This window comes from Oncorhynchus keta, chromosome 24 (genome assembly GCF_023373465.1).
Source record: "Oncorhynchus keta strain PuntledgeMale-10-30-2019 chromosome 24, Oket_V2, whole genome shotgun sequence".
Lineage (NCBI taxonomy): Eukaryota > Metazoa > Chordata > Actinopteri > Salmoniformes > Salmonidae > Oncorhynchus > Oncorhynchus keta.
Window position 1 is genome coordinate 24,157,365 of NC_068444.1, and position 63,810 is coordinate 24,221,174.

General features: G+C 41.3%; 2 protein-coding genes and 1 pseudogene across 4 annotated transcripts; 2 read left to right on the plus strand and 1 right to left on the minus strand.

Moving 5' to 3' along the window:
* The first annotated feature begins 5,548 nt into the window (after nucleotides 1-5,548).
* LOC118402836 (uncharacterized) lies at nucleotides 5,549-30,582 on the plus strand (annotated as a pseudogene).
* Nucleotides 30,583-36,441: 5,859 nt separating this feature from the next.
* Nucleotides 36,442-40,510, plus strand: il22ra2 (interleukin 22 receptor, alpha 2). The gene is made up of 6 exons (XM_035801149.2): nucleotides 36,442-36,909; nucleotides 37,030-37,162; nucleotides 37,623-37,801; nucleotides 37,924-38,093; nucleotides 38,562-38,738; nucleotides 39,163-40,510. Exons 1-5 carry the CDS (start codon nucleotides 36,846-36,848, stop codon nucleotides 38,709-38,711), a joined length of 696 nt encoding a protein of 231 aa, XP_035657042.1. The 5' UTR covers nucleotides 36,442-36,845; the 3' UTR covers nucleotides 38,712-38,738; nucleotides 39,163-40,510.
* map3k21 (mitogen-activated protein kinase kinase kinase 21) lies at nucleotides 40,492-58,554 on the minus strand. Of its 3 annotated transcripts, none has more exons than XM_035801150.2 (11): nucleotides 56,819-58,554; nucleotides 50,996-51,176; nucleotides 50,260-50,408; nucleotides 49,718-49,893; nucleotides 47,645-47,885; nucleotides 47,038-47,154; nucleotides 46,732-46,836; nucleotides 46,020-46,170; nucleotides 45,840-45,937; nucleotides 44,971-45,735; nucleotides 40,492-44,845 (listed from the first exon to the last, which is right to left on the minus strand). In XM_035801150.2, exons 1-11 carry the CDS (start codon nucleotides 57,591-57,593, stop codon nucleotides 44,451-44,453), a joined length of 3,153 nt encoding a protein of 1,050 aa, XP_035657043.1. In that variant the 5' UTR covers nucleotides 57,594-58,554; the 3' UTR covers nucleotides 40,492-44,450. The 3 variants fall into 3 exon arrangements, with proteins under 3 accessions (XP_035657043.1, XP_035657046.1, XP_035657044.1); XM_035801153.2 differs by having other exon boundaries at nucleotides 58,107-58,551; XM_035801151.2 differs by lacking the exon at nucleotides 46,732-46,836 and having other exon boundaries at nucleotides 56,819-58,553.
* Between the last annotated feature and the right edge of the window lie 5,256 nt (nucleotides 58,555-63,810).

The window sequence follows — 63,810 nt, forward strand, 5'->3', positions numbered from 1 at the left end:
GAATACTTGCTGGAAGGAAAAAGGTTGGAAGAGGTCGCTCAAAAGCCTACAGAGATCTTAATATGACAAATGTCAAACTTGATAATGCTTTACGGAAAGCTGAGAAATACAAAAAAAGATGATCGACTGATGAACAAAATGAAGAGACAATATTCCCCAAAGACAAAACGGCAAATGAAGGGAACTCCAAAGAATTTGAGAAGGGTTTTATTGTTTCAAAATGCCATCATTGCAGAGTTAAAACAAAAGTATTTAAAAAATGTGCAGTGCCAAGGACAAACAAGTGGCTTCAAAAATGCTCAGAGGAAACATCCTGAGAAAGTATGGGCTGGTCAAAGCTACAAACAGAATTAGGATTTTCAGCAAAAGCAATGAGGGCAAATGAAAACAGGCCATCAAGTCTTCAATACTCCAGGAAAAATCAGTGTAACAGAATTAGCACAGCCACAGAAGAGAAAATCATTAGATTCTATGAACGTGATGACAACATCAAAACAACAACAGGGAAAAAGGACCCACTAACGAGGAACAAGAAGAAAAAGCAGAAGCGCTTCTTGAATGGCACAATTCAGAACCTTTATCAGAAGTTTAAGAAGGAATATTTAGAAATTCAATTTTTTTACTGTGAATTCTGCAAAAGATGTCCTTTTTTGGGATGTCAAGCCAACAGTTCAGGATAGGGACACATGTCTCTGCAAAGCCCACGCCAACCTCCAGTTCATGGCGGACAAACTACAGTATCACAAAGTGATCAGCTGCAGCAACACTGAGAAAGTTTTTGAGTCTTTGTGCTGTGTGAACCCGAAGAAAGAGTGCATGTATAGAGAGTGCTCCCATTGCCAAGCAAAATAGCTTAAATTAAGAATTTATGCTATTGCTAGCAATCAAGAGGAAACTCTGAATTAACAACTCAAAAAGACCTCAGGTTATGCTCTTCAAATGGATGTTAACTGTGAGGGCCAAGATGCCCATGCACCCAATAATGATAGTATTCAAAAAGTTTAAGCTGCCTGTCAATCATTGTTTTTGAAACCAGTGGAAAACCAGTGACAATGTGCTCTTGCAACAGCTACAGAATCCCAGCCTATGGAATAAAAGTGGGGCTTTTATTGCTCAGCTATTGCATGCTGATAAAAATATTTAATCCATAGGCCTAATGGACAAATGTTCAAACTCATCCATTTTTGATAGACTTAAAGGGGCAATCTGTTGCTACATCCATTTCTGGACATATGAATTATATATATATCCATTGATTTTTGAAGAATATAACTTCTAAATGCCTCAGGAGCTTAGTTCAACTGTCACACTCCATGAGAACCCAAAATACAAGCTTGTTTTTCTCCAATGTTTGTAACATTGTAAATGTAAATAAACACTGTGTAGCCTCATAACATGGTTAAAACAATCATTTTGATATCATGGATGGTCAGGCTAATCTGAGAGTGGTTACATTCCTCCAGGCCCATCCCTTCATTTTATTTTTGGATTATCAAGATACCAAATTGTCACCAACAAAAAGTTTATCAATAGGCCTATAGCAAATGCAGCACATGGCATTCATTTTTCACATGTAAATCGCACTTTTCAGTAGTTCTCAAAGCATGCCATTTCATGAGCGCAGCATTTATTTTTCAACTCGAATCAATAAGCCCAATCAGTCCTCCATGACAACAAAATCATAAACAACAGAGTAGGGTTGGCTAATACATGTAAGTCCTTAGTTTTGGGGTTATGCTCAGGTAAAATAATTTGGCTAATCTATACATATATCCATATTTCCAAGTCCTATTCTTGAAGATCAAGGGGTATAACATTTATTGGAATGAGTGGAATTCTGTTAGACTTTGGTTTTTAATGGAAATATATCATTTTAATCATATTATTATATGTAGTTGAAAGCGATGGTTTAGAAGAAGTCTACATAACCAACCAATAAAGTAGAATTTAACATCTATATATGGCCAGCTATGTAATCTTTAACATTGATTTATCCTGCAATAGATGTGGTTCAATTGGTACCATACATTTTTATCTTCTTCGAATGCCTCTTAAGGGATAAGTAATAGCATTAGAGATAGCATTATCTGTGGATCTGTTGGTGCGGTATGCAAATTGGAGTGGGTCTAGGGTTTCTGGGATAATTGTGTTGATGCGAGCCATGACCAGCCTTTCAAAGCATTTCATGGCTACAGATGCGAGTGCTACGGGTCGGTAGTCATTTAGGCAGGTTATTTTAGTGTTCTTGGGCACAGGGACGATGGTGGTCTGCTTGAAACATGTTGGTATTACAGAAACAGACAGGGAGAGGTTGAAAATGTCAGTGAAGATACTTGCCAGTTGGTCAGCGCGGGCTCGGAATGCACGTCCTGATGCTCTCATGCATATTTCAGTGTTACTTGCCTCGGAGCGAGCATATAGGTTATTTAGCTTATCTGGTAGGCTTGTGTCACTCGGCAGCTCTCGACTATGCTTCCCTTTGTAGTCTGTAATAGTTTGCAAGCCCTACCACATCTGATGAGCGTCGGAGCCGGTGTAGTATGATTCGATCTTAGTCCTGTGTTGACGCTTTGCCTGTTTGATGTTCATCGCCGGGCGTAGCCGGATTTCTTATAAGCTTCCGGGTTAGAGTGCCACTCCTTGAAAGCAGAAGCTCTACCCTTTAGCTCAGTGCGAATGTTGCCTGTAATCCATGGCTTCTGGTTGTGGTATGTACGTACCAAATGTTTTATTGTGTATTGCCTTGTGAAAATGTTTTATTAACTCTATTGATTAACTGTATTCCCTCACTGATGTTCTCCCCAGGCCAGCCTATTTATTTATTTTTTACCCCTTTTTGTGGTATCCAATTGTTAGTAGTTACAGTCTTGTCTCATCGCTGCAACTCCTGTACGGACTCGGGAGAGGCAAAGGTTGAGAGCCATGCGTCCTCTGAAACACAACCCAAACTAGCCACACTGCTTCTTGACACAACGCACATCCAACCTGGAAGCCAGCCATACCAATGTGTCGGAGGAAACACCGTACACCTGGCGACCTAAAAATGTATGAAAAATGTATCACTAGCCATTTTAAACAATGCCACTTCATATAATGTTTACATACTCTACATTACTCATCTCATATGTATATACTGCACACTATACCATCTACTGCATCTTGCCATCTTGATGTAATACATGTATCACTAGCCACTTTAAACAATGCCACTTCATATGTTTACATACCCTACATTACTCATCTCGTATGTATATACTGTACTCGATACCATCTACTGCATCTTGCTTATGCCGTTCTGTACCATCACTCATTCATATATTTTTATGTACATATTCTTCATTCCTTTACACTTGTGTGTATAAGGTAGTTGTTGTGAAATTGTTAGGTTAGATTACTCGTTGGTTATTACTGCATCGTCGGAACTAGATGCACATGCATTTTGCTACACTCGCATTAACATCTGCTAACCATGTGTATGTGACAAATAAAATTTTATTTGGTCACTGTGCCCAGCCCGCCACAGGAGTCGCTAGTGCGTGATGAGACAAGGATATCCAAGCCGGCCAAACCCTCCCTAACCCGGACAAATGTGCGTCGTCCCATGGACCTCCAGGTCGCGGCCAGCTGCTCGAACCCAGAATATCTGGTGGCACAACTAGCACTGCAGTGCAGTGCCTTAGACCACTGCACCACCCGGGAGGCCACCAGGCCAGCCTATTACGCAGACTCTGACGGCCAGGTCCGACAGGGCAGAGGGAGAAGAGGAGGACACAGAAACATGGATACTACCGGTAGCTTCAACCTGAGGGTTAAGAGAGAATACTAACGCCACAGTAGAACGTGATTGCTTATTAATCTAGCAAATGGGATCATGTGTCGTCATTGTTTACCACATGGTAAATGTAAAGTTGTTTTCCTGTCTTTCACAGGCATCTCCCCTGAGGAGAAGAGAGGAGGCCGTGGGCCCTCAAACTTTAGCTCTGTTTAAGACCCTATGGGCATGGGGTGAGGTTAGCACCATATGGAGATTAGTGACAAAAGTAAACATAACAGTTTTATGATTTTTCATAAATGCTAGTGCTGTGATAGATGGTTTAGAATGGTTGCTGTCCCCTCTGTAGGGATGGGCGTGATGCCTGATGCAGTAGGCATCCCACCTAAGGACGCCCAACAGCCTGTGGAGATGGAGGTGGAGAATCAGTGAGTCTCTCTCACACACACAAAATATATGTGGGGGAACCAGTGAGTACAGCACACACCACAACTGAACAACTTTTGGGGGTAAAAACATTGATTGATACTGGGAAGATGTACAGTGCAACAGGTGTATAATTCAATATTTAGTGGTGGTAATATGTGTATCATATCCCTCCCATTCATCACAGTTCAGAGCAGTTTTATTTTTAAGTGAACATGGCTGGCAAATGTTTGTTTTTTTAAAGAAGAAGAAGAAAGTAATAATAAAACAAAGTGTTATTGAACGAAATACAGACAAGACAATAACAACAATTACAAGACAACGATAAATGTACAATTTTGTGAGGTGAAGAAACCTCTTTCTTGAAGCATGAAATAAATCACCACTTATGTACATACAGTTGATGTGGGAAGTTTACATACACTTGGGTTGGAGTCATTAAAACTAGTTTTTCAACCACTCCACAAATTTCTTTCTTATAGTTTTGGGAAGTCATTTAGGACATCTACACAAGTAATTTATCCAACAATTGTTAACAGATTATTTCACTTATAATTCACTGTATCACAATTCCAGTGGGTCAGAAGTTTACATACACTAAGTTGATTTTGCCTTTAAACAGCTTGGACAATTCCAGAAAATGATGTCATGGCTTTAGAAGCTTCTGATAGGCTTATTTTATTTTTATTTCACCTTTATTTACCAAGTAGGCTAGTTGAGAACAAGTTCTCATTTACAACTGCGACCTGGCCAAGATAAAGCATAGCAGTGTGAACAGACAGCAACACAGAGTTACACATGGAGTAAACAATAAACAAGTCAATAACACAGTAGAATTATTTATTTGTTTTATATATATAAAAAAAGAGTCTATATACATTGTGTGCAAAAGGCATGAGGAGGTAGGCGAATAATTACAATTTAGCAGATTAACACTGGAGTGATAAATGATCAGATGGTCATGTGCAGGTAGAGATACTGGTGTGCAAAAGAGCAGAAAAGTAAATCAATAAAAACAGTATGGGGATGAGGTAGGTAAATTGGGTGGGCTGACATAATTTGAATCAATTAGAGGTGTACCTGTGGATGTATTTCAAGGCCTACCTTCAAACTCAGTGCCTCTTTGCTTGACAACATGGGCAAATCTAAAGAAATCAGCCAAAACAATTGTAGACCTCAAGTCTGGAGCAATTTCCAAATGCCTCAAGGTACCACGTTCATCTGTACAAACAATAGTATGAAAGTATAAACATCTAGGGAGGGGTGTCCATTAACATAACATTCTGTTTGTTTTTGTGTAGCACATGCGCAGGACGTCGCCATGTTTTTATTACTGACAATTGTCTGAATCTGGTCCCAAAGACAATGGTGAGTTTTATTTAAAAGGGCTGGTATAATCCATGTGCTCCGAGCAGATATTTAGTGCATGATAATCATGAATGAAATGAGGGTCTCTTTAGGTTCATCTTGTGTGTAAGACTGATTTACTATCTGATGGTATGGTTCATTAAAACAAGTACAAAAATACTTAAAGTACAAATGAATTGTTTTCCATATATCAAATAACTTGTTTCCAGTCTAAGTACAGGAGAATGAAAGAAAGCTGGAGATTATTAAGTAGCTAAGTGGTATAATTAAACGCTGAAACAGTTAGGCACCCTGGTTACATACTGTATCCACTAGCTTCACTTCGACACTTCATTGCATGCGTGGATCATTTTCTTTCTGTAGGTTGTCCTTCACTGTTTTCCCCAAAATCCTCCATGTTAACTTGAAAAGATGAGAAGCGATTCAGCATCAGTAATTTTGATAGCATACCTTTTTATAAATATTATATCCATTCATCAAAATGTAATATCTAATAGCAATATTCATAGATATATCAATATTGTAAAAAAAAAATGTACTTAATATATTATGTATCAGCCTATAAGGCATGCCTAATTAGCATGGGGTGGCAGGTAGCCTAGTGGTTAGAGTGTTGGACTAGTAACCTACAGGTTGCAAGATCGAATCCCTGAGTTGACAAGGTAAAAATATGTTGTTCTACCCCTGAACAAGGCAGTGTTCCACTGTTCCTAGGCCGTCATTGAAAATAAGAATTTGTTCTTAACTGACTTGCCCCCATCCCCCCAATTTTTTTTACATGGCAGCCTCAAGCTGTGAGGCTTAAAGCGAATTTGATAATTCTGTCAGAAATTAATCTCACTGACTGTAAATATATAGTCCACAAAAGCTAACAACCAGCATAGATACCTAGGTCTTTAAGAACACTACCTAGCTAACTAGCCCAATATTGGACTAAAGGAGCATTATGTTAGTCCAATGACCTTATATTTTCTGTTTAAAGGGCAAATTGCCTCTGGAAGACAAATACTCCATCTAAACGTATATTGATTCTCAATTGGAGTTCGGTTCTAAAAACATAAATCCCTCACGTCAAAATAATTTCACAAATATATACTTATTTTACACTATTTTAACCGGTTGTAACAGTTGCAGCCAACAGCATTTTTCAATGACAACATGTTTGTGGCATCTGTCTTGCATTTACATACAGGTGTTAGAAGACGCAGATAACTAATTAGCACAGGTAGTCCACTGTCCTCCATAACAAGCGCTGTAACATGGACATCTGGTTGTGTGATCCCTAACCCTAGAAAAGTGTGTATCAATTTAACCTTTAGTTTTTTTTATAAGAAATTCTCGCAGATATGAAAGATAAGGTCCTTATACTTCAAAAAACCACACCACAAGCGATGCATGTTAATGTTCAGATGGAGTGTTGCAACTCTTAACAAAAATATATATTTTTCCCCCTACAGAAGACGCCTTCGTCCAATGACTCTTATGTGTAATGTAACTGTAGTAAGAGTCATAATCAAGGGCCACATAGTTAACTAGCTCACAAGACTAGCTAGCCCGACTAGCAAGCTATCTAACCAACACAAACATATTGCTAATCTACAACAAATCAGTCTGATATAATATCAGTGTTATACCAGTAAATCAAATCAAATCAAATTTTATTTGTCACATACACATGGTTAGCAGATGTTAATGCGAGTGTAGCAAAATGCTTGTGCTTCTAGTTCTGACAATGCAGTAATAACCAACAAGTAATCTAGCTACCAATTCCAAAACTACTACCTTATAGACACAAGTGTAAGGGGATAAAGAATATGTACATAAAGATATATGAATGAGTGATGCTACAGAGCGGCATAGGCAAGATACAGTAGATGGTATTGAGTACAGTATATACATATGAGATGAGTATGTAAACAAAGTGGCATAGTTAAAGTGGCGAGTGATACATGTTTACATAAAGATGCAGTAGATGATATAGAGTACAGTATATATGTATACATATGAGATGAATAATGTAGGGTATGTAAATATTATATTAGGTAGCATTGTTTAAAGTGGCTCGTGATATATTTGACATAATTTCCCATCAATTCCCATTATTAAAGAGGCTGGAGTTGAGTCAGTGTGTTGGCAGCAGCCACTCAATGTTAGTGGTGGCTGTTTAACTGTCTGATGGCCTTGAGATAGAAGCTGTTTTTCAGTCTCTCGGTCCCAGCTTTGATGCACCTGTACTGACCTCGCCTTCTGGATGATAGCGGGGTGAACAGGCAGTGGCTCGGGTGGTTGTTGTCCTTGATGATCTTTATGGCCTTCCTGTGACATCGGGTGGTGTAGGTGTCCTGGAGGGCAGGTAGTTTGCCCCCGGTGATGCGTTGTGCAGACCTCACTACCCTCTGGAGAGCCTTACGGTTGTGGGCAGAGCAGTTGCCGTACCAGGCGGTGATACAGCCCGACAGGATGCTCTCGATTGTGCATCTGTAGAAGTTTGTGAGTGCTTTTGGTGACAAGCCGAATTTCTTCAGCCTCCTGAGGTTGCTGCTGCGTCTTCTTCACGATGCTGTCTGTGTGGGTGGACCAATTCAGTTTTTCTGTGATGTGTACGCCGAGGAACTTAACTTGCTACCCTCTCCACTACTGTTCCATCAATGTGGATAGGGGGGTGTTCCCTCTGCTGTTTCCTGAAGTCCACAATCATCTCCTTAGTTTTGTTGACGTTGAGTGTGAGGTTATTTTCCCAACACCACACTCCGAGGGCCCTCACCTCCTCCCTGTAGGCCGTCTCGTCGTTGTTGTTAATCAAGCCTACCACTGTTGTGTCGTCTGCAAACTTGATGATTGAGTTGGAGGCGTGCGTGGCCACGCAGTCGTGGGTGAACAGGGAGTACAGGAGAGGGCTCAGAACTCACCCTTGTGGGGCCCCAGTGTTGAGGATCAGCGGGGTGGAGATGTTGTTGCCTACCCTCACCACCAGGGGGCGGCCCGTCAGGAAGTCCAGTACCCAGTTGCACAGGGCGGGGTCGAGACCCAGGGTCTCAAGCTTGATGACGAGCTCGGAGGGCACTATGGTGTTAAATGCCGAGCTGTAGTCGATGAACAGCATTCTCACATAGGTATTCCTCTTGTCCAGATGGGTTAGGGCAGTGTGCAGTGTGGTTGAGATTGCATCGTCTGTGGACCTATTTGGGCGGTAAGCAAATTGGAGTGGGTCTAGGGTGTCAGGTAGGGTGGAGGTATAAAGTTACCTTAATTAAAATGCTAGCTATAAATACAAAAAAAAGTTATACTATTGAAAATCTGCCAGTCAAATGAAGCCTAACAAGATGTGAAAATGTGCCGTGTTGATTGGGGTGAAATCTGCACAGCGTTCACAATTGGCTCAGAGCAGAAGAGGGTGTGCCACGATTCAAGGTACTGTTGAGAACAAAAGTTCCTCTGTGAGATTATGTGACATAAATGCACAATTTGAACTACTCCAGGAAATGGACTTTGGAGGTTAGCTAAATGCTGCCCCTTCTATTAAACATCTCAAGTTGAAGGCCGAGCAAGATGCTGCAGGCAGTCATTAGCTACAAAGTTATCCTTCCAGGACCGGCCCTGGGCATAAGTGACAAAAACTCACTTTTTTCATGGGGGAGGGGGGGACAACGACTCCGTAGGGGTTTCAACTGTTAGAATAGTAGAATACAAAGAGTTCAATTTCGAAATTTGGTTGTGCATAAGCAGTTTTCCTCCTGTTATTTCAGTCACTGATAGTCACTCAATTAGCCATGTCAGCTAACAATTGCAGGAAATTTGTTTAAAAACTGCAAACATTTTCTCGCCACCTCACTGTCATTGACACTGACCCAACTCCAGCCACTTTAATAATGGGATTGATGGGAAATGATGTAAATATATCACTAGCCACTTTAAACAATGCTACCTTATATAATGTTACTTACCCTACATTATTCATCTCATATGCATACGTATATGGATGTCATAAGGTGAATGCACCAATTTGTAAGTCGCTCTGGATAAGAGCGTCTGCTAAATGACTTAAATGTTAAATGTATATACTGTACTCTACATCATCGACTGCATCCTTATGTAATACATGTATCACTAGCCACTTTAACTATGCCACTTTGTTTACTTTGTCTACATACTCATCTCATATGTATATACTGTACTCGATACCATCTACTGTATGCTGCTCTGTACCATCACTCATTCATATATCCTTATGTACATATTCTTTATCCCCTTACACTGTGTATAAGACAGTAGTTTTGGAATTGTTAGTTAGATTACTTGTTGGTTATCACTGCATTGTCGGAACTAGAAGCACAAGCATTTCGCTACACTCGCATTAACATCTGCTAACCATGTGTATGTGACAAATAAAATTTGATTTGATTTGAAATGGATGGAATTGCAGAAAATGTGCTGTAAAATGGCAAAATGTTCTTTCTTCCCCATGGTGAAATGTGTAAAATTGTAGAAAACGTGCTTTAAAATGTTATTAGGGCCCCCAAAAGGCTCGGGCCATCCCTGACTGTGTGCAATTTTAAAATAATCGGTTCAGAGACATACATCTGGTGTAATATAAGTAATTATTGGTACCAAGATTGTATTCGAAATGTGTACTTACACAAAGATTGACATTTCACCTTTGATCCTCGATGCGTAGCTATTTGAAACTTAATCACGACGCACTGCAGCATCATTTCGCCGCACGTGACTTTTCCTATTCCTGTAAAAATGTGTAGTAGGCGGGTTCTGGTAGTTGCGACAGGAACAGTTAATTGGAATTTGTTAACTGTGTAGCCTGTCGTTCAATATCCTGGGGTTTGGCTGTGCTGGAAATGCATTTTGTCTGTATTTTTTAGTTAGACAGACAAAAGGCTCTCAAATAGGTATAGCCTATTCATATGGACATTCAGATACACTTCATATCGTTTTACATAGACACAACAACATTTGAAAATGGCCTGGATAAGGATAGTCCGCATTTCCCTGATCTTGGTTTTAAGCCAACAGGTCGTCTCTTACGGTAAGTCATTTTTGCCCTAAAATAGTTTGCTTTAAATGACGCATTGATTAATCAATTGGAGCTGATGTTACTGTAAGTATTTAGTACAGTATTCCTGCTTAATTCTTTCAACAACATAATGCAGGCTATAGGCCACTGTACAATATGCTAATGTTCTTGGAAATGATATAGCTATTCCAAAAGTATACTCGATATATAAATATATTGTAGATTTCTTGGCCTAACAGTTGTGGCTGCTTCGCGTGATGTATTGTTGTCTCTACCTTCTTGCCCTTTGTGCTGTTGTCTGTGGCCAATAATGTTTAACGTTACCATGTGTTGTGCTGCTAACGTTACCATGTTGTGCTGCTGCCATAATGTTGTTGTCATGTTGTGTTGCGGTGTTTGTGTCACTGCCATATGTTGTTGTCTTCGGTCTCTCTTTATGTAGTGTTGTGGTGTCTCTTGTCGTGATGTGTGTTTTGTCCTATATTTTTATTGTATTTCTTTTTTATCCTAGCCCCCGTACCCGCAGGAGGCATTTTGCATTCTGGTAGGCTGTCATTGTAAATACGAATTTGTTCTTAACTGACTTGCCTAACAAAAACAGGTGTGCCGGTGTGCCGAAAATCTTCCCGCAGCCAAAATTCCCCCCACCTCTTCTAATTTCCTTAATTTTGAGTCAAATACTTTCTATAGAACAGACTTCAATTAATAATGCATGTATGTGTGTTATATTAAACAGAGGAGGGAGTAAAATTTTGGCAAGCAAGAAACATTTCAGAACAACTATGGCTGAATTATTATCCTTACACTCTAAAAAAATAATAATCGAATAAGACCTGGGAGAGATGACGAATTTTGGCAAAGAGATGTATTTATAGACTAATAAAAATCAGTAGGGGATTTAGGTACGGGCGGCATCTTGGCAGCCGCCGGGTGCGGCGGGCGGGCGCTGAATGGGCGTCGCCCAGGGCGCCATATAAACTAGAACCGTTACATACACTTGAAACAAATAGCCAAACCGAAAATTGAAGACAAAAATGCTTTCTGCTACTAAGATCAGTGAAATGTAGGCTAAACTGACAACGGAGTGAATAGCAGAAATTTGAACTAGCAAGCAAGTCGTAGCAATGAAGAACGCGAAGGGGGAGAATTCTAGCAGGGGGGAGATTATTGGGCACAACACCGAAACCTCTCAGTTTTGGAAAGTTTTCTTTCCCGAACCTATTTGTTCAGAGATCAGAGTTCAGAGAGGTGTTACATTTTTTTCTTCAGTTTTTGCAATATAAAAGCGGTCAAAGTTAATTCGTGTTGCCTCTTTGTTAATTTTCCTGCCCCCACAAAAAAAACTTAATGTGAAAAAGTAGATTTTCAGACTGTACCTAATATTATAAGAGTTTATTTAGATTGGGCCTGCCCAGGTTTATGGTTTATGCAACATTGTAACCTATGTTTGAGAACCAACATCTGCTCTGATAGACATGAGCCTGCAACTCTCATCTCTCCAGTGTTGCACTTTCATTTCCTATAAAATCATAGCCATGTGAGGGATTCTAAATTAACTGCAGCACCCCTGATAAATTGAAATGTACTGCAACAATTTCAACAATTTTACTGATATACAGTTCATATATAACGAATCAGTCAATTGAAATAATTTAATTAGGCCCTAATCTATGGATTTCACATGACTGGGCAGGGGTGCAGGGGTGAACCTGGGAGGGCATAGGCCCACCCACTTGTGAGCCAGGCCCACCCACTGAGGAGCCAGGCCCAGCCAATCAGGAGTTTTCCCCCACAAAAGTGTTTTAATACAGACAGAAATACTCCTCAGTTTCATCAGCTGTCCAGGTTGCTGGTCTCAGACGATCAGCAGGTGAATACGCCGGATGTGGGGGTCCTAGGCTAGTGTGGTTACATGTGGTTGCCGGTTGTGAGGCCGGTTGGACATACTGCCAAATTCTCTAAAACAACGTGGGATGATTATTCTGTTTAATCAGCTTCTTCATATGCCACACCTGTCAGGTGGCTTGATTATCTTGGCAAAGGAGAAATGCTCGTTAACAGGGATGTAAACAAATTTGTGCACAGAATTTGAGAGAAATAAGCTTTTTGTGCATATGGAAAATGTGTTTACATCCCTGTCAGTGAGTATTAGGGCTAGGATATTGATGGATTCAAGACAAGGTCCTTTTTATTGATATCTTTCTGAGTTTGTCAATGTGAAAGTAGCCTGCCATTTCGCTCATTTGTGCGGTATAAAAAAAAATATGAATACCGCAGTCATGTAAAATGACAGAATTGCATGACATGCGTTTATATAAAGCCAACATTTAGCCCTTGGCTACTAAAAATGCTCCCCTTGTTTGCAACTTCTGTATGTGCCTCTACTCTACTGCTCTATGCCACTCTAATGCGATGATATGCATGCAATGCTTGATTATCACCCCCTCTTGCACTCACTTTTTGTTTCTGCATCTCCCAATTTACAGATTAAGCACTGGCTGTACATGTGGCTTGGTGCAGAGAAGGGACATGCTCTCCCGGAGTATGGGGGTAGTGTAGCAACCATAATCCAACACCTAGTGACCTCAAGAAGAGGTTTGGATCTCTTGGCGTAACGGCTGAGATGTTGGGTTGACAGTTGCTGGACCCGGGTTTGAGTCAGGACTAACTCCTGATTTCGCTACAATATTGTCAGTCCATGTGTTTTCTTTTATTCAGGCAGTGGACTGATACACACAAAGTTGTCCTTAAAGTAGTCAGTTGTTGACAATAAATAAGGTGCTAGTTCGCAATAAGTGGTGAGCACTGTTTATTGTCAGTTGGTTTTGGCATTCTGTTTGTATGCCAGTAGCCTAAGTCAAGTTTTTTGTTCCTTCAACCTCAGTGGGGAAACTCATTGTAGATTTCACACTTACACCACAGAGAAAATCAGTTAAAATAGACCTCCCTGATTTGACACATGCATATCTTCATGTGTGGGTTTTTATGGAGTGATTTTTTTATTTTTTTTTTCAACACCGATACCGATTTATTGAAGGACCTATTTATTTTATTTTTATTTTACCTTTATTTAACCAGGCAAGTCAGTTAAGAACACATTCTTATTTTCAATGACAGCCTGGGAACAGTGGGTTAACTGCCTGTTCATGGGCAGAATGACGATATTTCTTAGGCACTTGTTTGCAGTTCCTACCGCTTCCATTGGATGTCACCAGTCTTTGGAATTTGGTTGTGGTTATTCCTTTGTGCAAGGAAGAAGTACGGCCATCTTGGAACTGGGTAACACTTTTGAGAGTTGCGCAAGACTTGAAAAGTAGCGTTGGGTTGTTGTCTTCCTGTATTGAAATCGGCGTCCAAAAAGGCAGATTACTGATTATGAAAACTTGAAATCGGCCCTAATTAATAGGCCATGCAAATTAATCGGTCAACCTCTATTCTAGTGTGTTTGTGCTCCACAGAACAGAGGACATTGCCTTTCCCCCACTCTAAAGTAACATTAATGTTGTGGAACTAAATCCGGAAGTGTATTTCCCCAAAACGGCGCAGATGCTGTGTGATGAAATGTTTAGTGGTGTAAAGTACTTAAGTAAAAATACTTCAAAGTATTTTACTATTTCTATTATTGACAACTTTTACTTTTACTTCACTACGTTTCTAAAGAAAATTATGTACTTTTTACGCCATACATTTTCCCTGACACCCAAAAGTACTTTGAATACTTAGCAGGACAGAAATGGTTAAATTCATGCACATCCCTGGTCATCTCTACTGCCTCTGATCTGGCGGACTCACTAAACACATGCTTTGTTTCTAAGTGTTGGAGTGTGCCTCTGGCTATCTGTAAATTAAAAAAAATATGAACAATCGTACAATCTGGTTTGCTTAAAATAATATTATTTACTTTTGATACTTTAGTATATTTAAAACAAAATAGTTTATACTTTTACTGAATTAGTGTTTTACTGGGTGACTTTTACTTGAGTCATTTCCTATTAAGTTATCTTTATCTTTACTTGTACTCAAGTATGACAATTGGGTACTTTTTCCACCACTAGAAATGTCCAATCGTTTGTAATACCACCTCTGTATGTCCACTACATACCATACACAATGGCCCACTGGAACATGAGTAATTATTCTGTAATCTTTTTTATTTTTTATCCAGGCTTTATGTCCAATTCCAATTATTTCCCTTGACATTAAGGTCATTTCCTTTCTGACTTCACAGGCTGATATTTTCCCCTTCTTTAGCTTATAGTGCCAGGCTTCTACTGCAAGTGAGATGTTTTTATTTAAATTTAATTGAACCTTTATTTAACTAGGCAAGTCAGTTAAGAACAACCATGATTATAGGCTTACATACAATATACAGGCCCAGTAAACTGTGGAGGTATAAACTAAATATACAAAACAGACAGAATGACCAGGTGAATCCAGATGAAATCTATGATCCCTTATTGATGTCACTTGTTAAATCCACTTCAATCAATATAGATGAAGGGTAGGAGACAGGTTAAAGAAGGATTTTTAAGCCTTGAAACAATTGTGCCATTCAGAGGGTGAATGGGCAAGACAAAATATTTAAGTGCCTTTGAATGGTGTATTGATACAAACCAGCTGCACTGCTGCTGAGTTTATTACTCTCAAGTTTCCTGTGTGTATCAAGTATGGTCCACCACCCAAAGGACATCCAGCCAACTTATCTGAACTATGAGAAGAAGCATTGGAGTCAACATGGGCTAGCATCCCTGATGAAATAAGGCTGTTCTGAAGACAAAAGGCGGGGTGCAACACAATATGTCTGCTGCAGAGGAACAAGAGAGCTATTTGAAAACAAGTTTTTATTAGTCATGGAAATGAAAGTTCTGAAAACAAATTGGCTCCCCATTTTTAAAAAGATGGAGAACAACCTTTTAAAGGGAAAATACTGCCGTTTTGGTGCAGGTACAGCCAACTAGCACAAAAATGATATTGTCAATATGATATATTATCAAACATAATATCCCAATATGTAAATCCAAGGACGTCAGACACAAGCTTGGTTAGAGATGGTTGCTAAGCAACGGAGTACTACGATTGGTTGCCCAATATTCTGGGGTGGGGCATGGTAAATTTGAATGACTGGCAGTAGAGGCTTAATCCTGATTTTACTTATTCAGGAAAATAAATGTTGTCAATTATAAATACAGTTTATACATGTTTTATACACATTTTCTGTACAAATAGATTTGAGGCAATGTAAACAGACCATAAATGTAGTTTTTGTTTCCTTGGAAAAATGTATGCTATTATATGATACAGTATCAGTACTTGTTGCATTTACAACTTGTCTAATCTTCAACTGATTTCAGCCAGTGTATGGCTGTGGCTTGATTACATTGTTTGAATGGAATGTTGGCAAATTGTCAGTTCATCTAAATTATTAATGGAATAAAAGTAAAACTGGCTAGCTAACAAGCATAGTGCAGATAAATGATTCAAATTCCTTATTTTACACTATCTTATCACAGCACTGGCAAACCATGTTTGACCAACTCCCTGCCCAAAATGGCTGACCTTTATCCCATCATAAGAAGGTTCATATCCATTCTAGTATTTTAATGCCTAATTCTATGGGCCAAACTCTCAAAATACATTGCTTCGGGACAAAACAATCAGGAAAACACCAGAAAACATGGCATCTGGGTCATTTCAGCAAGCCATGACACTTCCCGTCTCAAATTATTCTGAAATTGTTTCTGCTGTTAGAAACCACTAAGATTAGCATCCCAGAAACATTATTTTGTTGAAATTTAATTTGGTCTCTGAGAAATTAAGCTAATTGATTGCACGCAAATTGTCAACTTTAAATGATAGGATTCACATAATATTGAACAACTTATAGTACCCAACATCCGATTTGGACCAAACTTATTCTTGCAATTGACTAAGACATAAGGAATCAAACAAAATGGTCAAAACCCATTCACGGACCCTCCACACCTCACTCCAATCCCAACCCAACAACCAGTATACAGTATCAGTTCTCTATGTTCGACAAGCAGTATGGAGCTGCAGCTTGGAGTATTGCTTCTTCACCATTTGCAATGTATTCCCCGTGAATCTGTTGATTGTCCCCCCCATTTTAGAGAAATTAGCCATCTAAGTACTTTGGAAATAAATTAGTGTGAAAGTACCAGGTTTTGCCTACTAGATGTTTCTGTTCCTGGTTCTGCCACCACATGCTTTTATCCATTTAGCTGGTTTATTCAATTAATCACAACATTTTCTTTGCAATTTTGGGTAGAAAACCAGTAGCTTTTGCTCATGATGAAAGTGAATTGTGTGTTCAAGCCAGTCCTTCATGAAAGGAATTCAGTTTGTCCTTATCTTTGCGACCTAATGCTTCAACCCAACTGACTTTGAATAGCCCAACAAATGGCAGCTCTCTGAGGGCTGTATGGTGCAATTCTCATATGAAGATTTTGCCCAAAACTATGATGGAGAAATGGACGAGTGACTAAAATGTTGTGAAAACCCTAATAAAATAATACAATTGTAAACCACTGCATGGCAGTCATGTGTTTTTTTAATACAAATATTAGAAAATGTATTTTTGTGATTAGTGACATTTACCATAAAACCCAATACCATTATTACCATTGCAAAACACTGTGTGTGTGTTTGGGACTTTCACTATAGAAGAACATTAGTGACCATAACATTGAACCATTGGATCTGCTGTAGCCAAATGGTTTGCTTGTTCACCAGAAATGGTCTAACTAATCCATACCTTTTCGGAGAGATTAAAGCACACACAAGGCTGTTTCCTGGACACACAAAAAGCCTAACAACATGACAAACTAAATTGCTTTCATGGAGGACTGGCTTCAATTGTGAGGATGACCATACAATCTATCTATTTCCATCATGAGCAAAAACTATTGGTTTTCTACACAAATTTGCAAAGAAAAGGTTGTGATTTAATAAACACAAGAGACCAGCCACATTAAAAAATGTGTGGTGGTAGTAGCAAGAACAGCAGCATCTAGTGGGCAAAACTTGGTACTTCCACACTAATTTATAGTAAACAATGTAAGCAACTTCAATGGCTAATTTCTCTGAACTGGGAAAAAACATCACCGAATCAAATCAAATCAAATCAAATTTATTTATATAGCCCTTCGTACATCAGCTGATATCTCAAAGTGCTGTACAGAAACCCAGCCTAAAACCCCAAACAGCAAACAATGCAGGTGTAAATGCACGGTGGCTAGGAAAAACTCCCTAGAAAGGCCAAAACCTAGGAAGAAACCTAGAGAGGAACCGGGCTATGTGGGGTGGCCAGTCCTCTTCTGGCTGTGCCGGGTAGAGATTATAACAGAACATGACCAAGATGTTCAAATGTTCATAAATGACCAGCATGGTCGAATAATAATAATAAGGCAGAACAGTTGAAACTGGAGCAGCAGCACAGTCAGGTGGACTGGGGACAGCAAGGAGCCTTCATGTCAGGTAGTCCTGGGGCACGGTCCTAGGGCTCAGGTCAGTTGAAACTGGAGCAGGAGCATGGCCAGGTGGACTGGGGACAGCAAGGAGTCCTCATGTCAGGTAGTCCTGGGACATGGTCCTAGGGCTCAGGTCCTCCGAGAGAGAGAGAGAAGGAGAGAATTAGAGAACGCACACTTAGATTCACACAGGACACCGAATAGGACAGGAGAAGTACTCCAGATATAACAAACTGACCCTAGCCCCCGACACATAAACTACTGCAGCATAAATACTGGAGGCTGAGACAGGAGGGGTCAGGAGACACTGTGGCCCCATCCGAGGACACCCCGGACAGGGCCAAACAGGAAGGATATAACCCCACCCACTTTGCCAAAGCACATCCCCCACACCACTAGAGGGATATCTTCAACCACCAACTTACCATCCTGAGACAAGGCCGAGTATAGCCCACAAAGATCTCCGCCACGGTACAACCCAAGGGGGGGGCCAGACAGGCCGACCACAACAGTGAATCAACCCACCCAGGTGACGCACCCCCAGGGACGGCACGAGAGAGCCCCAGCAAGCCAGTGACTCAGCCCCGTAACAGGGTTAGAGGCAGAGAATCCCAGTGGAAAGAGGGGAACCGGCCAGGCAGAGACAGCAAGGGCGGTTCGTTGCTCCAGAGCCTTTCCGTTCACCTTCCCACTCCTGGGCCAGACTACACTCAATCATATGACCCACTGAAGAGATGAGTCTTCAGTAAAGACTTAAAGGTTGAGACCGAGTTTGCGTCTCTGACATGGGTAGGCAGACCGTTCCATAAAAATGGAGCTCTATAGGAGAAAGCCCTGCCTCCAGCTGTTTGCTTAGAAATTCTAGGGACAATTAGGAGGCCTGCGTCTTGTGACCGTAGCGTACGTGTAGGTATGTACGGCAGGACCAAATCAGAGAGGTAGGTAGGAGCAAGCCCATGTAATGCTTTGTAGGTTAGCAGTAAAACCTTGAAATCAGCCCTTGCTTTGACAGGAAGCCAGTGTAGAGAGGCTAGCACTGGAGTAATATGATCAAATTTTTTGGTTCTAGTCAGGATTCTAGCAGCCGTATTTAGCACTAACTGAAGTTTATTTAGTGCTTTATCCGGGTAGCCGGAAAATAGAGCATTGCAGTAGTCTAACCTAGAAGTGACAAAAGCATGGATTAATTTTTCTGCATCATTTTTGGACAGAAAGTTTCTGATTTTTGCAATGTTACGTAGATGGAAAAAAGCTGTCCTCGAAATGGTCTTGATATGTTCTTCAAAAGAGAGATCAGGGTCCAGAGTAACGCCGAGGTCCTTCACAGTTTTATTTGAGACGACTGTACAACCATCAACCGAATGAAGAAGCAATACTCTAAGCAGCAGCTCCATACTACTTGTCAAACAGAAAACCGATACTGGCTGTTTGGGTGGGGTGTGGAGGGTAAATCATGGTTCTGTTTTTGTCAAGTACTATATCTGTTTTTTGGATTCTTGTGGTCATTTTGAAGTGTACAAATGATTTATAACTATGTTTTGGTCCCCTTAATATTCGCTCAAGAAAACATTGGCCCACAACTGACTGTAATTGGGGACCCCTGGTATACAGGTTATTGTTGCAACATCACTTGGATAGATTTAATTGCTAGTATGTTATGCTGTTTATAGATATAGCACAGTTTTTATTTTATTTTTTAGAAACGCAGTCATTATATGGTAATTATACAACTCTGTCTGGACTGAGCTTGTTGATTCGGAACTGACTTTCTACTATTTTATCCTACAGTTCCTCCTCCTGTCAACGTATTGGAACTACAGTGAACCATCTCTGCAGCCACAGTTCAATGTGAAAATGACACGAAAATACTCTGGGTAGGTGCTGCAGCACCTAAGAGGTTGTTTAATCTCTCACCAAATAGGGCCTATGTTATCCAATGTAGGTTATATAGCTAGTGAATATTAATTAAGTCTTTCTTGCCACAATTTCAAGTAGAAATTGGAAAATTGACATGCACTGTCAGACCCATACAAATGTAAAGTCCTCTCAACAGTTCTTTGTCAGCTTTTCCATTGTAATTGTGAACTAACATTTCAGTCCAAATCAGAGGTTGCCACTAACCCACAACAATTGTTTTCCTCTATCTTTCAGTGCTGCCTTGGTTTGTTCAAACACTTCCCTCTACCACTGCGATGTCTCCTCATTTACCAAAGTAATATAAGAGGGCTACCGTTTCATATTGACTGCTGTTGGACAGAATACCAATTACTCCGAAATTTCATTCACCTACGATGATACAATGTACAGTGTAAGTTCTCACACTGAGCTAACCAAAAGGTGAATTATGGGAACAATGTTATACAGTATGTAGTGATTGAATTGGGGTAGTATCTTGAAAGGGTTTGTAAGTACACTGTATGCACTGCAGCACATGTAGCATTTCTTTGTTGATCTGACCACACAATGCTCCGAGCCGGGAGATTTTGAACATACAGTGCCTTGCGAAAGTATTTGGCCCCCTTGAACTTTGCGACCTTTTGCCACATTTCAGGCTTCAAACATAAAGATATAAAACTGTATTTTTTTGTTAAGAATCAACAACAAGTGGGACACAATTATGAAGTGGAACGACATTTATTGGATATTTCAAACTTTTTTAATAAATCAAAAACTGAAAAATTGGGCGTGCAAAATTATTCAGCCCCCTTAAGTTAATACTTTGTAGCGCCACCTTTTGCTGCGATTACAGCTGTAAGTCGCTTGGGGTATGTCTCTATCAGTTTTGCACATCGAGAGACTGAAATGTTTTCCCATTCCTCCTTGCAAAACAGCTCGAGCTCAGTGAGGTTGGATGGAGAGCATTTGTGAACAGCAGTTTTCAGTTCTTTCCACAGATTCTCGATTGGATTCAGGTCTGGACTTTGACTTGGCCATTCTAACACCTGGATATGTTTATTTTTGAACCATTCCATTGTAGATTTTGCTTTAGATTTTGCTCTCACTTGGTGAGATTTTTCACATGTACAGTTGAAGTCAGAAGTTGACTTAAATTTAGGTTGGAGTCATTAAAATTTGTTTTTCAACCACTCCACAAATTTCTTGTTAAACTATAGTGTTGGCAACACCATGAGACCACGCAGCCGTCAGACCGCTCGGGAAGGAGACACGTTCTGTCTCCTAGAGATTAACGTACTTTGGTGCAAAAAGTGCAAGTCAATCCCAGAATAACAGTAAAGGACCTTGTGAAGATGCAGGAGGAAATGGGTACACAAATATCTATATCCACTGTAAAACGAGTCCTATATCTACATAACCTGAGAGGCCGCTTAGCAAGGAAGAATCCAATGCTCCAAAACTGACATACAAAAGCCAGACTACGGTTTGCAACTGCACATGGGGACAGAGATTGTACTTTTTGGAGAAATGTCCTCTGGTCTGATGAAACAAAAATGGAACTGTTTGGCCATAATGACCATTGTTATGTTTGGAGGAAAAAGGAGGAGTCTTGCAACCCGAAGAACACCATCCCAACCATGAAGCATGGGGGGGTGGCAGCATAATGTTGTGGGGGTGCTTTGCTGCAGGAGGGACTGGTGCACTTCACAAAATAGATGGCATCATGAGGGAGGAAAATTATGTGGATATATTGAAGCAACCGCTCAAGACATCAGTCAGGAAGTTAAAGCTTGGTCACAAATGGGTCTTCCAAATGGACAATGATCCCAAGCATACTTCCAAAGTTGTGGAAAAAATGGCTGAAGGACAACAAAGTCAAGGTATTGGAGTGGCCATCACAACGCCCTGACCTCAATCCTATAGAAAATGTGTGGGCAGAACTGAAAAAGCGTGTGCGAGCAAGGAGTTCTACAAACCTGACTCGGTTACACCAGCTCTGTCGGTAGGAATGGGCCAAAATTCACCCAACTTATTGTGGAAGGCTACCCAAAACGTTTGACCCAAGTTAAACAATTTAAAGGCAATGCTACCAAATACTAATTGAGTGTATATAAACTTCTGATCCACTAGGAATGTTATGAAAGAAATGAAAGCTGAAATAAATAATTCTCTATAATTCTGACATTTCACATTCTTAAAATAGGTGGTGATCCTACCTGCCCTCAGACAGGGAATTTGTACTAGGATTAAATGTCAGGAATTGTGAAACTGAGTTTAAATGTATTTGGTTAAGGTGTATGTAAATGTCGTGTCTTTGGCTATGCCGGATTAAGTGATATGACATGCTATTCTATAAAATAATTTATCCATAATTAATATTACCTGATTGAGCTAATCATGTCAATGTAATTAACTAGAGTCGGGCACCACAAAATAATATTTATAGAGCTGTTATCTCCTGAATAAACTCTTAAAGACCTAGTAATATTTTACATCAATAGCAGTCAAAATTAATCGTCATCTTAATTCAGTCTCATCTGAAAGTTGTAAATTCTTAGTTAACTGCACGAACCCTGGCTAACAAGTTGAACCAGCAATACAAAATTGGGTTTAATTATTTATTTACTAAATACCTAACTAATCACACAGAATTACACATACACATAATTAAATCATAACTTGATTACAAATTACGTCATAAAGGAAAACGTCCCTAGCTGGCGGAACAGATATGACAGCTTGTTACACAAAAGAAAAGGGTCTGGGTTTGAGTGAAAGAGCGGGAAGACTGAGGAACAAAGCGCGAAGCTGTGCTATCGTAAATACAGTATCATATGCATTCTTAATTACCGCCCATTTGGAAAATGCAATAAATATTTACTCTGAGCTGCGCTTCGGTAGGTTGGTGGTAGATGGAAGGCCGTGTTGCCCAACCGAGTCCTTTGAAGAATGTCTCTGCTGGTAAATTGAATACGTTGTAGTAACGTCATTGTGTGGTAGACGGGATACTCTGTCTGTTCCTTCCTAACGCTCGTTTGCAGCAGCTGTTGCTAACTCAACGGCTAGGAGGTATCACTTCTGTAGTGAATAAGAGTTCAAAGTTCATCCAATTCGCAACCAAACCTCACGCTGATGTTGGCTTCGTTCTGTAGTTATTATCTGAACCATTCTGACATCGGACCGCCGTCCTCGGAACAGGAGGTTATATTGTCGTCAAGGGCTTCTATAGGAAGCGTGTTTGAAAAGTTTTATAGCCCATGTCCTTTCACAGGGGCGGGCCTCTGATTGAGCAGAGCCCTATCTTATGAAAACCCAAATCTCACATTTTAGAAGCTAAAATCACATTTCATCGCATCACAAAAAAATTCATTTTCAAACATTTAAATTGAACAACAATTCCATGTGAATCTGATAAACTCTACAGTGGAAACACAGAGGTATGTCATCTTATCTTTGATGAGAACGTCTCAGATGACACCCGAACTGACATCATATTCATTAAGTACCACCGCATATGTTCAATTGTTCGGATTACCAGAATATAGTTAATTTCCCCCCACCTTCTGATGTTCCCAGAATCTCTATGTTAACCAAGGGTTTTGCAAATGTAACATCAGTAGGGTGGGGAAGAGGTATTTATGACTGTCATAAACCTAGCCCCAGGCCAAGTCATGACATAAACTTCAACTGTATCTACCTGCTGCGAATTATTTTCACTTGCAAGCAAAGCAGCCTTATTTTTCAAAAGGAAACACATTTATATCCTTCAAATATAAACGTTTGCATATTTATTTTAATTAACATTGTTGTAGTATAGCCTAAATTTATTCCTTTTTTTCCCCCCCAGAAACAACACATCTTTGCCTGCTCTTACAAGCAACACCATGTGTGTGAGGCTGAAATACCAGTCGATGGAAAGATGGATAGGCACTGCATCAAGATGAAAGGAAAAATGAACAATGTTCATGTCTCAGCTCACCAGAACATATGCATTGAGGGGAAGCATGGGGATTCCGGTAAGACTCTTAATTTCTCACATGATGGATGCGTCAAAGTCATATTAGCTCTAAACCACATCTACTAATATCTGATACGTCCTTTGAAAGTTGTATTTGTCTGTATTGTCATATTATGGCTGATTTTTATCAGCAAATGCTCAATTAGAACACTGTACAGTTTTGAATGTGAAATCAGTTTGACAGTTTGACTGTCAGTCTAACTGCTAACTCCCTGTAGGTCCTAGCTACACTGCCCTCTACATTGTCATCCCCATCGTTGCCATAGTGGTGATTGCGTTCGTGTGGCTGATAGAAAGTAAACTGACAAGCGGCTCATTCCCTCAACCAAAGATTTTGGTGTGTTCAGCCTTTCAACTGTTTGGCCTGCACTGCAGTGTATTTAGTCATAAAGCTACTACATATACAGTCCTGGCCAAATGTTTTGAGAATGACACAAATATTAATTTCCAAAGTTTGCTGCTTCAATGTCTGTAGATATTTTTGTCTGGTGTTACTATGGAATACTGAAGTATAATTACAAGCATTTCATAAGTGTCAAAGGCTTTTATTGACAATTACATGAAGTTGATGCAAAGAGTCAATATTTGCAGTGTTGACGCTTCTTTTTCAAGACCTCTGCAATCCACCCTGGCATGCTGTCAATTAACTTCTGGGCCACATCCTGACTGATGGCAGCCCATTCTTGCATAATCAATGCTTGGAGTTTCAGAATTTGTGGGTTTTTGTTTGTCCACCGCCTCTTGAGGATTGACCACAAGTTCTCAATGGGATTAAGGTCTGGGGAGTTTCCTGTCCATGAACCCAAAATATCAATGTTTTGTTCCCCGAGCCACTTAGTTATTACTTGCCTTATGTCAAGGTGCTCCATCATGCTGGAAAAGGCATTGTTTGTCACCAAACTGTTCCTGGATGGTTGGGAGAAGTTGCTCTAGGAGGATGTGTTGGTACCATTCTTTATTCATGGCTGTGTTCTTAGGCAAAATTGTGAGTGAGCCCACTCCCTTGGCTGAGAAGCAACCTACACAGGATGGTCTCAGGATGCTTTACTGTTGGCATGACTCAGGACTGATGGTAGCGCTCACCTTGTCTTCTCCGGACAAGCTTTTTTCCAGATGCCCCAAACAATTGGAAAGGGGATTCATCAGAGAAAATGACTTTACCCCAGTCCTCAGCGGTCCAATCCCTGTACCTTTGCAGAATATCAGTCCGTCCCTGATGTTTTTCCTGGAGAGAAATGGCTTCTTTGCTGCCCTTCTTGACACCAGACCATCCTCAAGTCTTCGCCTCACTGTGCGTACAGATGGACTCACACCTGCCTGCTGCCATTCCTGATCAAGCTCTGTACGGGTGGTGCCCCGATCCCGCAGCTGAATCAAATTTAGGAGACGGTCCTGGCGCTTGCTAGACTTTCTTGGGTGCCCTGAAGCCTTCTTCACAACAATTGAACCACTCTCCTTGAAGTTCTTGATGATCCGATAAATGGTTGATTTAGGTGCAATCTTACTGGCAGCAATATCCTTGCCTGTGAAGCCCTTATTGTGCAAAGCAATAATGGCACTTGTTTCCTTGCAGGTAACCATGTTTGACAGAGGATGAACAATGATTCTGAGCACCACTCTCCTTTTGAAGCTTCCAGTCTGTTATTCGAACTCAATCAGCATGACAGAGTGATTCCCAGCCTTGTCCTCATCAACACTCACACCTGTGTTAACGAGAGAATCACTGATATGATGTCAGCTGGTCCTTTTGTGGCAGGGCTGAAATGCAGTTGAAAAGTTTTGTGGATTCAGTTCATTTGCATGGCAGAGGGACTTTGCAATTAATTGCATTTCATCTGATCACTCTTCATAACATTCTGGAGTATATGCAAATTGCCATCATACAAACTTTGGCAGCAGACTGTGAAAATGTATTAATATTTGTGTCAATTCTCAACTTTTGGCCATGACTGTAGACTAGATTATAGTAATACAGAGCATTTCTACAAGGTACCACATGTGCTCTCCTGAAACTGTGTGTCATGTTCCTGTTGGAGTTATCAAACTATTGATATGCTACTTCCTGCAAACACTGTCTCAACAATAGCACATGAAAAACATATTTCACCCACAGAATGGTTGACTGAATAATGTCTATTCTCCTCTGGTAGGCTTCCATACTGTCACATATGGGTTCAGTTAGGTCACTTATGCCCCCTGAGAGAGCCATCCTGAGTGAGGTACAAACAGGTGGCTCCCCCCTGCTGTAGACCCCCATGGAATCTTTGCCAGATGAGACCCTCACAGTCTTCAGGACCCCCCAGCAAGAGGTCCTCCGCCTCCCCATTGGACTGAAAGACCAGGAGTGGAGCGGTGGGGAGGTCATGTTGCCTAACGAGGGGTCAGGCTCTTCACTGCAGGTAATGAGAGAGTTGGGACTGGAGGTGAAGAGTGACTTATCTGAGCTGTCGGACTATGACTGCCCCCATAGACCTGTGATTATTCCTGTGATAGAGGAGATGAGTCCTGGGGACACTGTTACAGGATACAAAATCTGAGTTTCTCAAGAAAAAGGATGATAATATTTTATAAATATATTTAAACAGGGAAATCCCATTAGAGACCATTGTGCCATTTTACAAGGGCAGTAACATACAAAACACAATCATGAAAGTCAAACACATTTGTCTTTGCACATGCTCAGCTACCAATCATTTCCCTGTTCCTCTCACTATTTAGGTAGTCTATGGTGGCGATAAAGAGGGTAATCAAAGGGATGGCCTTCATTATGGTTTTTCCAATTCATCACTTGGGACTGTTGCCTAATCAGGGGAACCAGGGATAGACCATGTGAAACCCAAGTGGTACATAGTGGTATTGCATGCTCAGAACAATTTTTATTTATTTTTTAAATGTCCTCATTCCTGACCTGCATGCCCTATTGTCATGTTGAATTTCATTAGGCCAAATTTAAGACAGTTCCTATAGCATCTTTGTACAAAAAAAGCAAGTTCCTTTTATCCAGATATTATTTTACTGTGCCATTAATGTTTTCTAAGGTAGCAAGGGAATATAAGGGTTGGGAGAGTAGAATTAATATTCATTAGGTTATTTGTCTTTGTCTTGTGCTGTGTATATTTGTTCTATTTGCACTTTTACATGGCTCTCATGCATGTACAATGTTCTAAAATATTATTAGGAACATGTCCTATTATATTCCGATGAACACGTTATACCAATGCAAGGGGATTGCTATGGTGGTGATGATTTCTGTTGTTGCTGTAATTTCTGATGCCTTGCTTAGATTACGATATTGAATTCATCTTACTATCCAAATGCATTGTATGCAGCCATGGTTAGAGCGTTGGGCTGGTAATCGAAAGGTTACTGGATCGAATATCCGAGCTGACAAGATGAAAAATCTGTCGTTCTGCCCCTGAGTAAGGCAGTTAACCCACCTTTCCCCGGGTGCCTAAGACATGGATGTCGATTATGGCAGTCCTCTGCACCTCCCTGATTCAGAGGGTTTGGGTTAAATGCTTTAGACACATTTCAGATGAATGCATTCAGTTGTACTATTGACTAGGTATTCCCCCCCTTCCCTCTACATTTGTATCCTATTTAACGACGAGAAAGCTGAAGAAAACGTGGACAATATGCATACTTTCTTCATGAAACACCATTTTCCACCTCCATGATCGAGTGGCAAATGCCTAGGAATGCTACTTCCTGATGTTGCACCCCACGTTCAGCCTAGGGTAAACAACAGACTGCTGCAACCTGATTGGCTGAACGTGATACGCAACATCCGGGACTAACATTTAGCCACTCATGGTGGTGGAAAATTGTTTCATGAGGAAAACATGCATAGTTTTCCTGTTTTTATCTGCCTTCTCGCCAATAAATTAAAGAGGAAATCGAAGGCGTTGCAGCCTGAATGGAGAACGTTTTAGGTACGAACCTGTCCACAGGGGATACAAGTATATTGCCAGCTGCATTTGGACGGTAAGATTAACTCAATATCGCCATCTGCGGTCTTTAGGTTACCTCATACCTAATCATTTTGGTTTTTATTGTGCACATCTGTATATTGTATTTTTCATATAGCTGCAATTATCTTTTTTTTTATAAATAAGGCTGTTTTTAAAATATTATTTCCCCCTATCATTTCCCAATATACAATAAATAAACTCGGCAAATAAAAAATTTCCCTTTTTCAGGACCCTGTCTTTCAAAGATATTTTGTAAAAATCCCCAAAACTTCACAGATCTTCATTGTAATGTAGAGGGTTTAAACACGGTTTCCCATGCTTGTTCAATGAACCATAAACAATTAATGAACATGCACCTGTGGAACGGTCGTTAAGACATTAACAACTTAGACTGTAGGCAATTAAGGTCACAGTTATGAAAACTTAGGACACTAAAGTGGCCTTTCTACTGACTCTGAAAAACAACAAAAGAAAGATGCCCAGGGTCCCTGCTCATTTGCGTGAACGTGCCTTAGGCATGCTGCAAGGAGGCATGAGCACTGCAGATGTGACCAGGGCAATAAATTGCAATGTCTGTACTAGAGGTCGACCGATTTTAATCAGAATGACTGATTTTAATTAGGGCTGATTTTAATTAGGGCCGATTTCAAGTTTTCATAACAATCGGTAAACGTCGTTTTTGGACACCGATTGTGGCCGATTACATTGCACCCCACGAGGAGACTGCATGGCAGGCTCACTACCTGTTACGTGAGTGCAGCAAGAAGCCACGGTAAGTTGCTAGCTAGCATTAAACTTATCTTATAAAAAACAATCAATCTTAACGTAATCACTAGTTAACTACACATGGTTGATGATATTACTAGTTTATCTAGCTTGTCCTGCGTTGTATATAATCGATGGGGTGCCTGTTAATTTATCATCAGATCACAGCCTGCTTCGCCAAGCGGCTGATTTAACAAGCGCATTCGCGAAAAAAGCACTGTCATTGCACTAATGTGTACCTAACCATAAACATCAATGCGTTTCTGTAAAATCGATACACAAGTATATATTTTTAAACCTGCATATTTAGTTAATATTGCCTGCTTTTACGGTTTTCTTCCGTCGAAGGAGAGTCGGACCAAAATGCAGCGTGGTTAGTTCGATACATCTTTAATGAAGAAAAAAACACGAACAATACAAAAACAACAAACGGAATGTGAACCTATACAGCCTATCTGGTGACAACTAACACAGAGACAGGAACAATCACCCACGAAATACTCAAAGAATATGGCTGCCTAAATATGGTTCCCAATCAGAGACAACGATAATCACCTGACTCTGATTGAGAACCGCCTCAGGCAGCCATAGACTATGCTAGACACCCCACAAAACCCCAAGACAAAAACGCACCACAAAAACCCATGTCACACCCTGGCCTGACCAAATAAATGAAGACAAACATACTATACTTCGACCAGGGCATGACACCTGCTAACATTAATTTATTTTAACTAGGGAAATTGTGTCACTTCTCTTGCTTTCCGTGCAAGCAGTCGGGGTATATGCAGTAGTTTGGGCCGCCTGGCTTGTTGCGAACTGTGTGAAGACAATTTCTTTCTAAAAAAGGCAGTAATTAATTTGCCAGAATTGTACATAATTATGACACAACATTGAAGGTTGTGCAATGTAACAGCAATATTTAGACTTAGGGGTGCCACACGTTAGATAAAATACGGAGCGGTTCTGTATTTCACTGAAAGAATAAACTTTTTGTTTTTGAAATGATCGTTTCCGGATTTAACCATATTAATGACATAAGGCTCGTATTTCTGTGTGTTATGTTATAATTAAGTCTATGATTTAATAGAGCAGTCTGACTGAGCGGTGGTAGGCAGCAGCATGCTCGTAAGCATTCAGTCAAACATCACTTTCGTGCATTTGCCAGCAGCTCTTCACTGTGCTTCAAGCATTGAGCTGTTTATGACTTCAAGCCTATCAACTCCCGCGATCAGGCTGGTGTAACCGATGTCAAATGGCTAGCTAGTTAGCGGGGTGCGCACTAATAGTATTTCAATCGGTGACGTCACTCACTCTTGAGACCTTGAAGTAGTTGTTCCCCTTGCTCTGCAAGGGCCACAGCTTTTGTGGAGCAATGGGTAACGATGCTTCGAGGGTGGGTTTGTCGACGTGTACCTGGTTCGAGCCCAGGTAGGGGCGAGGAGAGGGATGGAAGCTATACTGTTACAATGGCAATACTATAGTGCCTATAAGAACATCCAATAGTCAAAGGTATATGAAATACAAATGGTATAGAGAGAAATAGTCCAATAATAACTACAACCTAAAACTTCTTACCTGGGAATATTGAAGACTCATGTTAAAAGGAACCACCAGCTTTCATATGTTCTCATGTTCTGAGCAAGGAACTTAAACGTAAGCTTTTTTACATGGCACATATTGCACTTTTACTTTCTTCTCCAACACTTTGTTTTTGCCTTATTTAAACCAAATTGAACAGGTTTCATTAATTATTTGAGGCTAAATTGATTTTGATGTATTAAGTTAAAATAAGTGTTCATTCAGTATTGTTGTAATTGTCATTATTACAAATAAATAAATGTAAAAAATAATTGTCTGATTAATCTGTATCGGCTTTTTTAATCATTATCGGTCGACCTCTAGTTCGTACTGTGACATGCCTAAGACTGCGCTACCGGGGGCCGGGATGGACAGCTGATCGTCCTCGCAGTGGCAGACCGCGTGTAACACCTGCTCAGGATCAGTACATATGAACATCACACCTGTGGGACAGGTACAGGATGGCAACAACAACTGCCCGAGCTACACCAGGAACGCACAATCCCTCCATCAGTGCTCAGACTGTCTGCAATAGGCTGAGTGAGGCTGGACTGAGTGCTTTTTGTAAGGCAGGTACTCGCCAGACATCACCGGCAACAACGTTGCCAATGGGCACAAACCTACCATCACTGGACCAGACAGGACTGGCAAAAAGTGCTCTTCACTGACGAGCTGCGGTTATGTCTCACCAGGGGTGATGGTCGGTTTCACATTTATCATTGAAGGAATGAGCATTACACTGAGGCCTGTACTCTGGGGATCGATTTGGAGGTGGAGGGTCCGTCATGGTCTGGGGCGGTGTGTCACAGCATCATCGGACTGTGCTTGTTGTCATTGCAGGCAATCTCAATGCTGTGCGTTACTGGGAAGACATCTTCCTCCCTAATGTGGTTCCCTTCCTGCAGGCTCATCCTGACATGACCCTCCACCATGACAATACCACCAGCCATACTGCTTTTTCTATGCGTGATTTCCCGCAAGACAGGAATGTCAGTGTTCTGCCATGGCCAGCGAAGAGCCTGGATCTCAGGTCTGGGACCTGTTGGATCGGAGGGTGAGGGCTAGGACCATTCCACCCCAAATGTCCAGGTGCCTTGGTGGAAGAGTGGGGTAACATCTCATAGCTGGAACTGGCACATCTGGTGTATTCCATGAGGAGGAGATGCACTGCAGTACTTAATGCAGCTGGTGGCCACCCCAGATACTGTTACTTTTGATTTTGACCCCCCCCTTTGACCTTTGTTCAGGGACACATTATTCCATATATGTTAGTCACATGTCTGTGGAACTTGTTCAGTTTATGTCTCAGTTGTTGACTCTTGTTATGTTCATACAAATAGTTACGCATATTTGCTGAAAATAAACGCAGTTGACAGTGAGAGGATGTTTCTTTTTTTGCTGAGTTAACAATAAATATACAGTGCATTCGGAAAGTATTCAGACCACTCGATTTTTTTCCTACATTATTTTGTTACGTTACAGCCTTACTCTAAAATTTATAAAATAGTCCCCCTCATCAATCTACACACAATACCCCATAATGACCAAGGAAAAACAAGTTTTAGACATTTTTGCACTTTTATTCAAAATAAAATAATGAAGTAACACATTTGCATAAGTACTCGGTACTTTGTTGAAGCACCTTTGGCAGCGATTACAGCCTTGAGTCTTCTTGGGTATGACGCTACAAGCTTGGAACACCTGTATTTGAGGAGTTTCTCCCTTTCTTCTTTGCAGATCCTCCCAAGCTCTGTCAGGTTGGATGGGGAGCGTTGCTGCTGCTATTTTCAGGTCTCAATGGTGATGTTTGATGGGGTTCAAGTTTGGGCTCTGGCATTCAAAGACTTGTCCCTAATCCATTCCTGTGTTGACTGTGCTGATGGTCGTTGTCCTGTTGGAAGGTAAACCTTCTCCCCAGTCTGAGGTCCTGAGTGCTCTGGAGCAGGTTTTCCTCAAGGATCTCCATGTACTTTGCTCCGTTCATCTTCCCTTTGATCCTGACTAGTTTCCCAGTCCCTGCTGCTGAAAAACATCCCCACGGTATGATGCTGCCACCACCATGCTTCACCGTAGGGATGGTGCCAGGTTTCCTCCAGATGTGACGCTTGGCCTTCAGGCCAAAGAGTTCAGTCTGGGTTTCATCAGAGCAGATAGTTGTTTCTCATGGTCTGATATTACTTTAGGTACCTTTTGGCAAACTCCAAGCGGGCTGTCATGTGCCTTTTACTGAGGAGAAGCTTCTGTCTGGCCACTCTACCATAAAGGCCTGATTGGGGGAGTGCTTCAGAGATGGTTGTCCTTCAGGAAGGTTCTCTTGTCTCCACAGAGGAACTCTGAAGCTCTGTCAGAGTGACCATCGGGTTCTTGGTCACCTCCCTGACCAAGGCCCTTCTTCCCCAGTTACTCAGTTTGGCCAGGCGGCCAGCTCTAGGAAGAGTCTTTGGTGGTTCCAAACTTCTTCCATTTAAGAATGATGGAGGCCATTGTGTTCTTGGATCTTCAATGCTACAGAATTTTTATTTTTTTGTACCCTTCCCCAGATCTGTGCCTCAACACAAACATTATAGGGTATGGTGTGTAGATTGATGAGGGGAGAAAATAATTGAATCCATTTCAGAAAAAGGCTGTACCGTAACAAAATGTGGAGAAAATTGAAGGGGTCTGAATAGTTTCTGATTGCACTGTATACTATTTATATCTAATATAAGCAAATTAAATTGATTATTGTAATTACTATGATATTAAATACAGATTTGAAAGAGCAAACAAAATTGTTATGCTTTCAGGGATGTCTGAAGGACATTTTCATGTCAATGAAATTCTATCATAGAGGAAGGGAAGTAGGTATTTCAGCAAAGCCAAACAAATAGTATTGAATGAAGAGTGGAGCAGATCTTAACAGGAAAGACCTCAACTGCTTTTATTGAAATTCTACCTCACAAAGGTACTACTACTACTAAATAAGGAAGAAACGCCGGATGTCTGTTCGCTTTCATTTGACATTTTAAGTAATCACTACCTGCTCGTTCCTCTAAATAGCATGGGCAGACTGTGCATCAGGAAGAGGCCCCTAGACTAGTTTCCAGTAAGCGGAGACAATTCCTCTGCCTTTAATTACTACCAGTGAAAAGTAAATCAGATATTCCCATTGTTCTAGTTCTGAGAATGTATGTGGGAGCCTCAGGGCCATTACAAAAGCCTGGCTCTCACGGGGAGCAGGTGTAAATCAACAGGAGGAGAAAGGAGGGCCGCAGTGAAATAGTGATGGGATAGAACAGCTGGGGATGCCCCAAAATGGCTCCAAGGCAACCACGTCAAAGGTTGTCAGGATACTTTCACAAAAACACTCTTCTTAACTCTTTGTATGCCTGCACATGATTTGCTTCTTCTTGAGAAAACTTCTAAATTACCGTTGTTGTCACACAAGGATATTCATAAAATATACTGAACAAAAATATAAATGTAAAGTGTTGGTTTCATGAGCTTAAATCAAATATCCCAGAAATGTTCCATATGTTGTGCACAAATCTGTTTACGTCCCTGTTAGTGAGCATTTCTCCTTTGCCAACATAATCCATCCATCTGTGTGGCCTATCAAGAAGCTGATTAAATTGCATGATCATTACACAGGTGCACCTTGTACTGGAGACAATAAAAGGTCACTCTAAAATGTGTAGTTTTGTCACACAACACAATGCCACTGATGTCTCAAATTTTAGGGGGCATGCAATTGGCATGCTGACTGCAGGAATGTCCACCAAGCTCTTGCTAGAAAATTGAATGTCCATTTCTCTACCATAAGCCGCTGTCATTTTAGAGAATTTGGCACTATGTCCAACCGGCCTGACAACCGCAGACCATGTGTAACTACGCCAGCCCAGGACATCCACATCCGACTTCTTCACCTGCGGGATTGTCTGAGACCAACCTCCTGGACAGCTGATGAAGCTGGGTTTGCACAACCAAATAATTTTTACACAAACTGATTTTTGTTTAGTATAGAATAAAATGACATAGAATATACTTTTATTTATATAAAGTGAATCGTAGGATCATTTGTTTTTCTTACGATAATGCACTTTCTAAATGCAATAGGTAGTACGTTTTGATCAACTGCAAAGCCTAATTTGACTCAAGGTCATTGGGGTTTATTCATTTATGCTTTGTCACAGGTATGGACAAATTGCCATAAATGGCAATTACTACAAAGTTGAAGTAAGTTTGAATTGAGGAAGTATGGTAAAGGTCAGCTTTTTATCTGTTCCAGCCCCTGTGTTCCAGATGCCTGTTCATACAACACCCACACACACATCAAGCCAACATCCACCCACACATCTGAACCCATGACACTGCATTACGCCTCTACACTAGCACGTTAGTATTCATGCCAGCATAATATTATCTTGTTTTCGTGTGAAGGTGTGATTTGCCCACACACATTGATCCTAAAAAATATTCTAACAAACTTCACACAACTTTATGGCACCAGTTGCATAATTCAATTAATTTATCAGACAGTGCAGTTGTGTGTGTGTGTGTGTGTGTGTATATGTGTGTGTATATATATACATACATACATACATACATACATACATACATACATACATACATACAGTGGGGCAAAAAAGTATTTAGTCAGCCACCAATTGTGCAAGTTCTCCAACTTAAAAAGATGAGAGAGGCCTGTAATTTTCATCATAGGCACACTTCAATTATGACAGACAAAATGAGAAGAAAAAAACAGAAAATCACATTGTAGGATTTTTAATGAATTTATTTGCAAATTATGGTGGAAAATAAGTATTTGGTCAATAACAAAAGTTTCTCAATACTTTGTTATATACCCTTTGTTGGCAATGACAGAGGTCTGGTAGGCTTTGTTTTCTATAAGTCTTCACAAGGTTTTCACACACTGTTGCTGGTATTTTGGCCCATTCCTCCATTCAGATCTTCTCTAGAGCAGTGCTGTTTTGGGCTGTTGCTGGGCTACACGGACTTTCAACTCCCTCCAAAGATTTTCTATGGGGTTGAGATCTGGAGACTGGCTAGGCCACTCCAGGACCTTGAAATGCTTCTTAGAAAGCCACTCCTTCGTTGCCTGGGCGGTGTGTTTGGGATCATTGTCATGCTGAAAGACCCAGCCACGTTTCATCTTCAATGCCCTTTGCTGATGGAAGGAGGTTTTCACTCAAAATCTCACGATACATGGCCCCATTCATTCTTTCCTTTACACGGATCAGTCGTCCTGGTCCCTTTGCAGAAAAACAGCCCCAAAGCATGATGTTTCCACCCCCATGCTTCACAGTAGGTATGGCGTTCTTTGGATGCAACTCAGCATTCTCCCAATCTTCTTCTGGATCATCCAAATGCTCTCTAGCAAACTTCAGACGGGCCTGGACATGTACTGGCTTACATGGAGTTCTGGCACTGCAGGATTTGAGTCCCTGGCGGCGTAGTGTGTTACTGATGGTAGGCTTTGTTACTTTGGTCCCAGCTCTCTGCAGGTCATTCACTACGTCCCCCATGTGGTTCTGGGATTTTTGCTCACCGTTCCTGTGATCATTTTGACCCCATGGGGTGAGATCTTGCATGGAGCCCCAGATCGAGGGAGATTATCAGTGGTCTTGTATGTCTTCCATTTCCTAATAATTGCTCCCACATTTGATTTCTTCAAACCAAGCTGCTTACCTATTGCAGATTCAGTCTTCCCAGCCCGGTGCAGGTCTACAATGTTGTTTCTGGTGTCCTTTAACAGCTCTTTGGTCTCGGCCATAGTGGAGTTCGGAGTGTGACTGTTTGGGGTTGTGGACAGGTGTCTTTTATACTGATAACAAGTTCAAGCAGGTGCCATTAATACAGGTAATGAGTGGAGGACAGAGGAGCCTCTTAAAGAAGAAGTTACAGGTCTGTGAGAGCCAGAAATCTTGCTTGTTTGTAGGTGACCAAATACTTATTTTCCACCATAATTTGCAAATAAATTCATTAAAAATCCTACAATGTGATTTTCTGGATTTTTTCTCCTCATTTTGTCTGTCATAGTTGAAGTGTACCTATGATGAAAATTACAGGCCTCTCTCATCTTTTTAAGTGGGAGAACTTGCACAATTGGTGGTTGACTAAATACTTGTTTTGCCCCACTGTATATATATAGTGCAGTAGCCGGTACAGATGTTAATATTGCACATATTGGCACTAAGTTTTTTCTCTATCCATCTTCACAAGGGTTAAACCAAAATATTATCTACAAAGTAAATGTACGTTTGTTGCCTTTACAATGTTCTGCTTGTTTATCTATATTACCATATGTGCCGTGTCGTCACAAACCTTTTGTTCCCTCTTTTAACTTCCATAGTTAAGTGGCACTGAGTTGAGCTAAATCTGTCATAATATCTTCGTATCATCTATATTACGGAGAAAACGTCACAAACAAGATAACTATGCCTCTCATGGAAGTTAAAAAAGGGAACTATGGTTGGTTTAAAAGGGCACAGAGCTGAACGAGGTCTGTATGTCATAATACCGCACTACAGCTAACATGGCATCCCTCCTGATCCCCACTCTACTGCTGTGCTACAGCTCGCTCAGTCGCTGCTCAGAGAGTAAGTCCCGTCTTAATATTCAACATGGTGCATGGTTATAATATCGAATGCCTGCAATGTGTATCTCTCTTCCAGTTTAGGGGAAAATGTCTTGCTTTATGACACTGGTCTCCATTTCAGGCAAAGAATATCCTCTAGATGTCTTCGCCCCACAGGAGGTGAAATTCCACTCCCTAGACTACAGAAATGTATTGCATTGGAAGCAACATGCCAACTCTACCAACAACCAACAATACTTTGTCCAGTGGAAAGTGTGAGTATTAAAACTGAGTCAAAGCTTTGTGAATCTGTCATAGGCTACTATATGAACACACATGTGTTTACTATATCGTCCTATAGCTCAAAATCATGTAGGACAATGAGCTAGGCATGTGCTGATTGCAATTCAGGAGTTGTTGTTTAATTTTCTGTTCAAACAAATGAGAAATGCTTTTCAGTATGTTTTCTTATAAAAACTGTACATTTTACAACAAGTAAAACACAGGTGAAAAAATGTACATGTATCAAGACGTGACATGCACCTCTCCTACTTCGTTTCAATTTATATTTCTGGGCCTGTATTTGTAAAGCGTGTCAGAGTAGGGGTGCTGATCTAGGATACGTTTTGTTTTATGGATCATGACGAATAAGATTATATAGACCGGGGTGTTGCTACTCTGAGACGCTTTATGAATACAGGCTCAGATTATTCCTTAAATTTCTCCCCACCTCAGATATGGGGAGAAGCAGTGGACCAATGCAAAGGAGTGTTATGGCATCAGCCGGCTGCTCTGTGACCTGAGCAAGGAGACATCCGACTCCAGAGAATGGTACTACGCCAGGGTCCATGCAGCCCACTCAGGGACCCAATCACCATGGGTCATATCCGCCAGATTCAACCCTAAGTGGGAGAGTAAGTGCTTCTCATTACTATCCATGGTAAATGGGTAATCAGAAGTGTTTTATGTAAAGACGGATTTACAATTTCAGAGCTGTCGTTACTAGACAGCGTGGTTTGGCCTCTGTATCTTGCAGCCTCTGTCAGCCCACCGACTATGAAACTTCATGTGACGGAGAAAGGCATTGTGGTCCGGCTCAAGCCTCCACGCTCTCCCCACAGGAGACCTAATGGCAGCTGGATCAGTGTGAGGAGGCTGCAAAGAATGTCATTTACTATACACCTCATGCAGAGTGATGTTGAGGAGGTAACTAGCTTCTATTTTTTATAATTAGTCAATTGTCCTCAACAATGGAATTTTCCAACTTGAACTCAAATGCCCCGTTTATACATTGCGCTAACGTGTTTTTGGGGATCTGATTGTAATGATCCAATCACTTCTTATCAAGGTTTGTTGCGTCTACACTTGGTAATTAAAAGGTGTCTTATCTGTCCACTGTGTCTGCATTGTAACCAGTCACTCTGTGCATGCAAATTACATACACAGACAAAGGTTGCATGTTAACATCAGGTATAAAGGGAGCTTAAGACTTGAGACAAAATGGTCACAGAATAGTTATAAACTACTGAAATAGTTGAGGTTCACAGAATCCTTCAAGCTTTTTACTTGATGAGTGCTGCCAAGTGATTCAGAAGTCTTCCGAGTTATGATTAACAACTCAAAATATCTCTAGCACTTCTGTCTAAGCCTATTCTCTGACTAATCCTTGTGAAGGAAACATTTGAAATGGAGGGCTGTGCCAAACAGCTCCTGATCTCAGATCTGAGCCCCGGGACCACCTACTGCCTGACGGCCGAGAGTCGCTTGCACCTGCTGGGCCGTAGAAGCACCCGGAGCCCTAGGGCCTGCATCACCACACTGTGAGGGCCAGGATCTAATATCTTCCCCCAGGTATGCCTTACGTTACCCAGCACTTTGCGCCTCGGGAGCAGGCAACACCTAAGACAGCCAGCTGAGGCTAGCATCAGAGTCTGGCCTTTGTTGGTAGACTAAAGTGTAGACCGGTTGTACACTTTCAGGGAGTCAGGGGAGAAAGGCTGTTCAAAACAGGCTGTCGGCCAGGACAAAAGATTACAAATTGAGGGGATAAGTATTACCGTCATCTGGGAGAGAGAAATCTCTCCCTAGAGAGATATTCATATGGGGCGAGTAGTGCCTTGGGATTACATTTGCTTTGTCAAATCTTCCCTTTGAGTAAAACACTTCCTTGTTCTGTATTTTTAGATTATTGACATGTGCAAAGTCATCCAGATTTGTTTTTGGTTTTAGCTTTGAGACACTTAAGTTTCTATCCTATTTTTATTTCCCCCTGCAGGGGAAAATGTAGCCCTGGATTTCTCTGCCAAACCGGAAACTCAACATGATACTGTGACAATCAAACCTCACTTGAAGTATACACTGATTTATCCACTATTACCTCAGGTACTGCACAGGGATGCACTTTTAGGATCCTTCACATTTATTTCATCGATAACTTTGTTGACTAATGTTGTACGTAAAACAATGAGTAGACACCAAACAATTAAACATTGTGATATGTCATCAATAATTAAATTACAGCACACATAGCAGGGGTAGGGAACTAGATTCAGCTACGTGCTGATGTGTGGATGGTTGGGGGGGTTGGAACACAATTATAATAATTTGTGCACTGCAGATTGACCACAACTAAGCCAAAAATGAGATTTCCTAAATCAAAATCATTTTTAGATGAATTCTTGGTGATTTGAAAGTATTATTTTTTTAACCAAAAACTTTACATTTTGGTAGGACAAAATATCCCACTTGCGGACTGGACTGCCTGTTGCAAATTAAATAGAAAGGGGGATACCTAGTCAGTTGCACAACTGAATGCATTCTGCCAAAATGTGTCTTACGCATTTAACCCAACCCCTCTGAATCAGAGAGGTGCGGGGGCTGCCTTAATCAATGTCCACGGGAGCAGTTGTTGTTGGGGGTTAATTGCCTTGCTCAAGGGCAGAATGGCAGATTTGTCCACCTTGCTGGCTCTGGGATTTGAATCAGCAATCTGGCCCAACGCTCTTAACCGCGAGGCTACTTGCCGCCTCACTATGCTAATAGGTAGATATTGATAAAGCACAATCATTCCTATCCTTGTGTAGTTGGTGCTTGTGTAGTTGGAGTGGGGTTGCACTGTAAGATAGATGTGAAGGAGCTCTGCTGTTCTCTGCAGTCTGTGTTGACGAGGGACAAAACAACCTACCGTCTCGTATATAATTGCTAAGGTTGCTTTTACACAGGCAGCCCAATTCTGATATTTGTTTCACTAATTGGTCTTTTGACCAATCAGATCAGCTCCGAAAAATACTTGACGTGATTGGTCAAAAGACCAATAATGGGGAACAAAGATCAGAATTTGGCTGCCTTTCTAAACACAGCCATAGAATCCCAGTAAATTAGTCTCCTGGGTCCTGATTACATTGACATGTAATCAATGAATGAATCAATAATTCAAATAATGAATCAGTTTTTCAGAAAGCTGCTTTTTTAAAATTTGCAATGAATGATATGTGGTTGTCTTACCTACCTTACTTGAATGTACTGACTCTAAGTTGCTCTGGATAAGTGTCTGCTAAATTACTCATTACACTGTCTGTATTCAAATGCAAATAAAACCTACTCATTTTGCTTTGACAAACATATCCTTGCGGATATCTTTATTGAGGTTGATTTACAGAAGGGACACTAATAATTCAAAAACAATTATTGTTCATATTTGTTATCTTATACTACAGTCATCTCAGACAACAATTAAAATCGTACAACAAATCCTTTTGTGTAAGATCGACAGTCCATTTGATCGCTCTTTATGAATGCATCCTACCACATACTGTATCTTTAACATCATATCACTATAGATTTAACATCATATCACTATAGATATAGATATTACTATAGATTTGTTCTGTTTCCACCAACCTGTATGGAGCATGACACGGGACAGAATCATATATTTCACATTTCATTATTCAGTCTTACGCATGCAGCAATAATTTTAACCCTGAATAAAATTACTCTCACTATTATGCTCTGACTTAGATTGTTTTGAATTGTAACAGAATGGCAATATGTTTTCAGACTATGGTTTTTGATAACCATGTAACCATCAAATGTGTGTATAATACATGTATAATAGGATTTTTTGCTTTTACAAATCATACATTTTCATGTTTTACATGTTTAACCTCATCTATGAAGGAAAAAAATCTATTACAATGTATTCAATTTCTTGGGATAAACACAATACAGATGATTCATTCAGGAAATAACTAGAATACATACACTAGGTCACAAATAAAAGTATGTACATGGATACTACATAACAAATCAACTTTCTTTTTTAATAAAATATATTTGTCAATTTTACTTTTACATAATTTCACAAACCAAACGGCTGATTAAAAATACAGTATCAAAAATCTGTCTCATGGAATGTGAGTGAATTTGAGCTTTGGTGAAAGTGTTGGGAACATAGGAGACAGGTTGTTTTCTCCCTCGTCAACACAGAGAGTCTGCAGATCAACAGCAGAGCTCATTCACGTCTATCTCAGGGTTCTCCCCCCCCCAGCACTACACAGCTGATCCTCAGGACCAAGTTTGGGAAACCCTGCTATAGAGTACCACAGTATGAGTCATCGATACCCATAGAACCTAGCGGTTAAACAGGGAAATGGTTTCAATCGTTTTTCCACCATTCATTTTTCCCATAGGGGATTTTAGAAACACTTCAAATAAGGGCTGTGTAGGCTTACCCTGGCATGACGTTTTGATAACAGTCACACATCTACACACAATACCATATACAGAAATATCTGATTTACATAAGTATTCACACCCCTGACTTAATACATGTTAGAATCACCTTTGGCAGAGATTACATCTGTGAGTCTTTCTGGGTAAGTCTCTCTAAGTGCTTTTCACACCTGGATTGTACAATATTTGCACATTATTATTATTATTAAAACAATTCTTCAAGCTCTTGTCAAGTTGATTGTTGATCATTGCTTGATGGTCATGTTCAAGTTTTGCCAAGCATACTCATAACATGATGCAGCCACCACCGTTTGAAAATATGAAGAGTGGTACTCGGCGATTGTTGGATTCCCCCAAATAATGCTTTGTATTCAGGACAAAGTTTAATTCCATTGCCACATTTTTTTCAGTTTGACTTTAGTGCCTTATTGCAAACAGGATGCATGTTTTGGATTTTTCTTTTCTGTACAGGCTTTCTTTTCACTTTGTCATTTAGGTTACTAATGTGGATTAACTACAATGTTGATCCATCCTCAGTTTTCTCCTCACCAGCAACTTGAGTTAGGAAGGACGCCTGTATCTTTGTAGTGATTGTGTGTAATTAATTAACTTCACCAATGTGCAAACAGATATTCAATGTCTGCTTTTAAGAATAAATGTTTTTACCCGTCTACCAATAAGTGCCCTTTGCGAGGCATTGGAAAACCTCTGGTCTTTGTGGTTGAATCTGTGTTTGAAATTCACTGCTCGACTGAGGGACCTTACAATTATCTGTATGTGTGGGGTACAGAGATGAGGTAGTCATTCAAAAATATTGTTAAATACTATTGCACACATGCAACTTATTTAGACTTGCCATAAAAGGGGTTGTTGAATCAAGATATTTCAGCTTTTCATATTTAATTAATTTGTAAACATTTCTAAAAAAACATGGTATTGGGTGTAGGCCAGTGACACAATTTCAATTGAACCCATTTTAAATTGACTAAACATCTTTGAAAAAGTCAAGGGGTGTAAATACTTTCTGAAGGTATGCATTCAGATTGGTTTAGTATGGTCGTCTTGAGTTGATTTACATTTCCAGAAAGAACGTGGGGGGTTTCTGAGGATTCATGCTGGTTGAAAGACCTATCATGCTAATCAGCCATTCTTGAAGTGGTTCAAGTATAAAAGAAGGTTGAGGTCAACTGATGTATTACTTAAAGCCTGTGATTGTTAATATGGGGATAAAACAGCACTGGGATTCTGCGGTGTGAACAAAATGTGATAAAACAAGTTTCAAAAAAATAAATAACTAAAGATCTGTAAATGTCTGTCTCTATCTCTTGCACTGTTCTTCTCCCAAGCACAGCAAACACAATGCTAATAAAAAGTATGAAAAAGAAAGCCTTATCAAAGTTGTTGTATTAATGGCAGGCATAACATGTCAGGATATAGCAAGGACCCCATAAATTATCTAGCTATGACAATGTGATCTCAAAGGCAGTGTTTCATTTAAAAAAAATAAGATATTCTTCCAGTTGTACTGACTTCAACAGCTGACTGGGATGTACTGTTAGGAATGTTGATTTAAATAAAGAGAAGTACTCAAGATTTAAAACAGTACTACAAAAGGAGATTAACTTTCAATATTTTTTGAAAACTGTACAAATGGGAAAAACAAAAATACTGTACGTTGGATATTTACAGGACAGTTTTACATGTTGCTCGGTACTGATGACTTGCATGGGACTAAATATTTAGACGATAACAACTTGAATAGTCTAGGTGCATCAAAAAGGCGGTTCCTGTCAATAATCATTTTCATATTAACAAAAAGTTAAGGAATACTGCATCTGATACTCAAACAAGTATTGGAATATGTTTTTTCAAAATGTCATTCCATCTTTAGGAACAAAGGTGTGAAATAATCAATACTGTAATGATAACCATTCATACAGAATATACATTTATGATGAGCCAAATAAAACACCTTCATACTTTCCCCCCATCCAATCACAATTTCTTTGTTCTTCAAAATAGTGTTTGCACAGGAAGCTAGGTAGACTAAGCCCCCATGTGAATTGGTTTCGAGCCAAATGGTCATATTCCACAAAAAACATAGCAGCGAATAATGCTGAATAGTCTGTACAGTAGTGGTACTGGTTCAGTTGTTTGTAACGCTTGTGTAGTCGTATAGTGGTAAGATAGTGACTGACCAGGCCTTGCTTAGTGTTTCAGTGTTGAGACTAGGATCTCCAGTGTTGTTGGTTGCACTGTTACTCTACATCTGTCAGTTGAGCCACATGTTGACTTCCAGACAGAAGTCAAAGATGAGCCAAAGACATTCAATATTACCTCTGACATTGGACAGAACTTGTCCTAAAATAAACACTGTGGCATCTATAAAATAGAATCGATGAACAAAATCAATAGAAAACAAAATAATAACCAGCATTAAATCAAATTGGAGAAAAATATATTTATAGACAAAAGCAAATGAACATTGTTTGACATTTTAAAGTACGCATCATTTTCTAACTTGAGATGCCACGTTCCAAACCAGTGTGTGTGCAGAAATGGCACCATTTTTGCAACAAAAAATGGAATGTGTTCAATCAACCTGATGCTATTGAAATATGTTTTTTCCCCCAATATTAAATTACCTATCAAAATATTACAGATATAAATAAAAAAGCACAGGTATCATCAAGCAGCAGTGGCCCACATTCAGGTTAAAAAAACATGAGGGCAGTGGAATGCCCTGGAATGTCAAATAAGAGTTGTTGATCCAACTCAAACGTTAAAGATTCTGCTCTGGTACCCTGGTAATAAGGCAGCTTATTTCTGCTATGACAAGAACTTTTTCTCTAGTTCGAAGACGGAGGGGCGACTGGGGCTGCTCTGAATTCGGCAGAGGGGCACGGTGCAGTCACGTTTCTGCCCCTCCGTGTCCATGTCAAGCAGAGAGCAGTCCATCTTGACCTCAGCGGAAGAGAGGACGATGTTGAGGCTCCTGGCGCTCTTCTCGCCAGAGTAGTGGCCCAGGGAGTAGCTCTTGTTTTGGCCCCTCAAGAGACCCCAGGAGTGGGGTTTGCCACGGAGGGACAAAGGCCGGGGTCTGGAAGCAACAGTCTCCCCACTGGCTGCTCTCTCAGGGGTCTCCTCCCTGTCAGACTTCTTCTGAGAGGTCGTGGTGGAAGATTGTCCTGACGAGGTCATGTGACAGCCAGATGTACCATTAGCTGTGGAAATAAATTAACAGTCAGTTTCATTGCAACAGTTCTGGGCGCAGTTGTACAGTGGTGTCACCTCACAGCATTAAACAACATTACTGCATTATACAGTCCTGACTGTCACTTTCACTCACTGTCCTGAACGACAGACGAGTTCTTCCTTCGGAGGATGGAGCCCATGCTCTGAGGCGGAGTCTGCTCTGGGGCTGCAGGCTGGGGGAGGTGCTCGACCTCAGCTTGAGTCCTGCTGCCCGGACCCTGTGGCTGGGAGCCGCTGTTGGGCTGTGCTCTGGGGTCTACCTCCTTCACAGGGATGGGCTCAGGCCCCTCCGCGTCCGACTGCAGGAGGCACTTGGTGGAGTTGCACTCTGAGATGGAGGACATGGAGATGAGGTTGACAGGGCCTTGGGAGCCCGCCGACAAGGATAAGGCTGCTTCCTCCTTGCGAGAGGAACGGCCACAAGGGGGGCTGGTGCTGCGGCGGAAGCGTGTGGCACGCTGAAACAGACCCTCTTTCTTCTTCTTCTCCACACTGGGCTGGGGCTCAGGGTCGTCTCCCGGTGGGGCCTTGAGCGTGTCACGCAGGTCGAAGCCCAGCCCCACCGAGGCCAGCATTGAGGCACAGACGTAAAGCACGGTATCTGTCCGGCGGCGAGCTGAGGCCCTCTTCAGACTGTTGGTGGGGGTGTGCTGGGGGGTGGTGCTGGTGGAGCTGGCTGAGGTGGTGCTGGGGTCCTCCAGGCCTTCCCCAGGGCAGCCTCCTGCCGTCCCCTCACCCCCCTGCTGCTGCTCATCCTTCCACAGAGGTAGATCGATGTAGACCTGATTGGGGAACTTCAGTTGCTTTGGTTTGCTGTTGTCCGAGCTATCTGGTGAGCATATCTCATCTTTATTGGTCCCTAAACATGAAGGACAGAGACAAATAGTCATTGATAAGCTTTTGACAGGGACTAAGAAATGGTATTGTTGTATTTTATTATATTAGAAAACAGATTTCTCTGACCTTGCTGCTCTGCAAACAATGCAGCCAATGGAACGGACTTCTGGGACTTCACCAGACTCGTGGACCAGGGGTTGTTTCCATCAGACAGTGGCCTCACTCTGCCAGGACAAGTCAGTTTCATCAAACAACCCACACCAGAAATACTGAACGGAGATGGAAAGAAACACTAATGTCCTGTACCTTTCAGCACAGTTTCCCCGCTCCTTGGTCTGAACGGAGCTCGGTCCCCACGTTCGCCCCTTCTTCTTAATCCCCTTCTTGACGTCATCAAACTCCTCCGGCTTGTAGATGGTGCTTCGTCCCCATGTCCTGTTGCTCTCGTCCAGAGTCACTGTAATGAAGGAGCGAACATCAGTCAACAACTGGCAGAGTACTCCAATGCCCCAGTGACAAATCTCTGTGAGAGTCCAGGCCAACAGCAGATATATTAGTCTTCAAACACTTGAGTAGCTAAGCAATTAGAGGACTGGATTATTTGAGAAGACAACCTCCACCGCAATAAGAAATATAATCCCTGCAGCTGAACACTGGTTAGGAAATCAAAAAAGACCCAGTATTTTGATGTCGATATTTCAAGAACAGGTTGGGTTGCAAACAAAAAAAAACACCTTCTGTGATAAACATTACAGTTTACAAACAGCCTCTGACGCATCCCAACGTGTTCTTCATTTCAAAGCAAACCCATATTATTATTAGTAGTAGTAAAAACCCTGAAACACCCTGGGATTTTCAGAGGAAAAATCAGCGATGATGATAGTCCATCAAGTTGTCTTAGTAGCCAGAAGCACACAGGCAGCAGCTGGTAGCCCGTTGTTAGAACTTTAGCAGTTGAGAAACACGTTAGCCGGTGCACAGACAGCGGCCACATCCCAACAATGCCACAGTTGCTTGCCTTTCTTCCTAAACCCAGTAGAGGGCTGGCACTCGCTGGTGATATCCACATCCTGGTGATACACATACATACTGCCCCTTCGAATACTGTCAATGCGGGCACACACTAGAGGGAGAAAACATTCACGCAGAACCACATCAGCATTTGGAGAGGGAAGCTTACCCAGTCATAACAGCTATGCCACAATGAAGCACACAAAAAAATACTTTATTTGATAGTTACATTGTTTTGTTATGCATTTAACCCAGGTCTGTCGTGTTCCTGTGTTAATGCAGTATGTGGATTGATTGTCTAAGGTGCACTTACACTGGATGGCCCGGAGGCGGGGTATGAGTGTGGGGCTGCTGGGGGGGCTGGAGCTGTTCAGACTCCTCCTCTTGTCCATGGAGGGTGACGCCTGAACCGTGATCTTGTGCTGGAAATCTAGAAAACAGAGACACAGGCAAGGGTGGTTGGTCACTTGTTTAGCTTTTACCATTCGTGTAATCTCTAGTGGACAGACTACGCAACATAAATGGTATCGTAATGTCTGTCAAAAGACTGGGATGCGATGACTAACGAACAACAGTAGTTCCGGTGCTTTGGTTTTCCATCACTGGTTATTTTGAGATGATTTGGGTGAGGTGGGGCGGGATTTGAAGCTTTGATTTTAAGTGGAACACTTTTTTGGCTGAGAGTTTCCGTTTAGGGGGGTGGAGACTTTTTTAGTCTGGTTAATATCTTACCTCATACATCTATGAGAAAGACAGAACCTAATTGAGCATTTGAACAAATAACGCAACATTTTTGTTCTGGGTGTCCGAGATTACCATTGATGTAAAAATTTGTTGAACTTATTTTCTCAACTCGAAGATAACATTGACTTAAAGACAGACAATCTCGACAAGACAGAAAGACGGTCAGAAACACCCACCTGACGGCAGGCTGATGCGGTTGCCGTCCTTGAGTTTGAGGCGGCTGCGTTTGAACTTGCCCTTCCTCTTCTTGACGTTGGGCTTGTCCTTGTTGAGCTGGAAGATGAGGATGTTGAGTTCCCTCTCCAGCACGTTGATCTCCCGCTCCGCCAGCTGCTGCTCCCTCCTCTTCAGCAGCTCCTCGTGGGACTTCTGCTGCAGCGCCGCACGCGTCAGCTCCTCCTCACGCGAACGCAGCTCCTACAGGAAGGAAGGAGCACATGTAGGAGGGTCACATGACAGACAACTCTGCATAATATAGTTTTTCCCCCTACATGTTTCATTCGTTGGGGTGCACGACTCGCCCAAAGTAACAAAATTATAAATTGAGACCAATCGAAGCCAAGGAGGAGGTAGGGAGGGACAGCGATAGGCAGGTGTGCCGACCTCTGCAATACAATGATAGGGGAAACACTGGAAAATTTTCCACATCGACAGGTTCTAGACAGGACATTATTTCCTTATCCCTTCTATCATTTTTGCTAAAAATAATTCACAAATACCTTCCTTGTTTACAAATTTACCTTTGCAAATAACAAAGGTAAATCTGCAGCATAGCAGTGATCAGTGCCCTGGAGCAGAGCCCTGAGTGAAGGAGAGCTCTTTTAAGAGAGGCTGGCCAGCACTCACAGGTTGTAAATCCCAACTGGCTTCATGGAGCTTTGCAGAGACCTTGTGGTGTGTGGGGAAGCGATGACATAGCCAAAGACCACAAGCTAAAGGGGGCCCCTCAGTTGCTGAGGCACAGCTACAGAGTGGTAGAGAGGCATTGGACTGCCTGGCTAAGAGGCTGCCAATGCTTGATTGTCAACTAGGTTGCAAATGATTAGGGTTAACAAAATCAGTTGATCTCCTCTACAGGGCAACATTTGCATTTCATGTTCTTGATTTTGTTTAGGTTCCTCTCATAAAACGGAATAATCCTTAATGAATTACTTCTGCAAAGCAGCTTTACAAACTCACTGAATGAAAATTAGATTTATGTTGTGTAACAACGTTGCAACTTGTAATGTTGAAAAACTATATAATAATTTGTGTTAAAAATAACTGAAATAATAACTGAAACAATAATAGCCCTATATACGTCCAGCAAAAAACGTCACTGAAGTTTTAGAAGAAAGCTGAACCTCATTATACCTACAGTAGGTTTAGACTTATGGTCCCTCAGAAATATAGATGGATAAGCATTTTAGATCATATGCAACCTTTAACAATGGAATGTAGAAACTCACACTGGAGGAACAATAACACACAAACACACACAATTGTACCTCTGTACATTTCTTGTGGTCAAGTTTCAGTACAATAACTTGTTCTCCAATGTGCTTCTGTTACCTTTTAGGAGGTAATGAAATGAACCAGTGTCGTATGGGGAAATAACATGAAGAATTGACATGCTAGACAATCCCTGGGAGAGGTTTGACATATTTCGTAATTTGCCAAGTTTGCTGCTTAACAATTCAGCTGAATTTACATGAAAGCGCATTTGATACAGCAATTACAAATCCCATTTGATATAAGAGGAGGGACTAAAGGAAGCAGCTTGTCATATTAACAAGGGGAAATACTTTAAACCATTAACACTAATACCTTATTTTGTTAGACAAGATTAGCTCTCTCCCAGAAATTAACCATTCAAATTATAGCATTTCCTTAACTACAGGTTTATTGCACAGCTGCCTTACAACCGCTTCTAACCTTATACTTCTCAGTTTATACTTGAGCTATACACCTTACCTACTTAATGAAGCAACAAAGAATGAGTAAATTATAAAACAGGACAAATGTACTTAGTGAAAATTCTAAATACATTGCACAACATCTCGCACTGTTTCCCGAGTGCTGACATAGTGCCTCTCACGATTCACATCACGGCATTATGTTTGAGATTACATGCCCCTACACTGATCAAATGAACGAAGGCATATGGGGAGGGATGTGACACTTGCTGTTATTACAGATGTATGGTCTTAATTTGACCTACATTGTCACAGCAACAAAAGAGTGATCAAATTAAGCTCCTAAACCTGTACCTTCTCCTTTGTCCTGAGCTCGTCAAACATCTCCTGGATCTCCACCCTCCAGTCCTCCTGCATGGAGTGGAAGGAGTCTTGGGGCATAGTGGCCATCACCGCCTCCTCTATGGCTGTCAGCTGCTCCAGGATAGAGGCAAACGACGGCCGGATGTGGGGGTCCTGCTCCCAGCACTCTGAGATAAACAACAATGTGGAACCAAGATTGGGATCAATGTTCTGGAACTAAATCAATACCAATATCTAGTTGTGTGATGTAATTATTATAATTATTTTGAAGTATATATGATTTATTGTCACATACACCATATAGGTGCAGTGAAATGGGTTGTTTTACAGGGTCAGACATAGTAGTACGGCACCGCTGGAGCAAATTAGGTTTAAGTGCCTTGCTCAAGGGCGGTTTGGGTATTTGAACCAGCGACCAAATACACACACACAAATGTCCTGGAATGAGAATGTATTATCCTACGAATGTACTTCAGGCAACATGAGTTCTTAAAAAATGGGAACAGATGGATGGTCGGACTTGGTGAGAGCACCTTCCATGAGCTTGGCGAAGGGTTCTGGGCAGGTGGATGGAATAGGGAGGGTTAACTTGTTGACAGCCACACCATAGGCCACAGCCAGCCCATCAATCCCACGGTAAGGTACCTCTCCTGTCAGCAACTCCCATAACAGGACCCCATAACTAGTAGAGAGAACACAGATACAGTGAGCACAATGTCCTAATATTATAACACTATTTTAACACTCAAATTCACATTGCCTATACCTTTCTTGTTGTGCTTAAACCTGCTGTTTAGAGGAACTTGTTCTTGAATAATGGACATGTTGAATACTAAATAATGGCAGTAAAATGTTTTTTTTACCTGTACAGTGCAAACACAAATGATCCTGTTGAGATTAAGCACCAAGCCTACAGTAATCATCTTTCATGAAATTAATGTTAGCTCCTGATGCATCAGATTGTAAACAAAATAACAAATCAAATGTATTTTTATATATATATATATATATATATATTACATCAGCTGATATCTCAAAGTGCTGTACAGAAATCCAGCCTAAAACACCAAACAGCAAGCAATGCAGGTGTAGAAACACGGGAGAGCACTTATCAGAAATAGGCCGGGACAAATGTTTCGAAATGTCTTAAAATTAAAGGAGTATCATGGTGCCACCTTTCCAAATCATAATTTCCTAAAAACCCTATTGATTCCAGTCTGACTGTGTTTGGAACAGAGAGTAGAAGGAGCGTGCCGTTATTTTTTTTACCTCCAGACATCGCTGCCTTTGGAGAAGAGGGAGGACTTGATGACTTCGGGGGCCATCCATGAGTACGTGCCAGCAGCACTCATCTTGGTGGTGTTGTGCCACTCTCTGGCTAGGCCAAAGTCTGTGATCTTCAAAGTCTTCCTTCCAATGTCATCGTTCTCAATTTTTTCAAGCAACAAAACTAGGTAAAAAGTAGAGGACAGAGGAGAGGGTTGGTTTGGCGACACACAATGGGATATCTTCTAGGTGTAAAAACACATTTTAAAAAGCTGCTTTTTCATGGTCGTGTGTTCGGCTTTTTCAAGATGACAGCATTATAATAGATCTGTCCCCAGGTCTTAAACATTCTTTATACTGATACATACAGAACCTGTCTGTAAGGCAAAACCGAACACACCACCCTTTAACTGAATGAATAGGCTAGAAACAGTATGAAGTGTTCTCAGAGGACTGCAATTTTTGCTTTATTTAAAGAAGAATATAAAGCACTTTGTGCGATTCAAACAATATAAATATGCAGTGAAACCCGATTAATACTCCTCTATTTTAGAAGACATTCTTCCTCATGGACATATAGACAATATGGATATTACATACTGTACCAAAACTATAGGCCTAGCTGAAGAAGGGAGGCCATTGTTTACTTTGGCAGGTGTGCCACCTTCTACTTATTAAGAACCTATTAACATTGGCATTCACCCCAGGTTCGGACACCTGTTGATTAAAGAGAATGTGTAACAGTCTCTAAGACTGGGGGGTGGTTGCCTGAAAGTCAGATATCAGCTCATTCTGTCCTTGACTCCTCCATATCAATACCATATCAAACTTGGCCAAGCTAACAAAACACCATTATCTAAAAACTACAACACATATTTAATTTTACAAGGGAACACTTTTAACTTTCCCATGCCCAGAATGTTAATAATAATCTACTCCAGAATAGAGCATAAAGTAGATAAGGACAGCCAGAAGAGACCTTGACTCTACTGCCAGCTCACAGTCACTGACTTGCCAAATGAGAGGGTGACAAAGCACACAACAGGCTACATCTGGAGGGTAATGTAACAAAATCACAGTGGACAAGGATAGCAACAATATTGTGGAGAGCTATGGCAGTGTAAGATTATGTTTGTCCTTATTTGTGTGTTATTTGTAGAAGATAAATATACTGTAACTGACATAGCAACAACCTTCATTTAGATTTAAATATGTTCCTTAGAGTGGCACAATATTCAAGTAGCCTTATAGGAAGAAACTAGGCCTATTCCTAAATGTGACATTTGGCATTCCATTTCAAAACAGGTTTTTCTGGCTTAATGAGAGCCTATAAAATTAAGCGGTTTCATCTCATTGTTCATGATTCTATAAATTCTGATTAGGCTAGTTACCCGACATAACTCTATATTTTTCCCGAACAGGATACAGAAAAGTGGTATGTTCATTGACAACAGCCTCCCTGATTACATGATATACTAATGCTAACCTTACCCTGAATGCTGGTCCAAACCTCTGAATACAAGTCGGGTTGACATAGGCTGTATTTCAGTGAGACGCCCATGGCACATTTCAGGCCTTTAAAGGAGTTTTCTCAGATGTGGATGTCGGAACCTGAGCTCTGCCATAGTAATTAACATGATTCAGTAGCAGGGAGGGGAGCAAACCACAGCCTAAAGGACTAGACCATCTTTAAAAAACAATTTGTTGAGTATTTCTAACATAGACTAGACCTATAGTTGGTCTATTTGGGCGTAGGCCTGGGTGGCACTGAGAAAAATGTATTTCCCCCTGTTCTTTTTCAGACCATTTCCCTTGTGTTTCTACCACACTATATAAACAAAAGAGTTAGCCTTAAAAAGGTACCAGCTGAAGGTGATAATTTGTAGACAGAACACTGGGTTGAGTCAGTCAGGTTTTCTCCAGCTGTTGGGCTATTCAAGATGCCGGATAATAGGCAGTTCTTTGGTGGCAATAATTTAAAAAAATACTCAAAGCTTTTCCAGTTCTACTTTCAGAAAAAAACTACAGTAAGCGAACTACTCATTATTGTGGTTAATTGCAGGGAAGTAAAAAAAAAAAAAAGTTTCCTTGCAATCTATAGTAATGGTTAGCTTACTTAAACCCTCCTCTGTAAGGGCATATATATTTACAGTAACAATTTTATAGGTTAGGGTGTAAACTTGAGCGCTAGAGGCAAAAATAGCCATGACTTGGATACACAAAATAACACTGTGTGCACTCCAACAGGGCACTATTGTTACCTCCATTCTGGAGCGAGATTCTTGACATTCTTTAACCTTTGCATCTCTGTTCCCGAAACTACAAAATTAAAGTGTTATGAGGGCTGGCAAGAGGCCAAGTTTCAGTGTGCTCTGCACTTCCTGCCAATGAACATTGCGTCCATCTACAGTACCTCTCTGCTCTCCAGCTCCAATCAGCAAGAAGGAACAACCTCTTGTAAAAAAAAATGTTTTTTAAGAATTTAAAAGTTGCAGCTGTTGTGGAGATTAAATATAATGAAATTAAGCCTTTCAGACCCAGGAGTCTGGGCATTCTTGTGGCTGCTGTCACCTAGCAACTAGTGCTTGACCACTCCATTGTGCAAACTTATGTTAAGCTTTTGCCCCTCATTAGCGGCATTCCTCCTTCGACCGAGGTATTAAAAGATTAAGACACACAAAGACACACAATTTCACTGACTTTTTGATAATCCCTTAAAATAATCATTGATCAAATCAGTGTGTAGTACTACACCAAGTAAATTGTGGGTTGATCAGTTCTGAAGGTGAAGGTAGTTGGGTTGTGAAAGTTTGTGCACTGCATTTTGCCTCATCTTACAACACATGCTCAAGACAAACATTCACAACAATATCCCACAGATGAATTGCCCTCTGGGCTCCCTTATTTGTGGCTGGTGTCCTAAGTAACTGGTTTAAACAGAAAGTATATAGTTCCCAGTGGGGTCAGTGGGTAAATTTAGTGAGCCCCTTAAACAAACACATTTCCCCCCAATTAAATTCAGCAAGCTACCAGTGCTGTCTATCACAATAATGTGGAAAGATACACATACTAACTGGTGTTAGCAGTGCAGTGCTGCTTGGGGGTGGGGTGTGAGCCAGTGTCTATTGTCCATTTAACATGTGCTACCCGAATAGCTGTTCAATAGAAGAGGTTGGGTTTGCCCACACACCCACATCTGACAGTACTATGTAAACACGTGTAGGATTCCCCGGTGAAAACAAAAATACAGCTAAATGAATTGACGAACAAGGTTCACCTTCTGAGAAATCTGAACCTGATAAGACAAGCCACTATCGGTATACCGCAGAGCGGACACTGTGCCAGAATCATGTTTCACACAACACAGTGGTGATGTCTCACTCTGAAGTACATAGACACAGTCATAGTAAACTCAAAAATGTTAATGCATTATTTAGAGGGACGACCCAGAGGCCTCAAAAGCCCCACCAAGGTTTGAGTCTAAATATTCTCACCAACTGAAAAACATGCCTAAAACCCAACTGTAGCAAGGGTCAGTTCTAGAATCTTCATGTTTTCTAGTGGCTCAGTTTGGGTTGGTTCTTGCAACACTGGGATTGTGGGTTTGATTTTCACACGGGCCATATAAGCCTAATATGACAGGCTTAGGAAAATGACCATATTATCATTACAGTTGTGAGCTCCAACATTGTAACAGCACTCATGTAATTTAGGAGCACATACACTGATGACATGGTTTGAAGTTGAGTGTTTAGTAAATCAGGGGCTTAATTTGAGACAATATTTCTGGGGTGTTGGGGTTAGGGACCCCAGCTGAGCAAACATTGATCTTACTTCACATCCTCTCAAGGATCCCCCCCCTGCATACAAAGATCCTTCTTTAGGGCCCTGCCTGGTTCTCACATGCACTGAAGAGGATCTGGGTTTCTGAGGATCAGCCACATGCCGAACAGAACGACAAGCAGATGGAGAGCTCTCAGCTGCTTGTACAGGCCTCTGAAGTTCATAGGGGTGACCGAAAAGGACAGTTGGGAGAGGGAAAGTTGCCTGTGGAAATTAATGGAATGCGGAGATGGTGCAATTGCATAGCAGCAATGATTCTGCACTTCCCAAAGGCAGACGTATTTGGGTCAGAATGTAAAACATTACTGCTTTGGCCAACTTAAATTAAATCTGTAATATGTAACTTTTTGGGCAACCTGACCAAATTAGCATAGACGTGTTATAGATCTGTCATTCGCAATGAAAGCAAGTCTAAGAAGGGGTAAATCTGTTCTATGTGCACTATTTCTATGCTTCCAGTTAAGTTTCATATTTGTGTCTTAATTTTGGTTTTGTACACCAGCTTCCCAGCTGAAAATACAATAGTTTTGTTTAGTGAAAAGATATTGCACAGCGGTTTAGAAGGTAAGATGATTCTCTACACTTGCTTGTTTTGTAACAAACTGAAATTAGGCAAACTATTATAATTTTAGCAACCCGGAAATGGCAGAGCGATTTCTGCATTTTGCACCTTTAACTTAATGTATTGTCACACAGTTTCCGTTCAATTATGTCACGCAATATGGGACAGATACTGTACCAATACTTTTGGGGCTCACATTTTGTTTCGGCTCCGTACTTTGTTCTTGGGATTTGAAATGATACAATGACTATGGAGGTTAACATGCAGATTGTCAGCTTTAATTTTCGGGTATTTACAACCATATTGGGTGAACATTTCTACATTCATATGGAAGCTACCATGATTACGGATAGTCCTGAATCAATCGTGAATAATAATACATACTCAAAACATGCTAATGTCTCACCATTAAAATATCAGGGGAGGTGAGCATTTGGGGGGGTATGATATTTGTATGTGTAAATTTCAAGCTCATCATTATTCACGATTCATCCAGGACTATCCATAATCATGGTAGCATACACATGAATGTAGTGTTTAAAAATATACTATTTTCTTATTTACAATAAAAGTTACTCTAAAATTACAATACATTACTTACAATTCATTGCTATTGGGCACAAAATAATTGGAAACAACCACAAACAGTTTGTCAAGTCACAAGCTTGATGCAATAACTGCCTGCTATTAATGTGGTATCAAATACTAAACTTTTGACTACTTTAATACACTTAAGTACAGGTTCACCCAATATGGATGAAAATACCCTCAAATTGAAGCTGATTGTCTGCACTTTAACATCCTTCTAATTGTATAATTTCAAATCTAAAGTGCTGGAGTAGAGGCAAAACATGTTTCACTGCCCCAATACTTTTGGAGCTCACTGTGTGTCAACAAGTATGACAATAGTTATCTTTCAACATGCCACTGTGGCCAGGTGTTTGATTGGTGAATTAATATGATCATCATCCTCATCATGTTCTAGCATATCATTAATGTGGGATTAGCATAAGAGGGTTTCAGAGAGTTTGTGTGATAGTTTGAACAGGGAAAGTCATTGCTCTGGGTTCCACAAATCATTCCTTCAAATGCCAACCCTCAACTCTCAGTTGCAGGCCTATCTACAACTTGCATGCAGTGTCACCTGAAGTTTAAGTACAGCAGCTGAGCTAACATTACAATAGCATTCTAGGCAGCTTTCCTAATCAGACAATGTGCAAAACCCAACATTTCTTGATGCTAGGAAATATGTTTGTCAGTTTTACAATGATAGTAAAAGTGTATTCATGAGCTTTAGGGTAATGTTTTAGTTGGTAGAGGAGATTATTGACCATTCCTATGGCCATGCTCAGATTCTCATCTGTTCTGAAAAGTGATGGGTGGTTATTTTGAGCAGATGGTAATATTGATATGTTGCTTACTGTTACAGGATTTCAGGTCACGGTGAATAATGGGCACAACAGCCTCCTCGTGTAAGTAGTGCATGCCCCTGGCGATTTGAACAGCCCAGTTGACAAGAATGTGTGGGGGTATCCTCCGGCCTGTCAAAGCCCGGTTAAGAGTCCCTCCACGAGCATATTCCATCACCAAGCAAAGGTTCGGCTCCTCAAGACAGACACCTTCAAGTTTTATTATATTGGGATGTTGTAGCATGGAGAAGAGCTTGGCCTCTTGTTTAACACCATCCGAAGTTGCAGTAATGTCTTCGTCAGGATCCTGTCGGGCTGCCTTTACAGCAACCTCTTGGTCCTTCCATGCCCCTCGGTAAACTTTACCGAATCCCCCGACACCAATTATTTCCTCTAAAACGAGTTCACTAAAATCTATTTGCACGGGAGTACTCGGACGCTCCCGCACCCCTACAGTGCTACCGTCGGGAAGTCTGTAAATTGCAGGTTGATAAGTAACATAATTCGCAGGGAAAATCCCAACTCGGTGGTTAATTTTACCCGTCCACCATCCTTCATCTCCCGAGATCGCAGCATCCTTCGAGAGGACCTCAACCACGTCCCCCCGCCGCAGACTAAGTTCGTCTTCTCCAGTACTTCCATAGTCAAACACAGCCGTCCACAGCGACCGGGAAAGAGGAGCAGAATGAGCCCAAGCTCTTGCGTTGGGGGAATCTGTCCAGTCATGCTCTCCAGTGTCTTTCGGTCGCCCCTCATCGTTTGGGAAACCAGCCTTGGAAACATCCATTTCTCGGTGTCTGTAGCAGAACCATAGGGTGCAAAGCTGCTGCAAAATCAAACGACCTCTACACTCATTGGAATGCTCGTGAATCGTTCAGAACGATTTCACAAATGGTCAAGACGGTCCCAACATGGTATTCCAATGTCCTGGTAAGACACGTTTGCCACTTTCCTCCACGTCGCCACTCTGGTCAAGTTTATTTGTGGATCAACTTCTGAAACGTAACTATTCATTAAGTTAGCTAGTAACGTTGCCTAGTTAGAGTGTTAAGACTAGCTAGCTAGTCACCTATAAAGTTACGCTAGTTTTAAAGAAAAAGGCACATTTATGTAGCTAGCTACTTATCAGGGTGTACGTGGACGTTGACCCAGTTCCACTACGGACAGTGAAAAATAACCCCCAATTACTGCTAGCTAGTTTAGTAACTAAAAAAACCCATACCTACAGTAGCTGTGCTAACGTTAGCTCCTGAATTATCTAGCAGGCTATGAAGTTTAAGTGCCAAAATAGTAACGTTACCTGCACATTCAGTCGAAATAAACTTGGGTTTAACACCAGAAACATACGCCAACAGTAGTAGCTATATCATTGTTGGTAGCCGAGTTACGTTTTCATCTAACTTTTAGCTGGCAAGTTTAGCTAACGTTAGTTTAATCGCTCTCCAAACCTTTAGTTAGATAGCCCATTCGTTACGCTAGCTAGCTTAGGTCGTCAGCCCATTGACACTTTAAAAAGTTTTAATATAAATGCAGCTAATGTCTTGTCAGTATGAATCCTCGTGTAGCCAACAATACGAAGTTTTAATGACTCGCTAGGATCCGAAACGTTCCACAATCTGCACGGCCCCCGATATCGCTCTTACTACACACACACTTTGCTGCCTGAGCAGCGGGCTGGTCCTGTTGGAAAGTTTTCTCGCTCGCTCCAGTTTAGCTCTTGAACACGCAGATTGGTGGATTCCCCCTCACGTGACATGAATGTCTCTACAGGAAAACAAGGGGAGGAGCCTCCGTGTGCAGAAGAGTGCGCGCAGTGATGGCATATTATGCCATATTATTGATGACAGCAGTAATAATAAATTACATTGCTGCCATGTGTAAAACCATTATCTCATGACCACCAACAGGACAATCACAACTTCAACCAAACAGATATAACTGTTGATTAATTATACATAAACTAGCCTACATTCATTTTTGTCTATAAGCTAGGCATATAATTAACTGAAAATACTGTCTAGGATGTTATGGCAGAATTGGGGGGAGCTGTTGTAACTTCTCAAGGGTTATCTTATTGTTTTGTGTTGGACTGTGATGTTATGCATTTCATAGAGTCCTATTATCACTGCACCCCAACACTAATACTGTGTTCTTGAACTGTTGCTTGTATAAAAGGACTGTTATGTAAACAATATGATAGTATTATCACCTTCCACTATTTCAGGGACATGTAACCATTTATTCTTCAAGCTCTTTCCCTGACTGCGATCAGAAGGGGATCTACCTTCCAGCTGCTCATATGTATTAAAGATTCACTATTATCATTTTAAATTTGTCTCTCCTTATCTTTGGCTCGAGTTTTCCATAAGGCCTATTTATTAACCTTTTAAGACCATCTTTTTGAACTATTACTTGTGAGGGGTGCTCTCATTCTATCTACCAACATAGACAGGGCTCTAACTCCTCTAGCTCCACAATGAAATAGGGTGCAGGCCAGGCAGCAGGCTGTTAGCCAGCCTGCCAGCATAGTGGAGTCTGCCACGAGCACAGTCAGTGTAGTCAGCTCAGCTATCACCATTGAGACCGTGTCTGTGCCTCGACCTAGGTTGCGCAAAATTAAACATGGCGGTGTTCGCCTTAGCAATCTCACTAGGATAAAGACCACCTCCATTCCTGTCATTATTGAAAGAGATCATGATACCTCACATCTCAAAATAGGGCTACTTAATGTTAGATCCCTAACTTCAAAGGCAATTATAGTCAATGAGCTAATCACTGATCATAATCTTGATGTGATTGGCCTGACTGAAACATGGCTTAAGCCTGATGAATTTGCTGTGTTAAATGAGGCCTCACCTCCTGGCTACACTAGTGACCATATCCCCCGTGCATCCCGCAAAGGCGGAGGTGTTGCTAACATTTACGATAGCAAATTCCAATTTACAAAAAAAAAAAGGACGTTTTCGTCTTTTGAGCTTCTAGTCATGAAATCTATGCAGCCTACTCAATCACTTTTTATAGCTACTGTTTACAGGCCTCCTGGGCCATATACAGCATTCCTCACTGAGTTCCCTGAATTCCTATCGGACCTTGTAGTCATAGCAGATAATATTCTAATCTTTGGTGACTTTAATATTCACATGGAAAAGTCCACAGACCCACTCCAAAAGGCTTTCGGAGCCATCATCGACTCAGTGGGTTTTGTCCAACATGTCTCTGGACCCACTCACTGTCACAGTCATACGCTGGACCTAGTTTTGTCCCTTGGAATAAATGTTGTGGATCTTAATGTTTTTCATCATAATCCTGGACTATCAGACCACTATTTTATTACATTTGCAATTGCAACAAATAATCTGCTCAGACCCCAACCAAGGAACATCAAAAGTCGTGCTATAAATTCACAGACAACACAAAGATTCCTTGATGTCCTTCCAGATTCCCTCTGTCTACCCAAGGACGCCAGAGGACAAAAATCAGTTAACCACCAAACTGAGGAACTCAATTTAACCTTGCGCAATACCCTAGATGCAGTTGCACCCCTAAAAACTAAAAACATTTCTCATAAGAAACTAGCTCCCTGGTACACAGAAAATACCCGAGCTCTGAAGCAAGCTTCCAGAAAATTGGAACATAAATGGCGCCACACCAAACTGGAAGTCTTCCGACTAGCTTGGAAAGACAGTACCGTGCAGTACCGAAGAGCCCTTACTGCTGCTCGATCATCCTATTTTTCTAACTTAATTGAGGAAAATAAGAACAAACCGAAATTCCTTTTTGATACTGTCGCAAAGCTAACTAAAAAGCAGCATTCCCCAAGAGAGGATGACTTTCACTTTAGCAGTGATAAATTTGTGAACTTCTTTGAGGAAAAGATTATGATTATTAGAAAGCAAATTACGGACTCCTCTTTAAATCTGCGTATTCCTTCAAAGCTCAGTTGTCCTGAGTCTGCACAACTCTCCCAGGACCTAGGATCAAGAGAGACGCTCAAGTGTTTTAGTACTATATCTCTTGACACAATGATGAAAATAATCATGGCCTCTAAACCTTCAAGCTGCATACTGGACCCTATTCCAACTAAACTACTGAAAGAGCTGCTTCCTGTGCTTGGCCCTCCTATGTTGAACATAATAAACGGCTCTCTATCTACCGGATGTGTACCAAACTTACTAAAAGTGGCAGTAATAAAGCCTATCTTGAAAAAGCCAAACCTTGACCCAGAAAATATAAAAAACTATCGGCCTATATCAAATCTTCCATTCCTCTCAAAAATTTTAGAAAAGGCTGTTGCACAGCAACTTACTGCCTTCCTGAAGACAAACAATGTATATGAAATGCTTCTGTCTGGTTTTAGACCCCATCATAGCACTGAGACGGCACTTGTGAAGGTGGTAAATTACATTTTAATGGCATCGGACCGAGGCTCTGCATCTGTCCTCGTGCTCCTAGACCTTAGTGCTGCTTTTGATACCATCGATCACCACATTCTTTTGGAGAGATTGGAAACCCAAATTGGTCTACACGGACAAGTTCTGGCCTGGTTTAGATCTTATCTGTCGGAAAGATATCAGTTTGTCTCTATGAATGGTTTGTCCTCTGACAAATCAACTGTACATTTCGGTGTTCCTCAAGGTTTCCGTTTTAGGACCACTATTGTTTTCACTATATATTTTACCTCTTGGGGACGTTATTCGAAAACATAATGTTAACTTTCACTGCTATGCGGATGACACACAGCTGTACATTTCAATGAAACATGGTGAAGCTCCAAAATTGCCCTTGCAAGAAGCATGTGTTTCAGACAAGGAAGTGGATGGCTGCAAGCTTTCTACTTTTAAACTCGGACAAAACAGAGATGCTTGTTCTAGGTCCCAAGAAACAAAGAGATCTTCTGTTGAATCTGACAATTAATCTTAATGGTTGTACAGTCGTCTCAAATAAAACTGTGAAGGAACTCGGCGTTACTCTGGACCCTGATCTCTCTTTTGAATAACATATCAAGACCATTTCAAGGACAGCTTTTTTCCATCTACGTAACATTGGAAGAATCAGAAACTTTCTGTCCAAAAATTATGCAGAAAAATGAATCCATGCTTTTGTCACTTCTAAGTTAGACTACTGCAATGCTCTACTTTCCGGCTACCCGGATAAAGCACGAAATAAACTTCAGTTGGTGCTAAATACGGCTGCTAGAATCCTGACTAGAACCAAACAATTTTATCATATTACTCCAGTGCTAGCCTCTCTACACTGGCTTCCTGTCAAAGCGAGGGCTAATTTCAAGGTTTTACTGCTAACCTACAAAGCATTACATGGGCTTGCTCCTACCTATCTCTCTGATTTGGTCCTGCCGTACATACCTACACGTACGCTACGGTCACAAGACGCAGGCCTCCTAATTGTCCCTAGAATTTCTAAGCAAACAGCTGGAAGCAGGGCTTTCTCCTATAGAGCTCCATTTTTATGGAACGGTCTGCCTACCCATGTCAGAGACGCAAACTCGGTCTCAACCTTTAAGTCTTTACTGAAGACTCATCTCTTCAGTGGGTCATATGATTGAGTGGGAAGGTGAACGGAAAGGGTCTGGAGCAACGAACCGCCCTTGCTGTCTCTGCCTGGCCGGTTCCCCTCCTTCCACTGGGATTCTCTGCCTCTAACCCTATTACAGGGGCTGAGTCACTGGCTTACTGGGGCTCTCTCATGCCGTCCCTGGAAGGGGTGCGTCACCTGAGTGGGTTGATTCACTGATCAAATCAAATTTATTTATATAGCCCTTCGTACATCAGCTGATATCTCAAAGTGCTGTACAGAAACCCAGCCTAAAACCCCAAACAGCAAACAATGCAGGTGTAAAAGCACGGTGGCTAGGAAAAACTCCCTAGAAAGGCCAAAACCTAGGAAGAAACCTAGAGAGGAACCGGGCTATGTGGGGTGGCCAGTCCTCTTCTGGCTGTGCCGGGTGGAGATTATAACAGAACGTGGCCAAGATGTTCAAATGTTCATAAATGACCAGCATGGTTGAATAATAGTAAGGCAGAACAGTTGAAACTGGAGCAGCAGCATGGCCAGGTGGACTGGGGACAGCAAGGAGTCATCATGTCAGGTAGTCCTGGGACATGGTCCTAGGGCCCAGGCCAGTTGAAACTGGAGCAGCAGCATGGCCAGGTGGACTGGGGACAGCAATGAGTCATCATGTCAGGTAGTCCTGGGGCATGGTCCTAGGGCTCAGGTCCTCCGAGAGAGAGAAAGAAAGAGAGAAGGAGAGAATTAGAGAACGCACACTTAGATTCACACAGGATACCGAATAGGACAGGAGAAGTACTCCAGATATAACAAACTGACCCTAGCCCCCCGACACATAAACTACTGCAGCATAAATACTGGAGGCTGAGACAGGAGGGGTCTGGAGACACTGTGGCCCCATCCGAGGACACCTCCGGACAGGGCCAAACAGGAAGAATATAACCCCACCCAATTTGCCAAAGCACAGCCCCCACACCACTAGAGGGATATCTTCAACCACCAACTTACCATCCTGAGACTAGGCCGAGGATAGCCCACTGATGTGGTCATCCTGTCTGGGTTGGCGCCCCCCCTTGGGTTATGCCATGGCGGAGATCTTTGTGGGCTATACTCAGCCTTGTCTCAGGATGGTAAGTTGGTGGTTGAAGATATCCCTCTAGTGGTGTGGGGGCTGTGCTTTGGCAAAGTGGGTGGGGTTATATCCTTCCTGTTTGGCCCTGTTCGGGGGTGTCCTCGGATGGGGCTACAGTGTCTCCTGACCCCTCCTGTCTGAGCCTCCAGTATTTATGCTGCAGTAGTTTATGTGTCAGGGGGCTAGGGTCAGTTTGTTATATCTGGAGTACTTCTCCTGTCCTATTCGGTGTCCTGTGTGAATCTAAGTGTGCATTCTCTAATTCTCTCCTTCTCTCTTTCTTTCTCTCTCTCGGAGGAGAGGACTACCTGACATGATGACTCCTTGCTGTCCCCAGTCCACCTGG

What these genes read in the sequence shown, in the direction of transcription:
- il22ra2 (XM_035801149.2), top strand. Translation starts at nt 36,846, where the DNA reads ATGGCATCCCTCCTGATCCCCACTCTACTGCTGTGCTACAGCTCGCTC. An exon ending in TACTTTGTCCAGTGGAAAGT is followed by an intron (nt 37,163 to 37,622) that starts GTGAGTATTAAA and finishes TCCCCACCTCAG; the next exon opens with ATATGGGGAGAAGCAGTGGA. An exon ending in TGCAGAGTGATGTTGAGGAG is followed by an intron (nt 38,094 to 38,561) that starts GTAACTAGCTTC and finishes ATCCTTGTGAAG; the next exon opens with GAAACATTTGAAATGGAGGG.
- map3k21 (XM_035801150.2), bottom strand. Translation starts at nt 57,593, where the DNA reads ATGGATGTTTCCAAGGCTGGTTTCCCAAACGATGAGGGGCGACCGAAA. An exon ending in AAAGGCAGCGATGTCTGGAG is followed by an intron (nt 50,409 to 50,995) that starts GTAAAAAAAATA and finishes TCTCTCTACTAG; the next exon opens with TTATGGGGTCCTGTTATGGG. An exon ending in CTCGTCTGTCGTTCAGGACA is followed by an intron (nt 44,846 to 44,970) that starts GTGAGTGAAAGT and finishes TTATTTCCACAG; the next exon opens with CTAATGGTACATCTGGCTGT.